Raw genomic sequence first — 72,089 nt, 5'->3', positions numbered from 1 at the left:
AACTATAAACACAAGTTAGAACGAGTTAAAACCTGTATGTAGTCTTACGGAAGTATATTCACAGTCTGCCAGAAGTAACGCTATTCTTAATGAGACCGTGTAATAATAACATTTTACGCCTATAGAAGCTCTTTCAGCCTTTGCAAAACACGTGTAATATGTAAGTCAAAAATATAAAGTAACTGTCAGCATCTGTAAAACGAAATATTTTGTCAAAAACTGATTTACTGTTATACACAATAAAAATAGTTATATAGGTAGCAAAATAGCATAATAATATATTTAATCCATACAATAAAACTAGTGAAACATATATATGAAATGAAACAATAATATTGTATGTTAAATTACTGCATGATAATTAGAGATATTATAACGAAAAAAAAACAAATTCTCCTTTTCAGGACAGATATTTGTGGAAAGTATGATATGGAAACAATGTAAAATACTATTGCTTAGTTGATAATCCTACAAACTGTGGTGATATTGTTTTTAGTTGATAGTCCTACAAACTGTGGTGATATTGTTCTTAGTTGATAATCCTACAAACTGTGGTGATATTGTTCTTCATCCGCCAATATGAACAGTAATCCTTTAGAGAAACACCAAATTTGAAGGTTTACCTTGTTAAAATGTGAGGCTTCATTCATCAGGGTAGACAGAGCACAGATGACCCATTGTGTAACTTTGTGCCACAAAAACAAACAAGCAATGAAATTAATTTGGGTGACGTTTGCTTCATATTTATAATAAGTATACATTTAACAAATAAAGCTTTACATACTTTTCTTCACATAAATTAAATTAATTGCACTGAAGAAAAATAATTATCATAAGGTTTTGTATAAATCCAGAAAGTTCAAAGCACAGATAATCCATTTTGTAACTTTGCGCTTAACAATAATCAAAACAAACAACTTTTGTTTATAAACATTAAGTTCATAATATTTTGCAACTGTGATAGCAAATAGTTATAAAAGTAGGTTACTAGTATATCCCCCTTAGATTAGTTGCTACAGCATTCAAATAATGAATGTCAGAAATCTCCTTCACAATTCCAGAAAATGAAAAAAACAAAGAAAAAAACAAACTGGATTATCATGTTGGCTTTTAGCTATTGGTTGTACTATTATTTTGAAATTAGGACCGAGAAAAGGTGTTTTGTGAGAGGAGTGGTTGTCATAGTTAAAATTGTTGAAAAAAATTGTTTGGCATAGGCAAAGTAGCAAGCTTTAATCCCGAAATGTCTAAAAGTTGATCTACCTGTGGCAAAAGGCCTCGATGGTTCTGGATATAGCAGATATAGTGTGGTGGTTGACATATTATTGTACCATCTTCTATCATTTTACTCAGGAATTATTATTAACAACACACATTTACTCTAATAAATATCTGTTGACGGGAGGATAACAGAAAACTATTTTTGAAAAAAATAACTTTTGTGCGAATGAGTCACAGAATCGTAATATCAGATTAGTACAGCTCAACTCATTTTAATAGTTTGCATTATATTAAACAGTTCACAAAACACATTAAAAAGCATCAAGTAGGTTAACTCACTGTAATCGTTTGTAATTTGTCAAACAGTTCGTAAAACCACATTAACAACAATAAGTAGACTTAATTTATTGTAATAGTTTGCATTCTCTCAAACAGTTCGCAATAGCACATTAGCATTAAAATGAGTAAGTATAAAGCAAGCTTGACTCACAGTAACAGTTGACAACACCTTACTGGCAAGCACAAAGTACTTATCTCACTCTGACAGTTTATATGCAAAATTTGGGTCCATTTTAGTTCTTTTTGTTAGATATATCGAAGAACACATGTTTACACAGTATGATAGCCCCTTACCCCTACTTTACAAAACATGTATTGATGACGTTGTTAGAATCTTCGCCTGAATCTTGCCCGAGCTAGTAATGTTTATTCATTGGGTAGGTAACTTCCATCCTTCATTGTCTTACGCGCATAACATTTCCGAGTCATCACTACCATTCTTGGATATACTTTTTTCTGTATCTTCTGGTAAAATAATAACCTGTTTTTGTTATAAGCCGACAGACATCCACAACTATTTGCACTTTGATTCTAACCACCCCATTACATATAAAAAAGAATTTTTCAAAATCCCAGTTCATTAGGCTATGCAAACTTTGTTGAGAACCTGATGATTTCAATGCCCGATCAACAGAACTGGAATAATTTTTCATTGATCATAATTACCCAAAATTCAGTCTCTATATATTAAAAAAAAAACAACACGGAAAACTCTCAACTCTGTAAATCAAGACAATAACTTCTCTTCATTTTTCATGAAGATAAATTCTAAATTTCTCTGTACCAGGTCTCGCCTTATCCTCACATACAAACTTATAACACTCAAGTTAAAGACATTATTCTAAATAGTCCCCCATATCTTTCTACCGTTTTCATACGAATAATGGAAACTACGTAATACATAGTAGCCATAAAACACCCATCTCAACAGGCACAAATTTTATTGTATATAGCTATTAGTGTAATAGAACACCCTGTAACACATATCTTTATATTGACTCAAGGACATCCGTGTAGGATCCAAAATCGAGTGTTTACATTAAGGATAGATATAACTGCACACCAAAGTACGTCATATATTCCATTGTTTGCTCATGCTGTGAAACATTATACGTAGGAGAAACGGGTAGATTATGAGCAAAACGTACCGGATAATATCTTAGAAATATAATAAATTGTAACGCAGATGAACCAGTGTTCCGACACTTCAATTTGCACAACCATACCCTTGACCATTTCAAAATATATGTTTTGAAGAAGGCACCTACAAACACACTCAACCGTAAATTACAAGAAAACAAAATAATTTTTGAACCAGGAAATTTCCATCCCAATAGGCTAAATGAACTGTTTCTTGTAATATTTCTCGTTTTAGCTTTCCCCACATTTGAATGGTTTTATACAGTAAATTAGATACATTTCTATTCATATATCCTGTGGATATATCTATCTATGTATACATATATATATATATAGGGAAAGGTGTATATATATATGGGTGTGTGTGTGTGTATACGTACGCACTTGTATGTATATATGTATATATATATATACAACTTCCTATTGTTTCAAGGGTTTGTAATCATTGTCATACAGGTTCATTTGTTACGTTGTCACGCGACCTTCGACTTGAATGTTTTCGTTCGTTGATTTATTGTTCAGTTAGTGAAACCTGTAAAAGAGCATTACCCGAAAAGTTGTATTCACAATAGTATGTATATATATATGTCTGTGGTTGACTTCCTGGTGGTTAGACCTACAACATTTTTCTTTTAAGAAACTAAGCAGTTTCCGTTCTTTCTCATACTTCCTCATTCCCATTGCCATTTATGAGGAAGATTATTCTAAATATGTTCTAATAACAATCGTCTGAGCTATAAGCATCTGAAGAAACTGTGGGTTCTACCGTTAACATTTACGTGTACATATCTAAAATTAAACCAATTAGTTTCAGATTTCTTCTTCAGTGTTCACAGGAAGGTTGGCAACTATGCCTGCATTGTGTGAATACAACTTACTTTTCATAACGATTAGTTGCGTGACAAGTTATTATTCGAAAGACCTACATACAGTAGTTTTAGTGACAACGAAATTTGATATTATGTATAATAAAATTATAGATGAATATTCAAATAATTATCCAAGTAATGATTTTCAATTAATATAAGGAAAGCGTATTTTATTGTCTTCTGTTTGTGTTTGTATAAGTTATAACACAACGTTAGGAAAGTGTTATGAAAACGTTTTAAATATGGTTTTAAAATAGAATATTGTTTTTTTTTAAATCACCTATAAATTTTCAGTTGTATTCAAAGTTTAATTAAAACAACCTTTCTAAGTACATTTTAAAACACACCCAGTAACTTTTGTCGTACAACAAATGTATATACAATAATTTTGATTCTTTGATATAAACATACAAAATAGCAATTGCTACTTAAACGCCATCTGTTGATTTGAGAAACACTGTTTGCTATTGACATACACTGAATTTCTAAAGCAGTGTTTTATAAATAGGAGAAACTATACCGGTGGCTGATGGAGTGCAGTTCTATTGGAGGAAGAGCCCAAAATTAACGACTAAAGAAACAAAAAATTGTAGACGCTGATAACCTAACAAAACTATCACTTTGCTCTCAAAACTTTTTTGCTCTTGAATTTACTCACTTCTTGGAAGCATTTTTTCTTAAAATAATAAATTTTTTTTTATCAAAAACGACTAAAAAAAAGGTTATTTCACTGTTATCACATGCGAAAATTATTTTAATGTAAAAAGAAGTAGGAAGTAACGCTTTGTTGTGTTAGGTGGCGCTGTTATATAAAGATTGGAAAGACTGCTCTGAATATTTTCGGTTTGGTTTGTTTTAAACTTCGCGTGAGGCTACACGAGGGCTATCTGTGCGAGCTGTCCCTAATTTAGCAGTGTAAGACTAGAGGGAAGGCATCACCACCCACAGCCGACTCTTGGGCTACTCTTTTACGAACGAATAGTGGGATCAACCGTCACATTATAACGTCCCCACAGCTGAAAGGGCGAGCTTGTTTGACGTGATAGGGATTTGAGCACACGATTTTCAAATTATAAGTCGAGTTAGAGCGTTAACTACATGGTCACGCCGGGCCTCTTTAAAAGTGAAAAGAATAATTTATATACTTTTGCTTTCGTTTTCAACGGTACATTAAGAGATAAGTCTAGAAAGAAAAAGGTTGATGAAAACTGCTGTCCTAATTATAAACAGAGAGATATTGTTTGAACAATTGTTAGGTGATACAAAAAAATTCACTTTGTGAAGAAATAGTGTATTTTTGTCAGTGCCCTCTGCTTCCTAAAGATTCAACTGTTTTCTCTATTTGTACATACATGAACATGACGCTTTCTAAAATCATCTGATACCCCATACGAAACAAAACCTAGTGCCCGAGCAAAATAAAACTAATTTTTTAAAGCTTCAGCTAACACCATGGCTTGACTTGTAATCTGAGGGTCGCGGATTTTAATCCCCGTCACACCAAACATAGTCACCCTTTCAGTCGTGCGGCGTTATAATACGACGGTCAATCCCACTATTCTTTGGTAAATGAGTAGCTCAAGAGTTGGCGGTGGGTGGTGATGACAAGCTGCATTTCCTGTAGTTTTACACTGCTAAATTAGATGCGGCTAGCTCAGATAGCCCTCGTATAACTTTGCGCGCAATTCAAAAGAACAACAACAAAAACAGGACAGTACTTCTAACAGTGCGTTAAAAGTATGCCCTTTGACTTTACTGTGCCTTATGTACTTACTCATCGTACCATAGAAGTAAGACATTTAAGTATTTCAGCAAGTAACATTTTCATTTTAGTCTCAATTACCTCAGCAGTTTTATTTGTCAAACGTTGACGAGGATATTTATTGAATTTGCTGAATTTTGGCAGAGCCTAAGCTTCCCAGTAGAATTTAGAACCACATTAGAGCTATTTTCTAAACATGTAATTAATGTAATTCGATACTTTTATAAACCGATTCACATTTTATTTGAGCTTGAAATTTGCTTTTGTTTTCTTTTCACATTGTCATTCACAATAATTTTAAAATAGTTAAATTTTAGCCTGTTTTAGTCTTAAAAAAGGTCTTTTGTTTGAGGTAAAGATTTAGGGTCAATTCCCAGGAGCTGTAAGGAGTTGAAAGGGCACTTTTGTTGAGCATTTCATACACACCACCCATCTACACTTTTGTCGAGTTGAATCTTTAGGGTCATGCATTTTTCCCATTGTTTGTTTGGCTAAAGAAACAAAGTGGTAGTTTGAAAATATTTTCTGTTAGTTTGGAAAACAAACAGACATTTCATATGGCCTATACTGAATCATTTAATATGTCTTCATAAATATTAATAGTGATATATTTGCGCTTGTCATTATTATGCTAGAGATTCCACCTTTTTACTTTTTGTTGCCCCCGATGGGTTAGCAGTAAGTCTGGGGTTCATTTCCCCTCGGTAGATAATGCAGATAGCCCATTTGGTAGCTTTGTGTTAAAATAATCGCACAAAAGTAGTTGTCTCTCTCTTTAGGCATATGTGTTTGAGGGTGAACACTGAAAAGTAAAAAGTTTATATTAGATATAAAGTTTTAAGGCCTATACTAAATTGAAAAGTCTAATTCAAAAATATTATTTTCGCAGTCAATATACGAAATGAGTTGATAGCATAATAACAGGCTTGTAATACTACTAATAATAAGGCATACTGGTTTAGAGTTATAAATGAACATTAATTCAAACCTCATATCACAGGACCTCTATAGCCTTCCAAACTAAGGTAGCCGAAGTTGCTGCAGAACATCAGCGATCATTTGTTCTAAGGTTCATTATTATAGGCCTAAATATTAACTAATGCAGTTATTATTTTTAATTACTGTGTTTGTCACATGATGGATCGGTAAACAAACTTGGAGCACAAAGAAAAAGAGATAAAAGGAAACAAAACCTAGAGCTGGCTGGTTTGTTTGTTTTTGAATATTGTGTAAGGCCACACGAGGACTATCTGCGCTAGTTGTCCCTAATTTAACAGTATAAGACTAGAGGGAAGGCAGCTAGTTATCAGCACCCATCGCAAACTCTTGGGCTATTCTTTTACCAATAAATAGTGGGATTGATCGTAACTTGAAACGCAAGCATGTTTGGTGTGATGGGGATTAAAATCCTCAACCCTTAGCTCATGAGTCGAGCACCCAAGCCATCTGGCCTTGCAGAGCACAGAGCAAGCTGGTAGGGCTGCAAAGCAAATGATATTAGCATCTACGCTTTTTTCCAAATACATCTGAAGAAACATTCTATCTTGCTTTCACTGCCCAAAGTGTTGAAACACAAGAGAAAGAAATACCTTTCTCTTGAAAGAAATGTCATGAGAAAAAGAGATAGACAAGGTTAAGAGGTGATTGATGAATCACTGTCAAGAATCATTGCTTCACACCAAACAGCGTCATTATACGAAACAGTAATGTTTATTCACTAAAATTCTGTTGAACTTACTGGAATTATGAAGTGTGATGAATGTTAAGCATATAACAAGAAGTTGCCAGATACAAATTTGCTCACACGTCAACTTGATTTGAATCCTACGCAAAGCTACACGAGGACTATCTGCGCTCGTCTTCTCTAATTTAGCGGTAAAAGGCTAGAGAAAGCCAGACATCTCCACCTACGGCCAACTGTTCGGTTACTTTTTTACCAAGTCCACTTATACTGCCTCCACGGCTGAAAGGGCGAGCACGTTTAGTGGAAAGAACGTTCGAACCCATGACCCTCAAATTCGAGTCAAACATTCTAACCACCTGACCACTCACACGTCGTCGGCTGTCTTCTTCTTCTGAGTTGAAAACAAATATCTTGTAATGTATCGTCATCCCTTATGTAATGTCCGATTTTAGGTTCAGAAAAAGAGAAAGGATTTCAAACGCTGTTAATGTTATTTAATCAATAATGTATGTTCTGTTATTATTAATTACTTTCTTTCAACGATTCACAAGCTTCTAAATGTCACTTTTATAAAATTCTTGGGGTTTGGAGGAAAAGAATGTAGAGAGAGTAGTTTTGAAATCTTGATGTGTTCCAAGCTCTTTTGGAGAAAGAAAGAACGAAAAGATATATACGAAAATTCGTACTTACCATCGTGTTTTCTCTTCTCGTAGTTTTAATAATGAGAGAAATAAGTAGACAACCATCACTTCCTATCAGGTTAACATCTACAACTTTCGTTGGTCGCCGCAGCTCTCTCTGTCCTCTCCAATCACTTGAAATAGAACATGCTGTTTGTTGAACATATCAGAACTTGAATTCCAGCAGACTACTTCCTCAGTGAACAAATATGTTGATTTGGATTCAGATAATAGTAATTCCGAAATTTCTTTAGAACTTCCGATATTTATTAATGACTATAATTCCCTGTTTTGGTGTTATCTGGAAGATTTAATACAACCAAATAAGACACTGAAACGAGGGAAGCTCTAAAGTCAGACTATCTTTTATTACCTTAGTGTATGAAATAACCGTCAAAAACTAATCAAAAGTATTTGAAAAGTTAATGAAAAAACTCCGTGATGACGAGAAAACCCACTTGTAGAGAAAAATATATATGTAAAAACGGCTGATATGGGTAGAGAAAGCTTTATGTAGAGGAGTGAACAACGTTTTGACCTTCTTCGGTCATCGTCAGGTTCACATATATAATGAAAAACTGTAATGAAAATGGATGACTGAAGTAAAATTGAAGTGAAATAGATTCAACACACGATGTCGGTGATGTGGATCAGTTAGTTGTGTGTTTACGATATGTAAAGTCTGGAATAGTTACTGAAAAGTTGGTTAGTATGTGGAAGGCTTCGGCATTTACAGGTAAATGTTTATACGAGACTACCACAGAAGGATTGTTTTATCTTGGCTTGGACCCAAAAGATATTACAGGAAAATCTTGTCATGGAGTAGCTAACATGCCTGGAAATTATTCTAGGTTAAAATCTCAAATGACGAAATGTCAGAAAACCAACTATTTTTGGTAGCAGTGAAGCAAGTATATGTATATATATGTACGCGCGTGTGTGTGTGTGTGCATACATACATATATACAAAGGTTGTGTTCACCAGTTGTCAGTTAAAGGCTTTTACTTATAATAATAATTAATAATATATATAATTAATAATTAATAATAATATATGGTATGTTGATGTTGGGATAAGAATTCTTCTACATTAGGTGTCTGTAACTTGGCGATAAATCAAAGATGAACGAAAAGCATGTTCTCCACTTGTTTTCAGAATTACACACAGACATATATAGATATATATATATTCGAACTAGTTAAACGTTCTTTGGGCTATAAAGATCATTGGCGCATCATAAATATTATATATATATATATATATAGTTCTCCGTGTATAATTCACTTACACTGTCATTGAGTTACAACATTCTTATATTACTCTTCCAGTAATCATATGTTCCTTTTGTCAAAGTGCACTCAGACCTCAGAACTCGGTTTGATGGAATAAACTACACTTCTTTTCTCTTTTTAAAACTCTTAGTTTTCCTCTAACATATTAAACGTTAGGCCTTTTCCCGCTCGTCTCACACTATTTTGTTGTTTATTATTTAATCATCTGTTTACCTATTCTCGACATCAATGAATTACGAACACAATTTCCAATAACTGTCTGCTTTTAACTTTCTTATAATATAAAAACAGTAATAAAATATTCACTCACAACACAAGCTAATTAATAATATCTATTCTAAACAGTCTTTTATATTACGACAAGAATGATGTCCCAAATTCTCTATTTACATATTGTTATACACAAAGCTTGGACTTCATAATGACCAAAATCAAAAAAACTTTCACGGACTTGTAGTAAAAGCAACAGCAGTATTCTTGAGAGATTCCTATAAGTGGACGAATATGTGGAAAACTCTTGTAGAGGACCATGGCCAGAAGTTGTTCATAGGTTAAAAATAACTGGAGAGACAAGATGGACAAGTAAGGATCAGGCACTGAAAGCTATAATTGCATCGTTTGAAGCCTTACAAACTGAACGACTAGTGCTGTTAATCAATGTACTTCATCACATTGCTACTTCAAAAGAGTTTAACCCTAACATAGCATATAAAGCCAGTACCTTGAGACACAGCTGGATGAGTTTGAAGATTCCACCAGTTGCTGTTGTATACACATGAATATTTAAATTTGTGCACATCAGTGTCGAAGTATCTACAAATAAATATTTAGTCATGTTAGTAGCTCTTAAAATGATTCAGAAAAGAAGAACTAAGTTATTTATGTTCCATTCAAACTGAATATTAAAAAATAGTTAAAAAGGCAACTACATTTACTAGATTCTTCAATGGATTACTGGGTGTTATAGGTATTGATAAAAAAACACACTAAGTTCACTATAACCAATGTAAGAAATGGTTGACATCAGAAGGAAGAAGATGAAATCAGGCAAGATTTACAATGTCTAATGATTTCAGGTGACTATCCATAAGGTCATTCTGGACTCAGCAAATTCGTCAATTAGGCATCGATTTGAAGCAATCGAAAATGTGCTAGTAGACATGACATTTCTTGACTAACAAACTTTCCCCCATGAATTACCAGAAGAGAGAATGCACTCATTGGCGATTTTCAAAAGCGAGAAAAAGCAACAGATGTTGAGGTGTTAAATACAAATATTGATCCCAGCTTGATGGAAGAAGTGGTTTGTACTAGTGACACGTGGAACAATTGTCTGCCATGTGTTTTTCGGCTCCTGCACGGATAAACCTGTGTCGTAGCTCATTTTGTAACTTTTATATAACATACAAGTAACTATTTGTCTACCTTTCACACAGGTAAAATGTGAGAGTTTTTTTTTTAAAGCTGAAAGTCGTGAAAAATATAGACATATCTGGACAAGATCACCTGCATTCTTTTTTGTTGATGAATACTAATCGAGATGTAGATGTGCGAACTGGTGTTGTGATACAGAGGTTTGGTCATGTTTCTTTACATTTAGCAAATTACTAACTAGATGTTGACACAGTACTGTACTAGTGTTTAGTAGATATTCCAGTACACCATACAGACCCTAGAGGATAGAGCACACTGTATCTTAATTTTAGATAGGATACACGTATATACAGAATAATTATAAAGTTTATTGACACTGTATTCTTATATCAAGAACATTACTTGTAATTATGTGTCTATAACTTTAATCTAATAGTAATGCTGTGTTCTACCAAAATGAACAGATACATGGATGATACATATAATTCAACCGTTATTCAGAAAGCAACACATCATACCAATACACATCACACTATTACTTCCAGTTTATCATTTGTATATTCTAAAGTATCACACAGTCTTGCATTCTGTTACGTACCTTTTAACTAATCATGAAACATATTGTAGTTATCTTTATTTTTGTGTCTCATATAACAGTTATATGTGTGTAATATGTTAGTATACCCGTATAGTTAGTATTATAACTGTACTATAATATTAGAACAATAACGAATTGATTATAATAATTTATTTATTGTTAAACGCACGTCATGGCAGACTCGAGAAATAGAATATTACAAGCAGTTTTATAACTTAACGACTATTTTAATATCAAACATTAACCCTGATGAAACTGCAAACTTTATATATATATATCTGGAGTAATAAGATCATTTTTTCCCTTTTTTGTCATAGAAACCGACAAAGAAAAAAATCAATATTATACTAAAAGTGAAGTTACATAAATATAAATATTTTTTGGACCGTGAGAATCCAAACATATTCTCTTCTTTTGGTTTTTTTGTTTCAGTTCGACACTTAGAGGATAAGTTACTTTGCTTGAATATACTCTGATTAATTTTTGTCTTAAAACACAAACTTAAAAACAGTTTTGCTATAATTTTTCTTTTATTTTGTAACAATATTATTATCTTCGTTAGTATTTACAAGTAACTACATGCTGAGAAGCTACAAATACACGAATCAATTATATTGGCGTGTGAAACAACGTTACTTTGTACTAAGTTTCTCATTCAAACATATTTAAATTTAAAAAAAATATTTTGTCGGACAACAATTTATAGTTCTATGAAGACGTGTAATAACCTGTTTGATTGTAATGAAGAGAATTTTACTTTAGCATATAGCTAATTTCTTCAGACTAACAGTGAATCCGCGACTTAATTTTAAAACGCTGATATTTTAAAATTTTATCTAAAACAGGGGTTTTCCATTCCGGATGACGTCATGCATCGTTAACCGTTTTCTTTAAAAGAAATAGATGCAATTCATTCTGCATTTTGTATGCATTTCCTGTTATGTATTTGTCATAGATCTTTTTTTTGACAAATTTCCGGCTTGATTTTTTTTTAATAGGCAGTTGTTGACCTTTCCTGTCTAGAAAATAAGACTTTTAAACATTTTTTTTACTTATTAAACGGTTGAAAAGACAAATATTCTGAGATTCGAAATAAATTATTCTTACCTTTTTCTGCGATGTTGATAGTAAATGATTTAAGGAGTAATTTTAAAACATAAAATAACATAAAACATAAAGTAACATAAATATAGCTCTGTTTAGCTAATTATTAAGAAGAAAAGTACTTTTGTTTTACAAATATTACTTACATAAGGTTAGTAAACTTAACCTATTCTTATTGACATACTGTGAATAGCCCCAAACATTCCTACTGACATACACTGTGAATAGCCTTAAAGATTCCTACTGACATACACTGTGAATAGTCCCAAACATTCTTACTGACATACTGTGAATAGTCCCAAACATTCTTACTGACATACACTGTGAATAACCCCAAACATTCTTACTGACATATACTGTGAATAACCACAAACACTTAGTAAATTGTGTCACTTTATTTAAATATGAATACAACAAAAACAAATTTAAATTATTGTTTATTCAAAAGTTCATAAAACTCTAGAAAAATCAACACCAGCAATTATCGAACTGACAAACTGATAATCTGAGCTAGGTGTGGCTAATCAGAGGATTTTAGGTTCAAGTCCTGTTGCCGTGAAAACTTGTCTTGCTTATCAGTTCAAAAGTAGAGACGGCTTTGAGTATAGCTTGGCGCTAAAATTAAAAACTAAAACTCGACTACGTACCAGACAACATACTTAAAATCTACAAAACGTACATTAGACCAACAATAGAATATGCATCACCTGCCTGGATTAACATAGCACCCACACATGTACAGAAACTTCAACGTATACAAAATTCAGTACTAACTTCAGCATATAAAGTACCACGTAGCACCTCAACCACATTCATGCACAAGTATGCAAACATAGATACAATATCTGAAAGACTCTTGCATAATTCTCTAAAATATTTCAATAAGAATTGGCATAAAAATGACTTAATGTGTGATCTCGACAGATATCACGTACATGATGTAAATGGTCCTAAATACCTCTCCCCTTTTAACATATATTTAAGAAATGTAACACAAGCTGGCCACTATGCACTAGACACTTAGTCCTTGTTTCTTTTTATTATTATAATTATTATTTTCTTTTTTTTAATCATTTTTTTTCTCTCTTTTTGAATTATTATTCAAGTATTGAATAATAATAATTATTATTACTTTCTTTTTTTATTTTTGGTTTGTTTGTTTGTTTTGGAATTTCGCACAAAGCTACTCGAGGGCTATCTGTGCTAGCCGTCCCTAATTTAGCTGTGTAAGACTAGAGCGAAGGCAGCTAGTCATCACCACCCACCGCCAACTCTTTTACCAACGAATAGTGGGATTGACCTTTACATTATAACGCCCCCACGGCTGGGAGGGCGAGCATGTTTAGCGCGACGCGGGCGCGAACCCGCGACCCTCGGATTACGAGTCGCACGCCTTACGCGCTAGGCCATGCCGGGCCCCATTTTATTTTTTTTTTTATTTTGTGTTACTACAAGTAGTAGTAGCATTCTCTCTATCGAGAAAAAGGAGAAAAATACAAAAAAATATATATATATGAAAATACAAAAAAAATAAAAAATAATAAAAGGAAGAAAAAAAAAACTTCTTGTTCGTCCATGCATGGACTGAGCCCTGAAATGGGCCTGAGTATGATGTTATACTTTTACTCTGGCCCAAAGCTTAAAAAAAAAAAAAAAAAAAAACCCTAAAGACAGACGCTATAATCGTTCGGGAGGGAGGAAGAGGTCAAATGTACCTGACCCTCCTGGGTATTTAACAACATCAATACCCAAATACCGACACAGTGAAACTAAAAACCAGACACTTTAACTACACAGTTAGCTTTTATAGTTTAGTTCCAATACAAGGTTTAATAACTTTTAGTACATAACGTCAGGAACCTTTATTTAACAGGTCTGAAAGTATTTATATGAAACGATAACTTACGAAAATACACGATGTAACATTAATCCATTAAAAGCCTATTACACATCACTGCTCTCAAGGAAAGGTAACTCTGTATATCACTACATAGTGAAAAAAATTCTTGAAATTTCTGGCGTGGATTGATAGTTAATGTGCCAGTCTGTGAAAATGAGAGTTATAACTTCGCGTCTCGTTTTCGCAACATCACACTATGGGGCATTATAAGAGTGACTGTTAGCTCCCAATATTCGATCTGAGCAGATCAAGATTTGATCGTGGACGCTATTGTAATGTATTGATTTAAAATTAAGGACAGTTAGCTCGGATATCCCTTATATAGGTTTCGCGAATATCCAAAACAAAATAAAAAAGCGTTAAAGTAGTTTTCTTCATTTTTTATTGTTTTAATAAAGTACGTCATATACTTTGTTGAAAGTGTAATATATACACTAAACATGAAAGAAACATAAACGTTCCAGTAAAGTGGGGAATCATTTTAATAACTAAAGTTCATATATATAATTATTAATTAAAATTAGTATGACATTCTTGATTATGGAGATTTCTTGCTCCTTTTACTGTCACTTGATGACGCTATCAGACAGCTTTATTTTAACCGTGTATATCAGCAGTCATCATTATGGTCTGCGGTTCCCTTCAGCTGGTTCGTAGAGAAGATATTGCATAATCATGGAAAGGAAACGGCATCCTGTAGTGATGTGTATAACATCCATTGTGGTTAACCGAGATAAAAATAGCAATAATAGGCCTGCAAACAAAAAGTTTGAGAACGTTTGTCTACGCCATACATACGAACGAACTCTCGAAGAATGTTTACCAAATATTAATAACATGTTAAATGTACGTCAGTGTAGCTTACGTACGCTATTGGTCGAAAATTATATTTATACAAGGGGGCTATTTGCATATTTTAAGAATAATAAAAAAAGAACTGTTGGGTTCATAACTACTGAAAGAAAAATAACTTTTAGTATATGTAGCTTTATTCTGTTGTTTTTTTTTTAATGAAAGAAGGAAAATAGATTTGATAAAAAATGCAACTATAGTTACTTCAAACAAAGTTTTCACAGGATTCTATGTAAAATTAGTTTGAAACAAAAGACACATAATCTCTGTGAATTAACTTTGTAATGTTAAAGATATCTTGCAAACTTTTGGCAAAATTTTGAGGAAGGAAGGAGCTTGGCAGTTATTTTTATTTAAAATCTTTCAGGTCTCGAAGACGTCTAAAAGATAATCAAAGGCATTTAAAACCTAAAAGTTTATCTTCGATCCCAAACGAGAGTTTGATAGTCGAGTTTAGGCTAGTTGATAGACTAACTAACCGATTTCTAACTAACCGAAACTTACGACTTGGAAAAAATACAAAAACAATAATAATACGGCAAGCCTGCCTACCGAGTGTTCTTTCAAGCATAACACTCATAGTTTTAAACACATATGCAGAATAACAGGTATCTTTATCAGAAGAACTAGTTGTGTTTTTTAACCATAAAACATGACATCAAGAGGTTTGCGCCGGTAGTCTCGTTACAACGATATCAGGGCAATATTCTTTGAAAATCAACTAGCAACAACGGGTATAACGTCAAACGGCTAAGGCCACAATAAATAATACCAAATATTTACGGTCTAATTATGGTGAACGGATACTAATCGTTGTCATGGTTAGTTGCCCCTGCGGTTCCCTAAACCTAATTAGTTACTGGCTAAAAGAAATAACTAAAGTTGTTGATTATTTTATATACTACGTTTCAGATGGTAATACTCTGATGTCTTTAGGAAAGTCCTAAGAAGAACTCTTTATGACAGAGTCTAATTAGTAGCAAAAACTTAAATATATACTGATTAATAATTTGTATATAGTAATTTAATATATCGTAAGTAATAAATACTTACTCTTATATGCTTATATAGGTTACTAACCACGACGACAAAATCGTATTAAGCTCATCTGTTTTACTTTACGATGAATTAATATTAATTATATCTTTATATGAGCAGCTAAAAGTATAATCAAAGCTGCTTCGTACTTGATTTAAATTTTACTACGAGTATCAAAACCTATAAGTTATCAGGCTTTCAGTTCAAAGTAGATGTCAGGTTTCGATACCTGTGATTGGCAGAGCACAGATAGCCCATTGTATATCTTTCTTTAATAACAAACATTAACAAGCTTTCTGTTCAGCTACCAGGAAAATTTTTGGTTTTAGTAGGTTTTCTTTAAAAAATGATGGATATATTCAACTATTTTATCTTTATATTAGCGCCATCTATTAGTTGAAATTTCCATGACCCGAAACTAATATTGTTGCATTTTTGATATCTCATAATTTACTGAATGAAAAATCAGTATAAAACTTATTTAGAATCGTGCTTTCAGCTAGGTCGGAGAAAAATTTGCATTTGGAATTAGGACACTGGTTAACACTGTAAGTGAACGAAAAATTATTAATATTCAGGAGAAAGCAAACGACTGGAGGTTGAGCTTTTTAACCTCAATACCAACATCACTAGAGGACAGCAGCATCGCACCAGTGCCTTGGTGATTCATAATGCTACTTTTATCCCAAATACAGATGCTAATTGTTGATTTTTAATGTTGTCGGTGTTCTTACACAAAATACTCGTAACAAGTCTCTACTTAACGGTAGCAAGTAGTTCCAATCCAGTAGCATCACTACTGTGGGTTTGATTTCTCAATGGAACTAAGAATTTTGGAACACTTGTAGTATAAAAATGTAATAGGACTTAATAATAATCTAAGTGTAGTAGTATTTGTGTGGTAGTTAAGTTGATGTAACAACATCTGCCCAGATATATTCTTGGTGTTGCTTGGTTGTTTTAGTAAATTAATGTGAGAATGCTTATAAATGCACCAAAAAAGTATTGTGTCTTAATTATAGCTTTTATCCTCTATAATGATGTTTGATTTGTGGTTATAAAGATGTAACATTGTGTTATATTGTTTTAATAGTAAAAGGTGTTATCGATAACGTTTTTACAACAGCTTTTTTACTGGTGATGTAACAATATATGTCTAATAGTACTAATAATATACAACAAATTAATGGCAAACCGAGTGATCTATAGATGTTCATAAACCGAAACCACAAAGATGGCAGCAGGTATTCCAATACTTACTTATAATTACCTGACGAAAATTACTATCAAGATCAATCAACACCAAAGGTGAAATATTAACCTTCCTAATTTGCAATAATTATGATAGATACGTGTTTATGGATCTTATTTCGAATACACTCAAACGTTTTACGTTTTTTATCAATGCGAAAGGTCTGTAACTATAAACTTCATGCGGATGATTTCAAAATATTGAACAGTTCACTATAGAGGGCTACAATATCTATGGTATACATATATATTTCTCCATGAGGAGTGTAACTTTAACAGTTTATGGATGATTTCGAAATATTTAACTGTTTTACAACAAAAATTTTAACTGAATTCAATAACAGTCCTTTAGAAGAAGTAAATATGAACATCAAAATGTTAAACAATTCTGTTACAAAAAGTGTTCGGCCAATATGAGGGTTTCGGGTTCGAATCCCGATGATAACAAATATGCTTGCCCTTTCAGCCGTGGAGTCTTTACAATATTATGCTCAACCCCACAATTCGATGGTATAAGAGTTGGCGGCTGGTGGTGATGATCGCCTTCCTTCTCTGTAGTCTTTCATTGCTAAGTTAGGATCAGTAGCCAAAACTTAAATATATACTGTTTAATAATTTGTATATAGTAATTTAATAAATCGTAAGTAATAAATACTTACTCTTATATATTATATTATAACTGTTTGGTCACACTAAAATAGTTTTCACAGAAATGATGGTTAGACACTTGCTGTTGAAATATGTTTATCAGTTATTTAATGAAACTATTTTAAATGAGCTAATGAGAACTTGAAAATATTAGGTGTGGGATGTTTGTATTCATGCCATGGGTGGTCAGATTTGTTTTGTCATAACACCTTATTTTCATAGCTGAAACAACATTGTGGTTACATAAAATTGTTTTCACAGAAATGATGGTTAGACATCTTACTGTTGAAATATGTTTATCAGTTATTTAATTGAACTATTTTGAATTAACTAATGCGAACTTGAAAATATTTAGAACACAATGCCACTCTTTAATTGCAGTAGTTTGATCTTACATTCTAGGATGAAAATCTATTCAGATGGGTGGCAGCAGGTAACTGCCGTTCCTAAACGACTGTGTGAATTGCAATAAGAAAATATTTATACGTTAATGTGTATTTTCTTATAGCAAAGCCACATAAAGCTATCTTTTGAGTCCACGAAAGGGAATCGAACCATTGATTTTAGCGTTGTAAATCCGCTGTACCAGAGGAGGGCTGGTCATTAAATACTTCAGTAAACCTAAAATACGCATCGTAAGTAGGCAATTAATTTTTTTGTTTCTATATACATAGATTTATATTTTAGGTGTAAGATGTTTGTATTCATTTCATGGCTGGTCAGATTTGTTGTTAACATATCTTTCTTAGAAGTTATATGCAGGATTTGAACAACAAATTTTACATTTGGACCATTGATATAACAAGGAAAAAAACTTAAACAAAAAACTAAAACGAGTAAATAAATGTGCTATTTATACACTATAGGAATTGATAGCTGTAATAAACAAAAGCACACACACACACATACACTGAAACAGGGTTTCTATTACGTGGGACTGGTGAAAGATTAAACAAAAATGGGTGTTTTTTTTCCAATATAATTAAAAATACTTCAGACATTAAACGTATTTAGTGCTAATGTCGCTTTTTTACTTAAAACGTAAAAGGAAAACGAGATGAAAATTGTTGGCGTATGGTTAGAGACATTAAAATAAGAAAAGAGATCGTTGAATAAGAGTATCAAAGCTAAGGGCAACAGAGGGGGTTTAGAATAGTAACATTGATGTTAGAAAAGCGAAGTGGATTGTGGTACAGTTACACTATGTTTAGAGTTGGATGACTCACACTTATTTCATTTGTTCTTTGAAGAGATTCATGAAAGCAAGGTTGGGTTCAACTGTATGAGAAATCGGATTCAGTGTGTTCTTCTTTTTAAGAAAAAATGCCAGTTTAATAATGAGCATAAGACAGGTTTTTAAACGAACTTCTCCAAAATTATACAACTCATGTTTAAAAAACTATAGGTTGAAATACGTGGATATTAGACGTGTGGTCAGACCAAGGTATGAAATCAACTGGAAATGAATAAGGTGAAACTAGGGGAACGAAGGCGGTATGTTATATTGTATATCAACAGATCAAGTGATGTCTAAGCTAATTCGTGTACCAGAGCTAGATCTTCAATGAGACTAATACACATGACTTTAGGAAGTGATTACGTTGACATTGTAATTTTGCATTAGAACAGCAATATTTAAGCTGGTTCAGCTAAACATTGTGTTAGTAAAAACATCTTAGTATTGTAATTCTATCAGCTGTTCTTCTGCGCTTATGGAAGAGAGGATAAAGCTAAAATGGATTTATTATAATACCGTAAGTAAACAGCTGACGTTTCACTTTATATGTAACATGTTTACTTTTTAAATGACTATTGTTTTAGTGTGTACGTAAAGCCATCTGGTGTAGAACAGAGAATACGTAGAGCTTTTTATTTAAATTGAAACACTTACTGAAATGTGTTTGCTTGTTTTCATTTTCGCGCAAGACTACATGAGGGCCATCTGCGCTAGCTGTCCATAATTAACAGTGTAATACTAGAGGAAAGGCAACTAGTCATCACCAACCACCGCCAACTTTTGGGCTTCTCTTTCACTAACGACTAGTGGGATTAACTATGTCATTATAACACCCTCACGGCTGAAAGTGCAAGAACGTTTGGTGTGACAGGAATTTGAACTAGCGATTTTCAGCAGAGTACGAGGCGAGCGCTCTAGCCACCTGGTCGTGCCAGGCCGTCGAAATGTGACATTTTCCAATCTGTTTATAATATGGAAAAGACAATTTTTCCAAAAGGAATGAAGGTACTCTAACTGTTTCTCGGTGTATAAGTTTTCAGTTAGTTGAGAAAAACAATAATTTATACTTAGCTTAAGGGTATCGAAATTTTTCATTGATACATTTTCCTGGTCTTATACTTTAAACTAGAGTATTACTTTGATTGCGATTTGAAATAATTTGGTGCATTACCACTAGAATTAGTAAATGTGTTTATAATATATATAAAATGGGCACAAAGGGAACAATATAAATTTGTTTTAAACTGAAACTAAGTTATGTTCTTGTTCAGATTCCCAAATATACTTAATTTGGGAATGCTGTTTATTTCGATACTTGTGAAAACACTGAACAAACATTTATTTCTAGAAGTCAGTACAGTAAGCATAAGAAAGCGAAGGGAGGGGGGAGATATTCTTTCTTTAACCACAGCCAGACCCTAAAGACTCGGAAAGGGAGAGCAGTTAACACTTCCATAGAAAAATTGGGTTATTTTAAGCTTCAATAATTTTATAAATATACTTTTCAACAATAAGTGAACGTAAGAACTCACATTACTGTTTAAAGACAATACTATATGTTTTTTTTAATTTTTTAAATCAGTTAAATACAAAATGTCGTAAATACAACCGAGTTAATCTAACTAATCTTCTGAACCGCTCATGGAAGAAGATCCAGACACACAGAAGCGAATCTTAAGACCCATGCGAATAAAAATTTTAGTTCTTGTTGAAAAGTAATTTTAATCCAACTTCTAATTCAAGTAAATCAGGCTATGATTGTGTGAAACCTCTGTTCCTTAAAAATACTTTATTGGTTGATATTCACCATGTAAAGATAAGTTACGAGAGTGTAGCTTGAAGAATTAGAGTGAAATCTGGTGTTTAGAGCTGGCATGGAGTACATTAAATAACTGGTTTTTAAATATTATCAGAATTGATTCTGATACTTGAAAATTGATAAAACGCTCTCAGAACTTTGTTTGATATCTGAAAACTGATAAAATATTATCTGAACTTTGTTTGACACCTGAAAATTCATAGCGCATTCTTAGAACTTTGTATGACCATTGAAACTTGATAAAACATTCTCAATATTCTGCCTGACATCTGAAAATGATTAGTTTCAGTGGTGCTGTCTTTTAAAAACAGTTAAAAATGGTGAGTGGCATAGTTTTCCATTATTCTGTCGACTATAAGACAAATAGTATACCTAATATCAGTTTCTTTGTAGAACATTTCAGTATGATATATATATCAACTGTGAAATTTTAATGGTTCAGAGTAGTAGTCCTTCTCTATCCATTTTCTATTTTTATGGGCTAATGTGTTCTATCACTTCAATGAATAATAGACACTCCTGTATTATACTTGCTTTATGAGTTGTTTTGTTGTATTACAAGCCTGAATAATCGTCATTTTTGTGTCATACTGATTTTATGAGTTGTAATGTTCTGTAACTAGAGTGAATAATAGACAATCCTGTATTATACTCACTTCATGAGTCGTGGTGCGCTATCACTAGAATGAATAATGGACAATTCTGTATTATACTGACTTTACGAATGTCAGTGTTTTATCACTAGAATAAATAACGAACAATCCTGCATCACACCGATTTTATGAGTTGTGGTTATACTGACTGTATTACTTCTAGTGTTCTATTACGAGGATGCATAAAGGACAATCCTATATTATACTGACTTTATGAGTTTTGGTGTCCTGTCGCGAAAGTGAATAATGGATAATCCTGTATTATACTGACTTTCTGAGTTTTGGTGTTGTATTATTAAAATGAATAATGTGCAAAAAAGCAGGATTAGCTATAAAAACGAAATCATAACGTTTTTGTGATCTATATTAGAAAGTTATAAATGAAAATAAATTCAGTGTCGCTCTAAAATTGTATGTTGCGCTCACGAATAGCAAGTAATCTGCACTGGAAGTTTTCCAGATTAGAATTTGCACCCACAACTTAACTTACTGCACGTGCCGTCTTGGCTCCGTTTCTTTTTCTTTTTTTAGCCACGAAACTAGCACCAAAACGTTATGTTAATGAGTTCTGGTTACAAAGAGATCTTCAGAAGCTCTTAGCAAGGTGCACAAACAAATATAACCAACAAAAAAATCAAAGATTAAAGGATGAGATTTCTTATCTGATAAATAAACTTAATCTGAGATAAATATTTAAAAATACATAGTTGAAATTAAAAGTTTTCATTTAGAGCCATCAAATTACACAAAAAGTGTTTAGGTTAATCTAATCCCATAGATTTGATTAGTAGCAGGCTAATAATAGTGTGCAGTTACTGATTGACTTCTTTAGTGCTGCCTACTTGGTGAATGACTTCAATACTGCTGTCTAGTTTTTGACTGACTTCCTTACTGATGTCTACTTGTTGACTTTTCTACTGATATCTGGTTACTGACCGACTTGTGTACTACTGTCTAGTAACTGGTTGACTACTCCACTACTGTCTAGTAACTGGTTGACTTCTCTACTGCTACGTAGTTATTAACTGACTTGCAGAATAAAATAATTCTTATCATACTAATAGAAAACGTGTGGCACAGTTAGTACTAATTAATTTAGCAACTTACAATTATGATATTCCGACTTCAACTCGTGAACTAACCATAGTAATGATTTTTTGGATACGAAACTGCTACCTTGCGTGTTTAATATATAAAAACTTGAGTTTTGGCAGGAGAGGTACGAAAACTCGTATTAGACTGTTTGTTTGTCTGTTTTTTATTTCGCGCAAAGCTACTCGAAGGCCATCTGCGCTAGCCGTCCCTAATTCAACAGTGTAAAGCTAGAGGGAGGGCAGCTAGTCATCACCACCCACCGCCAACTCTTGAGCTACTCTTTTATCAACGAATAGTGGAATTGACCGTACCATTATAACGCTCCCACGGCTGAAAGGGCGAGCATGTTTGGTGCGACGTGGATTCGAACCCGCGACTCTCGGATTACGAGTCGAACTCCTTAACCCATCTGGCTATGCCGGGCCCGAATTAGTCTTACTCTGAGTTAGAACTAGTAAGACACTGACAAGAAAAAAATAACAACATTGTTTTTCTTAATAAGTATTTAAGAATCTATTGGATCATCTAAATTTTGCTGTACAACCCATAACGGGAACTATACTTTTGGTGTTGTCCAGAAGCATTAATTGCCCATCTAGTCGAATTTGGTTAAGATCCACTTTACAGTCACCATAGTATGTAACAAAATAAATCTCACTTGTTCTTCAGCTTTGGTTCCACATAACACTATGTAACACAAATTTTGTTCCTGGACCGTATGTGTTATTTCTTAATTGCTTATGTTGTAAAAGTACAGAAAATGGCCATTATTCCCTTCAAACTTTGCTTTTGTGACCTGGATAATGAAATTTAGAAATTAACCTATTTTCTGTGTAAAAACGGGCAAACTTGCACATTTTTATTTACATAAGGTCTGAATAAAACAACATATGAATTAAGATTTAGATGTATTTACACTAAAGTTATACAAAAATGTTTAGAAGTGAGTAGTTTTTCGAGATTTGCGACTGTAATGTAAATCACTTTCACGTATCAGCCCCAAAATATAGTCTCCCATCATATTTTCGTTATACGCTTCTTGGTAGCGGCGTGCAAAGTTCAGTATATCTTGGTGGAAACGCTCTCCTTGCTCCTCTGAGTATGTTCTCATGTTCTCCTTGAATTTATCAAGATGAGCGTCAAGGATATGGACTTTTAGGGACATCCTGCAGCCCATTTTGCTGTAGGTCTTCACCAGAGCCTCAACCAGTTCCACATAATTTTCGGCCTTGTGATTGCCAAAAAAGCCCCGAACCACTGCGACAAAGTTGCCCCAAGCTTTTTTCTTTCCACTGAAATTCTTGGGGAATTCTGTACACTCCAGGAGAATCTTTATTTGTGATCCAACTAAGACACCAACTTTGATCTTTGTCTCAGACAGCTAAGGGAAAAGTCTCGATGCTGCTTGAAGGCTGCAGACTTCTTATCAAGAGCTGTGACAACTTGTTTCATAAAAACCAATTTTATGTGCAATGGTGGGAACAACACCTTCTGGAGGTCCACTAGTGATTCACACTTAACATTGTGCCTTCCCACAGGGAACTCGGTTCGTTGTGGTCAGTGCTTCCTGTTGTTGTGCGCTGCGGTGTCCATGCTGTCCCAAAGGCAAAGATAACAGGGAAACTCGGTAAAGCCTCCTTGGAGACCCATCAGGAATGCCACCATTTTGAAGTATCCAATAATCTCCCAGCCATACTCATCATACTTCAAGACTTCTAGCAAAGTCCTAACGCTGTTGTATTCCTATTTGAGGTGCACCAAAAGATGTTTAAATTTTAAAAGGACTAAAATTTGTATAATATAAAATCTTACTATTCAAGCAAGCAAAAATTTTCCATCTTACCTTCAGGAGTTTTATGCAGTACTTGCAGGTAAAATGAGGTGTCCATGGTTTGTCTTGATCCCCGACAGGCATGCCGAAATGTGCCTTGTAGGCTTCACACATTTTAACAGATGCTGTCACAGAGTACCTTTTTTCGCTCTTGTCTTGATAAATTGGTCACATACATAGCAGAATGCATCTGTTTGCAGCTTCTTGATGCCATCTCTGATAAAATCAGATAAGTCTATGTGTTCACTTAGACAGATAGAACAAAATTGAAGTAGTGAGTGGTGAACCCCTGTATATATATTATTGTGGAAAGTTCTAGAAAATTCTTAAAAGTTCTTGAAAATTCTTGTAAGTTCTATTTATTCTAGAAACTTCTTGAAAATTCTTGTAAGTTCAAGAGAATTCTTTATCAGCTACTCAACACTGAATCTACCTGGAATGTTCTGGAAAATGGGTAAATTTTAAAATTTCATTACCCAGGTCTCAAAACCAAAGTTTGAAAAGAAAAATAGGTCTGTTCCATTTCCTTTAGACATAAGCAATTGGGAAATAATACTTTCTGCCAAGGAACAAGAAAAAGTAAAAATTTTGTTACATAGTGTATTAAGTAAGTAAATAAAGTTTCCTTTTCACCCTAGCCTAGCATGGCTAGGTGGGTTAAGGCACTCGACTCGTAATCCGAAGGTCGCGGGTTCGAATCCTGGTCGCGCCAAACATGCTCGCCCTTTCAGACGTGGGGGCGTTATAATGTGACGGTCAATCCCACTATTCGTTGGTAAAAGAGTAGCCCAAGAGTTGGCGGTGGGTGGTGATAACTAGCTGCCTTCCCTCTAGCCTTACACTGCTAAATTAGAGACGGCTATTCCAGATGGCCCTCGTGTACCTTTGCGCGACATTCAAAACAAGCAAACAAACAAATCCTTTTCACCCAACATCCTATAGACTGTTATATACCTGTTCGTACATTGACATAATGTATACGCTATACACACCAGTACATATTTTCGATTAAAGTTCTCAAACCAAAGAAGCAAAGAGACTACAGTACCACAAATCACATGAGTATCAAACCTTAGTGATTTTTTTTCGGAACCAAACTACTTGTTTGGACAATAGCTAAAACACGATGGTCATATATAAATATATATATATATTTATTTATCGTTCTGGCTTTGTAGTGTGAAGGTTGCGAGTTGGTTGGTTGGGTGATTTAGTGTTTTATGGCACAAAGCAATAAGGCTATCTGCTCCAAACATCTGGTAAAAAGTTAAAATTAAAATAAATTTAGTAAAACTCATAAAAGGAAATTAAGGTAAAACAAAACAAAGTTTAAAAAACATAAATAGCATAAAACCAATGTTTACATCTAGTGTACAACCTTAAGAGAAACACTACAGTAATTCAAGTTGTAAAGAACTTTCTGTAGCGTAATTGTAATTATCATAACTCACCAGGAAAACTAACAGGTAAGTACAAAAACCACCGTCAGTCACCTGAAGTTGGCCTTTCCAGTCCTGGTTCTAAGTTATTTGACGTTATGGCCGTTTTCAAAAAGTAAAGTAATAAAAGTTTCAAACGACTTGTATCAAAATTTTAATAATAACTCGCCAGAATGACCAATGGGCAGTTCAAACAGCAGCAATAGTCACCTGAAGTTGACCTTTCTACTCCTGGTTTCCAGTTATTTAACGTTACGGCCAGTTTCTAATTTCAAATAGAACTAGTTGGTCTTTGATTCTTAAAAGGGAATCACATTAAAAAAAGGTCTAATGTATAAATTAAAAAACTTAAATAGCATTAAAAAGATTAATGGCCTTTAAAAAACTAAAAATATTACCAAGGTGGACAGTGTCACCATCACCAATAACACTGTCTAACGTTATGGACAAACCTTTGGACAGAACATGTTTACAATGGTGCCGTCCTTGAGAGTCGTAACGACGGCAAGAAAGTAAAATGTGGCTTATTGTGATCTGAGTGTTACACAGGCTACCCACTGGTGCAACAGTTTGAAATAAAACAAAACGATGAATTAAAAACTGCGATCAATGCGTAGTCAAGTTAGAATAACTTCCTCTTTCCGATCCTTACGGAAGCAAGACGGCCAAAGTCAGTATAGGGTTTTATTTGGAAAAGCTTGTTTTCGCGTTGCTCACTCCAAGACTGCCACCTGGCACGGAGCCGAGCCTTAAATACAGGATCATTGTTCATGTATGTAACAGGCACAGCGGTGATAGTGCCAGAGCAGAAAGATTTACCTGCGGTGTCGGCGAGCTCATTCACGCGAATATCAATGTTGCCCAGTATCCAGAAGAACTGGATAGAAGTAGATGTTAAAGAGAAATGGACCAGTCGGTTTTGAATATCAGCGAGAACAGGGTGTGAACTAATGTGAAGCGATTCCAGCGCCAGTAGAGAACTAAGCAAATCAGTATAAATAGTGCAGTTTCTGTACTGCTTAGCTTCTATGTGATCCAGGGCAAGAGAAATGGCATACATTTTAACAGTGAACACAGAAGCTTTAGCGGGGATTCTGCGCGTAACCACCGAACATGTTTGTTTTGGAATTTCGCACAAAGCTACTCGAGGGCTATCTGTGCTAGCCGTCCCTAATTTAGCAGTGTAAGACTAGAGGGAAGGCAGCTAGTCATCACCACTCACCGCCAACTCTTGGGCTACACTTTTACTAACGAAAAGTGGGATTGACCGTCACATTATAACGCCCCCACGGCTGGGAGGGCGAGCATGTTTGGCACGACTCGGGCGCGAACCCTCGACCCTCAGATTACGAAGCGCACGCCTTAACGCGCTAGGCCATGTCAGGCCCACCACCGAACTACAACAAACCATGGCAGACCTCACACAGTCACCTGATTTCGAACCATTTGTATAAACAGGAATGGAAGGTGGTTTAAAAGATGTTCAGCAAATAGCAGACAGTATTTCCAATCGGGAGTGTCTACTTTTCTCAGATTACTTAAGGATAGCTCACAGTTGGGGACTATAAGAAGCCATGGTGAGATGGGCTAATCAGTGGATACAGCAATGTTATCCAAGAATAGACCCAATTTATCCAACTACGCCTGGATACGAAGGTCAAAAGGAGCAATGACAGATCGTATGTTCTGAAAAAGTATGGCCCACCGAGGAAGGAAAACACAACCCCAAGTGGAATGCTTTGGTAAAGAACAAAGTTTCGAAGCATATAGTAGAGACAACTGTAAACGGCAGAGATGAAAAGAAGGTTCATGAGACACTATGTATAAGCTCTGAACTGGGGAAGTACAGAAAACCCCAGTGCAGAGCCGAAGTCCTTGATGATGAATTGCAACCAGCATTTTTAAGGCCGAAGGTCTGGCAGAGCCATAGACCAGTAATCCATAATCGAAATATCTTTAGCATAGAACATCGCTCTGCTCCCCAAGTGGTGGAAGAGAGAACACAGAGGATGTTCAGTGTTTTTGTACATTTCACTCGTAGCTGTTTGATGTGTTGTATAAAGGTCAGTTTACGGTCAAAGATAAGCCCCAAGAACTTTGTCTCAGGGACCACAGGCAGCACAACTTCAAACCTTAGTGCACGCAAGCGGTTTTAGAGAGAGAGAAATGAAAGATGTTTGCTATGGTCCACTTCAGTAAACGATTGAGGGCAATCTGTAGCTGCCACTCAATATACCTCAAGTTCGACGACCGAGATGAGTTGTGAAAGTCGTCGACATAAAGCCCGTTTGCAACAGTGAGAGAAAGTTGTTCAATGATGGCATTAATTTTTATATTAAAATGTGGGACACTCAAAACACAGCCCTTAGGAATTCCAAGTTCCTGTAGAAAAGAGCAGGAAAGTGTCGAACCCACACGAACTTGGAATCTCCTGTCCATTAAAAATTGTATTAAAAATGGGTAAATGGCCACGTAACCCATATACATAGAAGTCTCGCAAAATGCCATACCTCCATGTTGTATCATAAGCCTTCCCAATGTCAAAGAATACTGATGCAAGATGTTGTCGTTTGAGAAAGGCTTCTCTGATTGACGTTTGAAGTGGAATCACGTGGTCCACGGTGGAATGCTGTCGTCGGAACCCATACTGGGTGGACGAGAAGAGATTGTTTGATTCGAGGAACCAAACAAAACGAGCATTAACCATCCTCTCTAAGATCTTACAGAGACAGCTCGTCAAAGCAATTGGACGGTAGTTTGAAGGAATCTTGGGTTCCTTTCCAGGCTTAGAGAAAGGTAGGACAACAGCCTGGCGCCAGGCACCAGGGAAAACATTCTCCAGCCAGATCCAGTTAAAAACAATCAGAATAAAAGAAAGAGAAGCAGGAGAAAGATGGTGCAGCATGTCACAGTGTACATTATCATGTTCAACCAATGTACTGCCAGACCAATGAAGGGCCAGTTTGAGTTCCATCAGTGTAAAGGGACAATTACAGTAATAAAAACAATCACCTCAAAAGAAAAGAGGTGATCGCTCTGTACGAGGCAAAGAAGGTGGAAGAAGAAGGAAAAGTGCTAGATACCCAGCAAAAGCATTCACCTAGGGTATCGGCGATGCTGCGGTTATCAGCTACTTCCTGGCCATCAGAGAGCAAGACTGAGAGGGGGACAGAAGTATATTGCCCACTGTCCTTTCGAATCTTGCCCTATATGACTTGATGGTAGAAGATATGATGATTGTGAACTTAATTTAAGATTCCTTCTGGCTTTGGCGTCTTACCCACCGAGCATGTGCACTCGCCTGCTGGAAAACGATGCAGTTCGAGAGTGCGGGGTATCTACAGAAAGTATTCCTGGCTCCTTTTCGAGCCTTCGGTGCCACGTAGCAGGTAGGATTCCACCACGGACAAGGATACAGTGGAAAACGTGTCAAGGTTTTAGGAATACATTGAGCAGCTGCTTGTACAATACAGTCAGTTAGTGCTGTCACACAGTCGTTTATTGATGGTTTACAGACGATGGCAGGATTACGTTCTGCAAAAGCAGTAAAAGAGGGCCAGTTTGCATGATCCAGCTTCCACCGGGGCACGCGGGTCAGGTAGCATCGACCACAGTTAATCTCTCTCAAAATTATTGGAAATTGATCACTGCCTCGTGGATTATTGTCAACCCTCCATGAAAAATGGGAGAATAATGAAGGGGAGCAAACTGAGAGATCAATAACAGTAAAGGACCGACTAGGTGCATGGAAATAAGTAGAAGAACCAGTACTGAAAAGAGAAAGGTTGAGATCAGAGAGCATACGCTCTACAGAGAGACCCTTTATATCAATATCAACACTTCCTCAGATGGGATGATGTCCATTAAAGTCCCCCAGAATTAAAAATGGAGATGGCAACTGTTCAATTAGAGGATCAAGGTCTGATTGATCATTTGTTTATCCAGGCAACAGGTAGAGAGAACATCATTGATGGTATGATCCAAGGAAACACGGATGGCTACGGCTTCCAAGGGTGTGAAGAGTGTCAAAGACAGGGTGGGCACATGCTGATCAACCAACAATGCCACCCCTCCATGCACTCTTCGTTCAGACAGTCTGTCATTTCTGTACAAAGAAAACCGCCGAAATGTGACTGTATTAGCAGGTTTCAGATATGTTTCCTTTAAAGAAAGACATATAGGATGGTAGGAAACAATCAGTGTTTTGATGTCATCCAGATTAGAACGTAAACCTCGACAGTTCCATTGTATCAAGGTGGCCATTTTTATTTACGTGTAGGCGAATTGGGTGGAGAACCCTTCTGTTTACGACCACGTCGTTTTCCCTTACTGTCCTTATTCAAGGGAAGTCTATCAATCTCCATGAATCCTGCCTGGGTCGATTGGGCAGGTCTTTGATGTTGGAAGGGGATTCCAGTGACTGAGGACATGAACAAATGTGTGCTTTGCATCTTGGGGTGAGAGATGTACATGAAGAAATGCCTGTACCTGGAACCAAAGGAAGTGGATCTTGGGATTTGTTGTAATGTATGTAAGAAACAGAGATGGGTGTTGAAGTGATTCATCAAGATTTTTTCGTTTGTTTTGAGAACGATTATTTTGGAAGCACAGAGAGATCTTTCTGCACTCCCATTGTAGTTGTAGAACGAAGTGCAGCAGCACAGTCCGAGATGAGATGGTGGACAGCAACTTTCGATTCTCAGGATAAGTAATGTTATGAATCGTTTTCAAACGCTGCACCTCTTTTTCTTCCAACCATTTAGGGGAAGAACAAAAGTAGGACGGGTGAGAGCCATTGAAATTGATGCAATGAGGGTCCATTTCCCACTCATAGGCATCATGGTCCTTGTTGCTGCAACTATCACACCTCAAGGAACCACGACATGACGTCTCTGAGTGATCGAACCACTGACGCTGGAAACATCAAAGAGGGTTTGGAATGTATGGCCGTACCCTGCGATTAAGATAATCTGCCTTGATTGTGGCAGGTGGACGTGGTAATGTAAATGTCAGAACGAGGATATTGGTCGGCATCGTAATTCCATATTTGCGAGTGGAGATTCGCCTCAGTGCAAAAACTCCTTGAGTGGGGAAACCAGCGAGAATCTCTGACTCGTGGATGTTTTTCAAATACCTCTCAACAATAGCTCTTCGTGATGAATTCAAAGTAGCATGAGGTGTAACCTCAATAGGTATATCCCCAATTGCGATTGAATGCAAGAGGACTTCACTGTGTTGATATGTGGATGTTTCTACCAATATGTCACCAGATCGAAGCTTGTTTACTGACTTTAGAGAGCCAGCAAATCCCCCTAGTCCCTTCTGAATGAAAAAGGGAGACATTTGCTCTAAAGGTTTGTCTGAAAGAGAATGTAGGATAAGAAAATAATGTACAAAAGGTGTTACAGATGTTGAAGATTAGTGCTCAGAATATTCAAGACGTGGTTGTTTACCTATGTATTGTTTTTATTTGGAGGATACATAATAAAAAAAGGGAAATTTCGGTGCCCACTGACCCTCACCCACCATGTAGTCCCACGAGGAGACGCACTACAATGTCAAACAAGGACACTGCAGCAACGCCAGGGTTTCGTGAGCACCATACCCAAACTACCCAAACACCAACATCAGATACAATGTCCACAAAACCTGTTGAGAACATCCAACACTGGTACTTGGTTGACTGTAGCCCAAGTGGACCAGCCGATTGACCCTAGAAGGCACCCCAAGACCGCCCGTCTACAAGAATTCAAGGCAAAAGTGGTGTGTTAGGGTTGGAACCCTCAACCACCATGTTCCTCTCCTCCCCTTTACGGGTCGCCACGCAGGGCAAACACGTGGTTGGATGTTTAGATCCCAGAGGAGTTAAACTGAAAGAACAGAACCTTCTCTGGGAGGTCCCCTCACCACGTACAGGAATCCACAACAAGGGGGGTTGCGAGTTCGAGGCTTCCTTGCGACATGTTAATGTGTCCTCGAGTAAAACACTACTTCAGTCTACCTAGTTGAATAAGTAGAATATGTCACCATTCTCATCCACTTGTATCATGGAAATCGAAATTCAATACAGGCTCTATTTGATGTCTTTGAATGGAATGGACTTATTTAATTATTTAATCTGGCTAATCCGTAATTTTAAATCACATCTTCATAGATATCGACAATTTTTAAAATTTAGTGTGCATTTTAAGAAACAGCGTGTACTATATTTAGGCTGTAGAAAAAAAATGTTTGTTCGTAGTTAAGCATAAAGCTATAAAATGAACTACGTGTACTCACCGTGATTGTCGTAACCTGATATTTAGCATCACAAGCCTTCTTACTTACTGCCGAGCCACATAGGGGGAGGAATGAGGATTTAGACAAGAAAATGAAATCCATTTTTTGTTTATATTTTTATCTATAATAAAACTATTTAGACATTCGGCCGACGAGCTCAATTTTAAACTAATGAACAGGGGGAAAAAACCCAGTTAGCTGTACCCTCCTCACACACTAAGAGATTACTGTTACTCTAATTACGCACTTACAGCTCAAAGTATCGCACAGATTCTGAAACTAGAAACATCAGTTTTCAAAACAGACGCTTGATGGTTAGGACTTTTGAATTGGAATCTGCGAGTCGAAGGATCGAAGTCTGTTGCCGAACATACTCACCCTTTCAGCCGTTGGGGCGTTATAATATACGATTAATTCCACCATTCGTTGGCAAAAGAGTATCCCAAGAATTAGCTGTAAGCGGTGCTGATCTGTGCTTACTCTCTAGTTTATTATTTTAAAATTAGGGATGGCCAGTATAGGTACCCTTCGAGTAATTTTACCCAAATATTCAACAAACAAATACCCACCACAGAGTAAAACCGTGTCCGTGAATTTTCCAAAAATATGATGAGGAAAATATAAATTAAACATGAGCAGTTAAATATGTTATCAAATATAAAAAAATTTTGAACTATTTCTACAAACCAATAACAGTAAAAACTAGTTTAACTACATTAGACTATTAATGCAAACATTAAGTACAAATTATATATCTCTTCAAAAGAAAAAATTGTTCAACTCTTTCTACAATCTCTTCACGGTAAAAACTGATTTAACTGCGTTAGGCTACCGAATACGCATTTCGTCTGCCGAAAATAATTAGGCTTATCAAAATAAAACACAAACATACAGCGTAATTAAGCACAACGCCAAAAAGTAAAAGTTTTTATTGTAATATTGATTTTGTAGGTTGCTCAGAATTTACGGGTGGAACAACAGCAAGCCATATTTAGTAAGTAGTAACCAATCTTTTGAACGCTCGTAATTCGAAAATTCTTAGTTCACATTTTCCTTCTCTCTCTCTCTGTATAGGTATTTGTCTACCCAGGAAGTAGACCTTTCTTTAGCATTTTCCTTGCAGCTCTCAGTTATTTGTTTTGAATTTCGTGCAAAGTTACACGAGCGCTATCTGTGCTACCCGTCCCTAATTTAGCAGTGAAAGATTAAGGGAAAGGTAGCTAGTCATCACCACCCATCGCCAACTCTTGAATTACTTTCTTGCCAACTGATAGTGGAATTGACCATCACAGTAAAACGCCCCGATGCCTGAAAAAACAAGCATGTTGGGTACGACGAGGATTTGAACCCGTGATCATCAGAGTAGGATTCGAGTGCCTTAACTATCTGGCTATCCGGGTCAATTTGTGTTTGTCTTGTATTTTCTGTTTTTGTTAGTCCTCTATTAGACATGTAATTTAATGCTAACGGATTTTTAACTAATTTCTCATAAACGTTTTGGTAAAACCCAACTTTTCATTACTTCTATAAATTGTGAAGTCATAAGAAAATTAATATATATTGTTTTTGTTTTTTTTAATTCTGCTCAAAGCTACACGAGGGCTATCTGTGCTAGTCATCCCTAATTTAGCAGTGTAAGACTAGTCATCACCACCCACCGCCATCTCTTAGGTTACTCTTTGACCAACGAATAGTGGGATTGACGAAGTATCGAACCCGTAACCCTCGGAGTACGAGTCGAGAGCCTTATCCACCTGGCCATGTCGGGCCCTATTATATATTAGCATAATAAATTTTATCTCTTCCAAAAGTGTTTGCTGCCTTTATTTATTCTGTTGAAGTTGGGTTTTACTCAACACAACTATTCTACGTTTACAATATTTGTTTTTAACTTTACTATTCTAATATATTTCACTAGATTTTTTAACATGTAAAATTCTACAAAATTTTAAATTATTAATTAAATTTTATTTTTGGCGTTATTTCACTAGATTTTGGAATTATCGCTTAAGATCTCGTATTATTATTGAATAAACTACTGTTTATGTAGATAGCATGCCAAAGTTAAATTTCTTCAAAATTTACAGATCGTACGGTGATACAGCTTCATGAAAACCTATAAACTTAATCTTAGTAATAACGGTTAATTTGTGGATCTAATATGTGAAAGGAAAGGTTGTATCGATTTGTTAGAGATTGAACGAGAACAAGTATAAAGACAAACGAAAACAAACATTACATTAATGTAAACAACAAAATAATCAAGGTCGAGTTGTCTAAGTGAGGTAATGTTGCGCTGTAGTATTTTAAGCTAAAACAAATGTATAAAACTAAATAAAAAATAATTAGGGCTGTAGGATGAGCAACAAATCACAAACAAGGCTTCTTAGCCAGCCTGAACTTTTCCAAGACAAATGGTTGAAGGAACCAAAACAATTTTCACAATCTACACATTCTACTGATAGATAGACAATTAGAAAATTAGATTACAAAGGACTGGAAATATCTGTGCTCCGTGTCCCACATACAGAAGGTAAAGTAGGACATAATACCTATATCCTCTGAAAAGTATATAGTTTCCTTGGCTAGGTCCTGCAACAGAGAGTAACACAATAATATGAATTGGCACACGATCCCAACTACATTTATAACGTTCTAACTTAGATTTTTTTACATACATATATTTTAAATTTGAAATAAACGCTATAGAAGACTGAGGAATGTGGTATTTTCACACCATAGCGTTCATCATCACTAGTTTAATATTAATAATTATTAAAAATGTATATGTTGAAATCAATAGTTTTTGATGAAAAAAGTTTGTTATTAAGGCTTTAGACTCCACTGTTATTACTATATGGCTACTCTTGTTTTTATTGGCACTAAAAATGAAACAGTAAAACGTTACTTACCTTTCACATAAAATAAATTAAGTAACTTTTGGTAGTTGGATAAAGTTAATAATAAATCTTAAAAGACTGTCAAAAAGTAGTTGATAATTTTTTAACATCTATAGTTTCATATATTTAGGTATTTAGTATTTTAAGCCTGAACACCTCCTTAATAAATACATGTTCCTAATAGCGAGATCAGAAGTCTCTAGGATTCTTAACTTAAAAATGCGGACCTAAAGGAGGACAATCAATGAAAAAAACCATCGTCTGTACATCAAATTTTAACTGAATGAATGGATTGTTTGTCATAGACAAAAATTCCAAGAACTTTTCAGCAAGATATTGCATTTCGAGCCTTGGTCCCTCTAATCAGCAGCCCAATATACTAAGTTAGTTGGTCACTCCAGATACTATTACGTGACTTCTATTAATGTATTTAATATAATAAAATTAGTAATCATCAGTGACTTATTCACTACGACTTTGCAAGGTTTAAATGAAAACTCGTTTTGACTCTCAATCGGCATAAAGTTATTTAGAAGAGTTCAAATTATCATGTGACTGTGAACTTCAACTCCGACCCAGGTACATTTTTTATAAGTGAAAAAACTCGTATACTCAGGATACGAGGCTTAATGTGAAATCAACTAGGTGTAGTATTTTTATTAAAATGTTCCTTACGAAGTGTTGCATAAGAAAGTTAAGTAAAATTTACAGATCATAAGACATGAAATATTATCCTTGCTACACCAACGTCATTAACAGTCAGATGACGCCAATGGCCTTGTTGACTTGACAACCTTTTGGGCTTCACAGGATAAGTTGTTATGGCAACGAAGCTCAGCATGCGTCACTCTTCCGTCATGTAACGTAAGATACAGTGGCGCGAAGTGAAATCAAGGTGGCTCATGAGCCAACTGGCACCAGTCCGTAAACATACTTGGTATAAATGAGTAAGAAATGGCCCAAATCAGTCCTCTTTTCGTGTTCCTTCGTAGAAACAGGTCGTGGTGTACCCGTTTTATATACGGATTCAGGACTTCAACTTCCACACCTCACGTGCAGCATTTAAAATTTATATTAATTAGAAAGTTGAAGAGAAAACTTAGGTTACATCTATTGTTTGTGGCTTCCCGTCGTTGACATAATACTAATAATTATTTTCATAATGCCCCAAAGTAGTCAGTTATCTGTCAACAGCTTTCTCCATTATCACCTAAAAAGTCAGTATCGATATTTTATTATTTCATCGATGATGGTTGATGTTATACAATATCTTATACGAGTGTTATACAACGGTGTAAAAAGTTGTGGTCTAAATAAGCTTTGGTGGCAAATTATATGATAAAACATTATCTTGTTTAAGGATAAGAGAAAGAAAGGTGTGCAGTTATGTGTTCGGATTTTAAACTATGGATTACTGTTAAAAAGGATTAAAATGAAGAGGTAAGTACCATGATAGTATTATTCAAATATGTACGATAAAGAGTCTTATTTGAAATACGTTCAAATAACAAACAAAACTGAATTTTCGGGGCCTAATCAAATAAGATAATTTAGTGTGTTTTTATAATAAACAAAACGTTATGAAAAATAAATTACTCTAATTAATAAAATGGATTAATCTTTATTTGTAAAAAAATCCTGTTAAATAAATTTAAGTGCGTGCCGTGAACTCTACGAAAAAGTATTAATTATACAAAAATTACAAATTTGATTCTGGCGGCTTACATAAATTAAACATCGAAACAAGATGTAAATTTATGAACTACGAAATCAAATCTAAAAATATAAAGAAAATATATTATGTATCTATATGTTTTTGTATAGCGGTATTCATATGGAAAAGTATTTTTATGCTTTTAATCTTTTATGGGTCACAGTTTTACTTAGAGTAGGACTAAAGTTATAGAAATTTTAAGTCGTGAACAAGTCTTCGATAGTATAGAAGTCTAGAAGTTTCTTTACAATAAGTTGTGCTAGAAGAAATGTGGGACTAAGCTGCTCAAAACTAATCTTTTCGTCCCCCACTGGTACAGCGGTAAGTCTACAGATTTACAACGCTAAAGTCAGGGGTTCAATTCTCCTCTGCGGTCTCAGTAGATAGCCCGATGCGGCTTTGCTATAAGAAAACATACGCGCACTAATCTATCCCTTATTTCCCTTCATTTAAAGGGAAGTGGCTTATAATGATATAAATTCATCTGTACTCATAAAGATGTTCGTGACGATTTTGCTTCTTGTAATACCACTTGTGTGACTGATTTAACTTCATTGGAAGTAAAGTTGTTTGATTATCAACAAAATAAGACAAATAAGTTAGATGTGCTTAGAAACATAATGAACTTGTTTGATTGTACAATCCCCTTTCCGTATAAATGAGATTTAACATCTATGATATCTTCCGAAACTAGCTTAATTTCTCATGCGTCAATGATTAGACGATCTAAGTTGTATTTCTTTCAGTATGCTGAATTAAAACTGCTAAAAATGAAGGTTGAAGTAACATTCAACTGTGATATTTGCTGCTTCCAGTTTTTAAACGACTGATTCTGTGATTATAAATATTTTGAAAATGTTCATATCGTTAATGCAAAATAATTTTATTAAATAACTTATACGAAAAAAACATTTTGTGATGTATCATACAATAAGGTAATGCGTTGAAAATATATCACGCACACAAAAACTTGCTTTCGGAATAATGAATAAAACGATATATATATATGTTACGTTCGCTATCATGAGAAATGAACTTAAATTTAGGCTTAATCTGCAAGTTTAAACATGTTTTTATTTTGATATATCTAATAAATTGCGATAAAATAAATAAATAAAAGGTATGCTGCGTTATATATTCTTTTTGCAACAATTTCTAATTTTGTTTAAAAATGTTAGTTGGTGTCGTGATATAATCTATTTAGGTCATTACTTTCATATAAATAGACGTTGGCAAATGTATGTTATAAAAATTGTTATGCTTTTAAGCCTATTTTTATTAGTTTCCTGATTATTCAAAAAGTACTCAATAAATTATGCATTGTAATTATGATGAAGAGCATATTGTGACATAAATTTCGAACAAAAACTTAAAAAAAGTTCAAACTTATGAACAACTTATGATATTAACATTTTTACATATTCTTTTAACCTTTGTTCAAGATGTTTCTAGGAGTTGAGCTAAATATAGTATCCTTCAGTTTACGACAGTTGCTGTGATCATGGCTGCTAAGCTGCGCACGGAAACCTAGCAGAAACGTCATATCACTTGACGTCGTAAATGGATAAGTTGTGCTTGCGAAGGTTGGGTTCTGTTCACTTTATAAGACTTCGGAGTAAGTTAGTCATGTCAAAAAGGACGGTACTTCTAAAAGGACAGCATATGTTTATAGAAATAAATTACTAAATCGTTTTAAAACAGTGGATAACTACTTCAAAGAATATGTACTCATATATACTCGATTTTTTTGTTTTCCAAAAAGTCACTTATATTATACATTCTTCATTTCCTGATTGTCCACTGGTGAGGCGGTGGTAGGTTTCCAGATTTAGAGCTCTTGTATGCGGGGTTCGATTCACACAGTGGACAGAGCGCAACTAACCCATTTTGTAACTTTGTTAAATAAACAGTATGAACATTTTTTATTAATGCATTAACTCACACATCTATAATTTATTTATGAAGCTAAACAGATTTGAACGAAATACCAAAAATAGTATTATTGTAATTACCCTTTTCATGGGACATTAATTTTACATCTACATATTTAAAAATGTCTGAGGTAAATTCAAGTAAAGCCTGATTTAAAACTTATAAGAAAATTAGGCAGAGGCCAATCAAAATACTATCTGTTCGATGTCTCTATACTAAAATCATTATTACACATTTGATAAATTATATATACATACATGGCGTCAGAACAAGCATTGGTACTCAAATATATATAATGACTTTTGGAAGAAAGAAATTCCATTTGTAGTCACAAATGGAATTTCTTTCTTCCAAAAGTATTGATTCTAAGACTAATGTTGATTTACTTAGTATGTAATGAAAATGTAAATTATATATTGCTATATAAATCAGAATTATTGTTTTTATTCGTCTTTGGAGTACGTGATATTTGTTGTACGAGTCGTGATGTTATTTTCAAGTATAGTTTGATAAATGTTGGATTATGGACAACTCAGATTTCACTGTATTATCTAACGTTTTTCTCATGATTTTGTATTAAATCTAAAATGTTTTATAATAATATTCTATGAAAGAAAAATAACCATAGTTATGGAGAATAAGTAAAATACTATATTTTCTGTTTCTAGACAAATTATCGAAATGTTTTAATTTATTTGTTTTGAGTATTTTTAATAGCTGTCACTAGTTATGAACTGAAATGATAGAACAGAGGTAGCTAGTCAATTACATTGCCAACTCTTGAGCTGGCTTAGTGAGATTTGATCCGTCAGTCTTTTACTGTTATGCCCCAAAAATGTAGAACGCGATTTTGCGGTAACAGGTCACAATACATATGCTAACAACTAGACTACGCCCGACCCATTTAGAATGCAATGATCTAAAAGCACTTATGGAGGAAACCATAGCGACACTTTAATGGACTCTTTCTCTACGAAAGATTATCTTCTACTAGCATGTAGCGTAGTCTGGCGAATAGGATAAACCTAGCTAACAGCTTACTTTACCTACTGAAAGCCTAACCTTACATTTTAGAATCAGATTATGTATAATTTTTATGGTAAATTAACAATTAATAAAAGCTACTGTTTATGAGGTACCTGTAATGATTGAAAGACATCTGTTATCATATCCATCAAAGTCATATAAGAAAAACGTTTTTTATGCATCAAGATACCAATAGTTTTAAAGTATAATTTTATCTTAAGTTTAGTTTGTTTTTATAGTGTACAACAATGATAAAACGATTTTGAAATTCTTAATTCAAGTGATTTTTGTTTTCGTAATATTATGCAAACAGAAAAATACAGGCCTACGTGACACCTTACACTTTGCCGAATTGCGTAAGTGAAGGTTAGACGTTGGACACATCCCAAGATTATTTGAAACTATTTTTAGAAATATCCATTCCCCATACTCTCACTCGTTCATTTCGTGAATTCTATTTTTTCTTCTTGCTGGCAAGGTTTAGATCATTAACATTCTAGAACATTTAATCACACTTGGAGAAAAAAGAAGTGGTGTGGTGATAACACAATCCTAGAAACGTTTCGTTCGATGCCAAGACTTTTTGTTTCTAGTAATTTTAAGTAAGCATTTGTGTATCAATGAATATGCTAAAAAATCCATAACTAATCATCTATACGAGCAAATTTAGGACCTTTTCACAGAAGGTCGCAAAACTCTTTAAAGCAAACAAAAGAAAACACAGAGAAATTTTTCGTTATAGAATATTATAGGCCAAGAATATTTTATATGCGTATTGAAACATTGTAGATGCCATAGTAAAAAAAGACGTTTGGATCAATTATAATTAAATTGGAAAATAATATAAAAGAAGCTGATAGAATGAAACAACGAAAAAAATTATAATTGCATTCACAAATCATAAAAGTTATTTATGACCCTATTTACACCAATTTTTGTTCTTACTACCTGCAATTTCTAAATACGACTAATTTGATGTTAAGTTTAAATCACCTCTATTAAATATGAATTTAATTAAAACAAAAAAAAAACACTTTCACGATAATGCGGACTATTGGACTCAAGCTCACATTGGTTTTTCCATCTAACATCAAGCAATAAACATTTTGAATAATCGTTGCCACGTGTTCAGAAATATTTTATTGATTTTTTTTTCATTTTACAAGCACCCTCTTCCCTGGACTTGGCTGTATTATGAATGCTTATAAAGCTAACAAATCGGGTTTCAATACATGCCATGGACAGAGCACAAATAGCCCATTGCGTAATGTTGAACTGAACAACAAACAAATCATTTTTTATATGCAACAAAAAATTAAAAACAACTCAGTAATAACAAATTGTTAAAATGGTTGGTTTTCTCTGACTACGAAACCAGAATACTGTTAACGTTACTAAACTTTCCATGTTACCCTTAATCATCCACAAAACTTATGGACAACCATTTTATAACTTACTATAGATACTTAATGAAAATATTTTAGATTTTTTTCTGTAAAACCTATTTGAATAAATAAGGTAAGTGTATTAAAGGAGCAAAATTAGATAGGCTTAAGTGTAAAATTTAAAATACCCACATTGTGACTTCTGATAAAAAATGTCCAAGAATAATGACTAAAACACAAACACAAGTACAATTTACACGTTCTAAAATAATTTATGTAATTCATTGATAAAACAAAATTATACTTCAAAATAAAATAATAATAATTAATGATATAAAAAAATGAATTCATATCCAGTAGAAGGTAAACTCACCAATATTTCTGCCTAGATTTTTGTATAGTATTAGGAAACAGAAATATTTAAAATAGGTAACAAATTAAGTTGGTCACTTAACAGCACGTTGTTAAGGACGAATACAGTTATACCTCAGGCTTCTTTGCATTACCATCCTTAGCTTCGCGGAGAAAACAGCAACGCAGGTGGAATTAAATATATTTCGATATCGTGACAGATTTGTTTTGTTTTTACTGATACAGTTTATTTTGTAGTGAAGATTTAAGCTTGCTGTTATGGTGAGTCATATGTTATGTCTTGTTTGGGATAACGTTTCCGATTGCTTTTCCACCGTGGAATGAAGGAGAAGTTATTGATGTTTTACTCATTTTCATGTGAGTGTCTAAAACCATTAAGCTGACGTCAGAAAGCCAGCTGACCAGTATCAACGTCCTTTTGACGTCAATGGTTACGTACTTTGTGGCTACTTCGTTATTAACGGGGAATGACAATTACGTGACGTCAATGGCGGCTAACGTCACAATGGGTCGATTGCGTGACCTGAAACAGATCTCTGTGCGTCACAACTATCGACGTAAGAATTCATCGAACAACTAACATACTAAGATGTGATTGTATACGACGTGTCTCAGTTGTTCTTGAAAATGTGAGCTTGCCATTATTTGTTGTGTGTCGACGGCAGAGAGCAAAGTTGGTGTTTTCTTTTCAGAGGTACACTGTGATATTATATTTTCCCCCATTATATACAAACCTGAAGTATTACGAAACTAACTAGAAATTTTTAGCAAAAGAAATCAATATTTTGATTTATGGACACTAGTTTAGAAAACAACCTCAGTTTGAAAGATCACGTATATTTTATATTATAGTTTAAAAACGCGTAGAATCAGGCTTCAATCAGATACATCGCTTGAATTTCTAAAAATTCGTCATATTTTAGTTTCAACGCAGAAGAAACAACTAGAAAAGAGATGTTTGTTTCAGATAATTCACTAAGAATACCATAAATATTTACTGAATACGAACAAAGAATGTGTCACTTTAGTGATAACACCCCTACCGAAATAGTAGACTCGCAAAGCAAGAAAGTATTGCGGGAAACTAAACAACGTGAGGTGCGCACGAATTGAAGGACGATTCACAACAATCACTTAATAAACATCCAAGTTGATAAACAACTCAGTGATAAAATATAAAAAGAGTTGGACTATCGTAACTACAATAATCATACTATTTTAAAACTATTCTATGTAATAGATCGTACACGCTTTCAGTTACTTTGACTAACTTGCGAAAAAGTATGAACACAAACCATATACACCTGAAACTGTGAAGAAAAATATTAGATAAACATCCTGAAACAATCGAGTAGTTTACATGTATATATATATATATACAGCTCTGAGATATGTTTAGAAATAATTTAATCAATTTGTGCTAGTAATATTTTTCATCAGTTAAATAATATAATTCCTATAAAATTATAACGCAGGCACGTGTAGAAGTTGTGCAAATGAAAAACATTGTTTTATTAGTTAACTCATTTTTGTTTCGTGTTTAATCTAAACTATAATGTCCATAACGTAATGCAGCGCAGGAGATATTTTAACAATTTATATGAAAGTTCCTAGTAAGTACCAAAACTCATAATTTACGGGGCTGTGTTACTTAGTTTCTTCTTTGGAGTTTTATGAATAAGATTCTTCCCCTTACCTTTCAGCCATGCATGCAAAAGAATTATTAACATAACCTTAATAGATTACCCATGTTAATGAATGTTAGAATGTCTTTATTTTCATTTATCTGTATAAATTTATGCAAGGTTCATAAAAAAATTTAGAGACGTTCAACGGACCAATAACATATGTTATTATTATCACCCTCTTAGGTAAACTGTACCACTCAAATTTTCATTATGGCATTCTAAATATTATTATAAGAGACTAAACATGTCAATAAAATGATATTATGTTCTTTATACACACTTTCTGTGTGTGAATTTATATAAACAACTTAAAGATTTAAGGAGAAGTAGAATATGTTATTATCACACTCCCTTATGTAAGCTATTCCACTCAAATGTACATAACGATGTTTTAAATACGATTATAATAAACTACACTGGTAGTTTATATACATAGTGACATTAGCTATTATAGTTTTCAAATTATACTATTTAACAACGTTTCTGTGGCTTAGTGGTTAGCTTGCCAAAACTGTAAGTTCGAGAATTCATTTTTCGCGATCTTGAGTCATTGGATATGGTATAAATGTTACGGTATAGTCCCACTATCAGATCAAACAGGATTAGTTCAAGAGCTGGCAACGGGTCCTTTTGGCTAGCTGTATTTTCTCTGTTTTATCAACAGTAGAAACTTAAGAAGAGCTAGGCTTAAATAGCTTCTTGTGTAGTTTCCGAAACAAACAGTAAAACTTAAATTTTTGTTTCTTTTTATTGTATTTTTGATAAGATTTGATATTATGATCTGTAAAAAAGTAGAATTTCAAAGAGAAGCTTTGAACCATTATTCGTTACTATGAATTTTCGACTTCACGATCTCACAATACTGCCCCCCGCCAGTACAGCGGTAAGTCGATTGATTTACAACGCTAAATTAAGGGTTCGATTCCCCTCGGTGGGCTCATCAGATAGTCCAATGTGGCTCTGATATAAGAAAACCGAACACACACACTCACAATACTAGCGTTACCTGGTGACACACACACACATATATATGCATTTTACAACTGGGCGATTATTGATGAAACTTTGTAGAATGGACGGCAACTGCCTGTTGTGGAGACACAAGTGTAGAGGACGACGTTTCGAAAGTCATTCGTCTTCCAGTCGATTATTCTCTAAACACCTCAATAACCAAACCTTGTTTAAAAAAAAACAAAAACGGTACATATGGTTCTTAATTGATCACAAAACGTCGGAAAGAGTGTAATCTCTCAAATCTCGGTTTGGTTTGCTTTAATCAAGCACAAAGATACACAATGGGCTATCTATGCTATGCACACCATAGGTATCTGCGAGTCCGCAGACATACCGATGTGCCATTAGGGAGGCCTCAAGTTTTTTTTGTTTGAATATAATGCTAAACCTATCAAAAACTGACATTCATCTTGGAATACGCATAAAATTAAGTGTTTCTCGTAAACCGGGATATTTTGTTAACACTTCACTTGAACGAACGTTGAAAAATTTCGCAACCATCTTACAGTACCAGCGCAACATGCAACTATAAACAAATATAATAAATACCACTAGGTAAATATTGTAATCACTATCATTTTTGACAGTTGGTAAACGTTGTAACAGGAAGCTTAAAGATCATCTAAAACCTACAAAACATCTATCAGTACACTGACAGAACAACTAGTAAACAGCTAATATTAGATAATTTAGTGGAATAAAGTATCAAATGTACAAACATCAATACTGATTGCGGAAATACAAAAACTTCAAATTCTGAAAATACTACCCCAAACTCTGACGTCAACGATAGTGTGAAGGGTTTTCATATGCCAATGACTTTTACTGTGGTTACCTGCTGAGTTCCAGAAAATCTCTGCCTTTTTAATTCATGTGTTTGTTCTTGAGCACAAAGATATTCAGTGGTCTATCTGTGTTTTTACCTCCAACGTTCCTTCCAATCGAAGCTCGGCTTTTAATATCGTAAGCCTGCAGACTTAATGCTGAACCAATTAGGGACATTTCTTTTGCCTTACTTGTCTTAATAAGTAAATATTCTGTACAAAAATAAGCAATAGATTTAGGGCTTGTGTTAATCTCAATGATATACATTTGGCTTAATGTATTAAAAATACTTTACTATTTTTCAGATTAACAATAAATATAATGTGCTGAGACAATCGAATTTGAATAACTAAAAACCAAATAATCGAGAAAATACAGATCATTGATAATACTCCTTAACGTTTGTATTTATGTTTAAGTAATACGATATGAAAACAAGTTAACTTAAAGTTATTTTAGGTATATTTGTTAGAGTAACGAATTGTAATGAACATGTTCTTTCTGATCAAATAAAATATTAGAGTTTTGATGTAGTGTTATTTATTTTGTACCAAGCTGTAGTATTATAAAACGTTCTATGTCGCACTTGAAAGATTAAAAATGGATAAATAAATATTGTCTGGAAAACATCTGTGTTTCAAATTTTTTAATTGAACTTGTTCACATTACAAAGTATTGCTGTTTAGTTATCTTTATTGCCTACTAAGACATCCGTATGAAGTTGTACTTCATTTGATTTGTTTGTTGTTAAGAGCAAATCTGTCAGTACTGTCCCAACCACAGTTATCGAAACCCGGCTTTTAGCGTTAAGTCTTGAGACTGAGCCACCTGGAGGTTTGGGGTTGTATATCATTTGAATAAGTTTCATGAAAGCATATTTATTTAAATTTGTGCTTGCAAAAATTCTAAACAATTTAAATAAATTATTAGAGATAAAAACTATCCAATAAGGTATCTGTGCTCTGCCAAGTTTTTTCCTTTATAATTCCGCAGACTTACCTCTATGCCACTGGGAAGCTAAATTTATGAAATTATCTTGCTAAGTAGAATAGAATATGGCATCAGTTAAAAGACAACTATAAATCAACTGCAAAAGGGAATATACTAAATTTGTCAATGAGCAAGGACACCAAAATACTTGCAGTACACAGGAAGCTCGCCAAACCTAAATAACTAGAAGGAGTGTGATAACTTTCCTTCAACTAATGACTCATAAATATTTTTCTTCATGTTAAGTTAAGGAGTGCGTGAGCTTTTGACGTCATTACTTTTCTCTCTCACGTCATCGCATACAGAGGACCTGCCCCCCAACACCTCAAAATACCTTATGACACGGTACACAGAAGAGTTTTTGAGCCGATGCACCAAATGTGGCAAGGACGAATCTCATTGAGAATACTTTATAAATAGAGACTTTTTTATATAGAGTTCTTGAGACCATATTTATAAAGCAGAGCATTTTATCTTTTAATTGCAAGCTATATCGAACTTTTTATCTTCAACTTTCATTATTATTCTTTTTTAGAATTGTTCCTGTTGTTCCTTTACATTGAAAATTTTGATTACTATTTAATATACCATATTTTAACCAAACCGTATTTAAACGTGTTAAAATATAAATCATGTTATTCATCCGCATTAAGATTATCATTAAAAGTTTCCATTCAAAAACACAATAGGCTATTTTCAAATTCCGTCTATGTTGCTATGTTTCCTCTGTAACCCCCCCCCTCCAAATTGAGACTAAATATATGCCGGCATAGCCAAATGAATAGGGTGTTCGAATCGCAATCTGAGGATTGTGGGTTCGAATTCTCGTTTCACCAAACATACTTGCCCTTTCAGCCGTGGGGACGTTATAATGCGACGGTCAGTCCCATTATTCATTGGTAAAAGAGTAGCCTAAGAGCTGGTAATGAATGGCTGTCTACCATCTTGTCTTTTTTTTTTTTCGTTGTTAAATTAGGGACGGCTAGCGCAGACACCCTTCGTGAAGCTTTGCACGAAATTCAAAATAAACAACAGTTAAATATAGTAAAAATCAGTGACTATTTTAAACGTTCAAATTTTTTTATGTGTAATGTTGCTTTACGATTGCAAATTCTTAAAAGGGTGAGCTAATATTCAGATATCTATTTCTGGTGTTTAATCTTGCACTAAGTTGTAATACGACGTTCTAAGAATGTGATAATTAAAACATATAAAGCAGTCACCATCATGTTGTTTCTATTTGCAGTATTGCAAACTTTTTCAAAATTTAAAAAAATATATTTGTATTACAGTACTCATCACAACAATTTAATGCAAGAATTGGAAAGGAATGGAATATCATTTTATATGGTAACTGTAGCGTAGGTAAAGGAATGACATTTTATTTCACATGGTAACTGTAGCGTAGGTAAACACATTCTATAATAACTTTGAAAAGCTAATGTGTTTTTTCATTGATTGGCATAAGTGTATCGCGATAGTGTAAAGCAACAAAAACAGTGAACTAGTTCAACGACTTTCCCATTAGTTGGGATATCTCATACAACCACAAATAAAGTATAGGAGATTATTGTAGAGATTACATGGTTAAATATTCATGATTATTTGAGATTCTTGTTTATCTCCATTTTGAATATATTGTTTTTTTACAAATTAAAATTGTGTTCCTAATTTGTAGATTTTGTTGGTGCATTGGCCTCTGCAGGTTTCATTAGAAAATATACATTCAAGAGTTTTGGGGATTAATTTTCCTACCTGCCAACCTTCATCAGATCAAATATCAAACAAATAATGACCGAGTATGTCACCATAGTTACTTGAAAACCTTTCAATTACGTAGTTCGTTACCACGTCATTACTATACAGCTATGACAAGGAAAAGATGCTAACTTTCTGATACAAGTTCTTACTATACTTTCTTATAAGCCCTTATTAATATATTAAAGATAAAAAGTTACATCATAGCTACATCATAATATTTTTTGTTATAAATATTTCTTGGAATCTCGCAATATTTGTTCCTTAAGTTGAAGGTAAAATACACATAATGGTTAATTCAACATTTTTTGAATCTATTCGATACAACATTTCACCTCTTTTTATACGCATGATTTTTACATTTTTTAAAAATACACAACCTCAGTAATCACGTTGTAGTGAATCATTTTTATAATAAAATCCTTCAGTGATTTTTGTAATGATTAATACTAATTTAAATTTGAAGTAAATTTAAGAAAGATATTTACGCTTTAAAAACCTAAGTGATCGCCAGAACTGTTAAGTTTTCGTGTTTTATAATATATGAATTAATCTTTGCGCAGCTGAAATATATTATGAGTTTTTTTATTTGACAGGATGAATTGGTAATATTTTAAAGCAAACAAACTATTCTTATACTTTTGTTCTATCTGATGAATAAAATTAATTTTGTTTACTAAGTTCTTCAAGTTTGTTTGTTTTTTCCAGAAATTTTGGTTTTTCAAAGAAACTTTTCCTTCTGTTGATATTTAAGTATTTATCTAAAGTCAAATATAGTGAACTAGAAGTTACATTACCATCATGGTGTTTAGAGACATTATGTAATTAAAACATATATATACATATGCATACCCTATATGTGAAAGATTGTTTTCTGGTAACGTTCGTTTATTGGTATATATATTTGTTTTGAATTCATATTTCTTGGATAAAAACACGAAACAAACTACATACTGTGTGTGTGTGATATGCAAAACTGCCTCCACGTTATAGGAATGAGAAATACACCTCGACATAAAACAAAACTTAATCATAGTACTTGGCTTAGGTTCTTAAGTTCCTGTAATTGCTTGTGTCGTCACGAGAGCTTTCAGCAAAGAACTGGATTTACAAGTTTATATTTGCTGTCTAGGTATACGGGTATTTCCCAAATGGCCTGAAATAAAGCAGTTTGTTTAGCCGGGGTGTTGTTTTAACATATTATCGCTGCCTGTACATTAGAAGTGTTAGCTGGTGTAATCAACATGGACAACACGCTTCAGCAAGTAGCCTTGACGCGTGCCATGGAGAGCATAAAATTGTGAGCATGCGCAGCATTGGTAATAAACGCCTACGAGTCCCTCACATGAAAATAAAAGGAATTCTAACGAAGTTGGAGGCTGAAGTTACGGAAACTCCGTCCGACTACCTGTGAAATCCCCTTCGACAAGGACACTGCCCAGCCTATAGAGATCCTTGGGACAACTACGTGTTATCACGTGGACAGTAAGAAACGCAGTCTTGTCGGAACTCGGTGCATGGAGTCTAATACCTTCGGCTACGGAACTTGTGTACGTAGTAGAATTTTTGACGTAACAAGGAAGGGTAAATAGCTAAATGATTTTTTCTCAAACGTCACTGTGTAAATGGACAAGGAAATCCCACTCTATTCATGGCTGTACGTTACCGTATATTTCACAGAAAGAAAAAGAGATAAAGGGCTTTTCCACATAAAAACTGTTAAATTTGCTATTGCTCAGAATGCAAACACTGATTTTCAAAGACTAAACAGTTACAGACACAAACACATGAAGCTTATATCACAATCAACCAGGACAGAGTCATACGAAGTAGTCAGTTGCTATGGCAATCGAAGGTCACCAATGAATAAAGGCCCAACATGGGAAGGTAGCGTTTCTTTTTTCATTTTTACAGTCTTAAATTCCAAATAACGACTGCTTATTTACTATTCGTGAAGAAGGCTTATCCCAATTTGTTCTTTATACATTAAAACCTGGAGCCTGACATTTGATGACTGACCAAATTAAATATACAGGTAAAATAGCAGGTTAGAAACATTCTGAAAAAGGTATCGAAGCAACAGGTTGCGAGTTATTATTGTATATCAATTATTTTCTTTTTTCTTCTTAAAGTGTGCACGTTATTAATTAAGTTATTAGATATAGTACTTAAATGTATTAATGGAAGAATGAAAGCAAAAAAAAAATGATCCTTTAAGAATTAAAACAGAAATATATCTAAAACATTTAATAGTTGAAGGACACTATATTGGAATCTAGATATGCAGTCATCTCAACAATTGAAAAGCTGATAAACAGAATTAATCGTTTCTTTAGTAATCATATTTATACCGCTTTTCCTCTAGCCTCTATTATTGTTAGTATGTTATAAATATAATTCTCTACAAACGCTGCTGTACTTTAAAAAATAGTGTTATTATAGAAACGTTCTGACACATTTTTAAATTATGTAACGAGCTACTCTAGTTAACAGAGAAAAGGGTACATAAAACGTACTTGAATTATAATTGTATACATATTAACAGGATAAAAACACACGATGAACATCAACCTGGAGTGGGTGTATAAGTTTTCATTTTTTACTTTGTATAAATGTGTTTCTAACGTTGTTGTGGTAGAGATGTGTGATACTTTGCCTTTATTTCGCAAAACGTGAAAATAAGTGATAATTATTATTATATCTTAAGATTTTTTTAAAGTCACATTTAAAAGTTCACGTAAGAAAACACGTATTATACTTTTATTAGATCTTAAAATGTACATCATGTACGATGCCAGCCGTTCAGGTCCTAATTTATTTACATATTGTGTGGATTAAGAAATTTCTACTACAATCTTACTTAAAAGTAAGTAATTTCATTGACATTGACATGTTGCAGCTTTGGGGCAAAGTCTGAAGCAATAATAGTTCTGAAATTCACGTTTTCTTAAAGTTTGAACATAATATGGAATATATTACGCTAACATTGGGTTAAGATTACATGTATAAAATCATGTTGCGTATCATGTCATATTATCGATCTAACTTATCTAATGACACTGGAAGCTCTTACACGATACTCAGATTGAGACTGGAAGCTCTTATACGATACTCAGATTGAGACTGGAAGCTCAGTATTCGTGGGATGGATTTTAACTTAGACTAGCTTTAAATAGATTGTTTTTGGATTTCCGCAAATCAGAGATTATATATATTAAAACTCGATCAGTGATAACTGATTGCACACTTTTCATATTATTAAATAAGGCCCTAGTATTAGTTGCACGTCCCTTTTAATCGTATTAATTAAAGATCTAGTATCAGTCGCGGGCGATGTGCAATAACATTAGCTAAGGATTTAGTATAAGTTGTGGATGAGTTTAGATATCATTAGTTGAGGATCCAATATTAATTCAGGTGACTACGTTATCATTATTACTGAACAGGAACAACCTTTAACTTAATTATCTGCTATTAATAATAATTAATCTTTAAGTTTATCTATGAGATTGAAAGAGGTATTTGTTTTTTATTTTCCGCAAGTATTACATAAATATTTATAGCTGTAACATGGAACGATTAGAACAATATACTTTTATATTGCCAAAAATAGTGAAACCATTCGACTTTAAACAGAGACATGGGCAACATTTGTTTATCAAATGTTGTCAACGAACGTGATAAAACTTTGACACGACAAATGAGGGCCAGTCTGTAGTTAGCTTTGTGTCAGCATAACGTAACATGATGACACAATAACGTAATAGGTATAAGGAGGCATAACACGACAGGTATAAGGACACATAGTGTGGAAACTGTAACGGTATATATAATGTGACAGGTATAATGACATATTTCAAATAATTTTTGTGAACAGAATTCCTTCTGATAGCGTGGTTAGCCTCTCACATGTTTAAATATCGTTCAGATTACGTGTGTACTAAGTTTTATTGAAAAAGTGTTGATGTCATTAAAGTGCGAAGCTTATCTATCACACAGAATTACTCAGTAATGTCCGTTACAGTATCACACGATCCTTGTTATAGTTTTAGCAAAAAGAATGTTCATTTATTCAAACATGAAAATCAATATTAAAAACAAAATCTATTTCACAGTTTCTTTACTTGTCTAGTGTAACTGTTTCTTGGTAAGTAAATAATCATATGGTGTGAAATATTTTAATGTATAGAAGTACTGACTACACATCCGTAGGCCAGCGGTAAACTTAGTGATTTACAACTCTAAAATCTGGGGCTCAACCCTCCGCGATGGAGAGAGTGCAGATGTTGACTCATACTGTTATGTTCTACAGAAGAATAAATGTATAACGTAGTATTGGCAGACACGTACGTTCGTGATATTTAAATTATAATGGAAACACAAGGGAATTAATGCTTTTATCGAGCATGCACAATATGTCCCCTTTGTGGAGAGCTTAGAGTAATTCAAAGATTCATGTTCAATAGGTTCTCTTGTCCAGACCGTGTATATAGTGATAATTACTCATAGGATCTAGTAATACAAAACTCTCTATCGTAAACCTTGTCGAGTGCAGTTGTTTTTAATATATGCCCTTTACACAAGAGCACAGGATGAGTGAAACAAACATATGCCATTTCAGTACTGTCGGAGCCCGGCATGGTCAGGTGGTTAAGGTATTCGACTCCTAATCTGTAGGTCACGGGTTAGAATCCCCGTAACACCAAACATGCTCGCTCTTTCAGCCATGGGGGCGTTATAATGTGACTGTCAATCCCACTATTTGTTGGTAAAAGAGTAGCCCAAGCGTTGGCGGTGGGTGGTGATGACTAGCTGCCCTCCCTCTAGCCATACACTGCTAAATTAGGGACGGATAGCGCAGATAGCCGGAGTGTAGCTTTGCGCGAAATTCAAAACAAACCAAACCACTACTGTCGGTAGGCCTTCTTACGTCACTGTGGTCAGTGTTCTGAAAACACCTTCTTTGCGTTCTCATCCGCTGGAGAGTGACAAAACTATTGCAATATTTGTTTTAGCAACGTTTAATGTACAATATGTCTCCTTTGTGGAAGAATTGATCAAGGTTACATGTACAATTCTGTACAGCTTGATAACTGGTGGAATATCATCTCTAGATGAAAAAGATTTTTTCGTATGAAGCCAGAAACGATGGATCGGAAAGATTAACAGATGAGTGTATTTAGGTGCATTACGTATGGATTGCATATTCTCTGAACCCGTCTGACAAGCACACATCCTACGCGTGATTCCAAGAAGAAAATAATTTGTTAGCTATTAAAATGGCCACACTTTCAGACTACTACACATTATACAACCCGTTCTTGTTTATTGGTAAATCAAATTGACTGATGTTCGTACTTGCATTCATGGCGTTACAGCATTTACAATGTTACAGCTGGGTTTCTATGTGCGCAACATTACTTAACCAGGTTTGCTACATTTTCCAAATATATGACGGTCATGATACCAGGCAAAGTTGTATTTAAGATTTTGAAATTTACTTATTCTCTTTATGAAATCAGGGATATTGAATAGCAAATGCTTCGAAGTTGTTCTAACACTCCAGACTTTACAGTTGGTACAAAGATTCCCAAGTATAATATCCAGATATTACAATAAACGTGGAAACCTATATCCAACAACTCCTGATTATTTTCTCTTAGTTTCAATCACTAATCAGTTATTTGTATACAAAATCTCAGGCTACCTTACTTAACTTTTCCGCCATTTATATGCATGAAAAATTAAATTCATTAAATTATTCTATCAATTTCTCATTCATCTTGAAACGATTATTCTCAAATAAATAAACGATTTTAATTATTTTTAAATGCAAATGTAGCTTACGGCGGTTATATTTTTATTTTTGACAGTATACTTTAACTTATGAATTTTAATCCACTGATTATTTGTGAGTAAACCAAGTTCATGGGTATTTAAGCATTTGTGAACTTTTTGGGTTTTAAATTGTTCAGTTATTATTTGATATAATATCTCAACATTAAGATATTGAACTGTAACATTAAAGATATTACATTAATAATTTTTTAGTTCAGTCGAAAGACGAGATTGTCAGATAATATTAGGAATCGCTATATCAAATGTTATTAGATATCTATCATGAATTACGTTCTCATATAAAAGTATTGCATAAAATAATAATTTACTCACTCAAAATAATTAGCTAACAAAATATAACCTGACATCTCTTTGTAGCCCGGTGGGCTTTACAACGTTAAAATCCTAGGTTTGATTCCCCGCGGTAAACACAGTAAATAACCCCACATAGCTTTGCTTTAAAACAACTGAACAAATATCTCTCTTTTTTTAAAAAGAAATATCACAGTTCAATAAGTTATATATGCAATAATCAAATATTTCCTGAAAATTGTTTTGTTTGTTTGCTTTAGAATTTCGCGCAGAGTTACTTAATGAAGAGCCATCTGCCCAAATTGTGAAACGGTAGAACAGAGAGAAAGCAACAAGCCACCAGATCTCCTTCCCCTGCCAAAACTTTAGAGCACTCTTATCTGATAGTCTCTCCGGTAGCTCGGTGGCAAGTCTGATGGCCCGTAACAATAAAAAATCAGGTTTCAATACCTACGGTGAGCTGAGCAAAGCTATGCTATTGTATAATAAGAAACAACCAAAATACTTGCATGATCACTTTTATAGTGCACACACAATCCTAACAAGACTCGAGCCAAAAACGTTCAGATTCAACGACCGGGAATGCTAATTACCAGACGGTTCCTACAGCATTGGAAAGTACATATTTTCATGTTCCTTTTCCTTTTCATTGTTCTACGTTTCCATAAACTCCTAGTTCTACGTAGAACAAATAGATTAATACACAAACCATTAGATCAATGTTAGTGCATATGAATTATTTTTAGCTTTTCAAAAGACTACACTCTTTTGTAAGGTGGAATCCGCATTAGGAAGCAAAACTAAATATTAATAAGACTTTCCACCACAATAATAACATACTGAACGTGGGTAAACAAATATAAGCTATGCGGACACATTTTTTGCATCAGAAATAAATGCAATTTATGTAAATAAACAGAACCTAAACATAATATAAATGTAATTCGTATTAAACTAATACATTTTTATTTAGACCCTTACGGATTGCTGTTCACAAACGTTATAATTGCCAGTTTATATTTTAAAAAGATAGTCGTAATTTTGCTCAGAGTTGTATATGTGTGTTGAGTGTGTGATAACCGTTCAACAGCGATTAACAAGAAAACAAACAAACCTACAACGTTTAATATTGTTAATAAGTCCTTCCTCAAAAGTACCAAAAGTTGAACGCAAGAAATATGGAATAAAAAATATTTTTGCTGTTCTTATTTAAATTGGTGTAAGGCTCGAGGTAAGATCCAATTCAATAATTCTTTCATAAAAACCGCGTTTGTACTTTTGTTTTTCGTTATGTGTGTAATGTTTGTTTTTCTACTTTTGCATATATACGTACTTATTGTGATTGATACATTGTTTTCAGAGGAAAGCCACATTGAGCTATCGCGAGGAATCGAACGCCGGACTTTAACGTTGTAAGTCCGTAAACTTACCGCTGTCCCACTGGGGGACATGCCCTTATTTGAGAGATAGATAGAATAAAAAAAGAATAAGAAATAACGCTAATGTGATTTAAGTAATTACGTAGCTTAAATACACAACTAAGATAAATACGTGTTATTTGACTTTTAAAAAATCGTCTTTCTCTTTTGTAGCAAGATAAGACTTGGAACTTTATACTGCTTTATAGCTACACCAATGCACCTTTTATTGGTAATAAAAATTTGAATGGTTGGATTTTTTAAAACTCAAAACGATGTATGGTTTCTTATGGTTATACATCTTATTTTCTGGGATTTCCGAAATAAATCTTTTTATATATTTGATTAATTTGTTCTTGGCCTTAGTTATAGGGCTACGATCATAAGAGTTAACCCTGACACACCAAACACTACCGCCACGCCCCCACCTGGAATTTTGCTCTAGTGTGTGTGTGTGTGAAAAACCCCGCAGCATGTAGTGGCACGCGCTTTTGTGTGCACAACTTTAATCGCCTGCACTGATTCTAGGTATCTGTACAGTTGCAACTTCCTTACGTCACAGTATTCTTGTTGCTGTTAGATGGAAGTTTATTATTCCTATGGTTTGATCGATTAGTGCTCACTCTTTTCAGCCACTGCTCAATTCGATTCCCGTAATTCTGTGTGGGAGAGTTCTCGTCACGACGTTATAATGTACTGAAAGCGCGTGTCGTCAGTTTCCTTGAGCTAACCGATTCACTCCTCGTTACACGAGCTTGCGACGATTGGCTGACGCGCCAGGTACGTGCTCTCTGGTTGACGTCATGATCACAACTGACGTCACGGACCGTCTAGTGTTCCCCGAGAATTGGCTGGTGGAATATATTCTCTCGATGGAAAGGATTTTCCGTAATCGAGCCAGAGACGAGGGACTGAGCAGACTACCAGATGAAAAGCAGGGGTTCAGATGCATTACCTGTGGACTGCGTATTCTCTTAACCTGGCTGACAAGCACCCACCTTCTCCACCTGTTTACAGAGAGACACCATCGCCCACCTTCGGCAGAGGCTCAGTCTTCGACACTTGCTTCTCCACCGTTCCTACTACAGGTTGGTCCTTTTTCCGGGAATAGGTACCAACCAAGCTTCAGTTATATAGAAAACTAAAAGTATGATAATACTGTTATTAGTGTTTGTTTCATAATTCACTATTGTATGCAAAAATTCTGGCTTGATTTGAACGATGAAAACAGCTTTCGACGCACATGTTTGGTAGAATCAATTAATCACGTGTGTTTCTGAGGCAACCGCTTTATGCACGTGCGTTGGAGTTAATTGTGATTATGAGTTTTATGTAGTACAGTAACTTATCGAATTCCCGTGTCGTTGTTTTTTTTTTAATTTTCGGTGTTAGTCTTTGAGAAATTATAGGCATACCTTTGTTATTTATATAAGCTGACAAGCGAGTGGCTCTAAGCATACAGTACACATATAATAATTCATTGGTTTGGTTCAACTCCCACAACAACGATTGGGGCCAACTGACATTCCATACCACACTTCAATGAAATTGGATCAATCAGCATCGATTCCAGTTTTCCAGTTAACATTCCGGATAAACAAGGGATTCACAGGTTATCTGGACGTGAGTATGGTACCGTAATCGTTTTCCTTGCACGTGACTTGTCCCGCCCCATATTTTCCCAGCTAAAGTTAGAAGTTTTTTAAGCAATTAAACCTTACACTAAAACCTACTAGAAGTTGGTTACCCCATTCATAGGTTTCTAGCTATTTCAAATATTTTTAGAAGCGAAACGTATCTAGCAAACGTACAACCATTTCTTTATCAAATCATTTCACTGGTCTAGTATCACATGTAAATCTTATAAATATTTACGACTAATTAGCTTTGACTAAGAACACATTAATGCTATATGTGTACTGACAATGTTTAGAGTCTATTGCTGAAGCTCATATAGAAAGTTAGGGTTTTATATCAAAATATCTGAGGGATTGTCAGGTGGCCAATTTCGTAAGTATTAAAATAACTAGCAGGTAGAAATAGTCTTTCTTCACACGGAAGCCAATTATTCCATACACTTTACGTTTATTTATTAAGATAAAAAGTTACGTTAGTTATACAAGTTCTTTCATGCTGTTAAAAATGCGTATCTTAAGAGTAAATTGGTTAAAGTAGCTCTAAACATTTCTAAATGATATTTTTTACATCTGTGTTACAGAAATCTGACAATTTAGAGATATTGAACTGTCGTTTGTAGTGTGTTCGAATTAATCTAAGAAAATTAGCCCAGTTTCTTTGACAGGAATACAACGTCACGTTGCTGTATTATTTCGTTAGCTTAACTGACAAGAGTAGTTTAGCGTACGTAGTGATGTCACAATAGAAGATGATATTCTAAACAACTGATTAATCTAACTAAAACTGTCTCAAGTATTACTGGAAAACTATAAATCGATTATTTCCAAATCGGGAAAATGGATTAAATCTCACCTGATTTTTATTTTATTTTCCTAAAAATTGTAATCCAAGTTATTATATTACTAATTTGTACCAAATTTGTGACAGTTATGTGATTTGTTAGAAAAGAAAACGAAAGAGAATATACAAACGACATTTCACGTAGCAAAGCAGTGCGTTTGATAGTGGCGACTACGTTTTCCCTCTCCCTGACGTAAGTTCTTCTGCTGACGTCAGTTGCGTGTCGTTTTAAAAAGGCACAGGATGCTAAACCGTCACTGACTTATTTTGTAACATGTCCTAGCAACAATAAAGTGTAGTTCTTGCCATCGATCTTCGCTCTATGCAACGTCAGTAGTGACAAGGTCAACATCTGCTAGCACGTGAACTTTTGTTTGACGTCAGCAGCGAACGGTATTTTTGGTCGATGACGGAAGACTAACATATTATTAACTCTTAATGTTTAGAGAGCAATTAAAGGCTCCTCACGCTTGCTTACTCCTACTTCTTATTTGGAGTAAAAACAGTAACAACTACTAACATGCTTCCTGGCTGAATAAAGTAACCCAATCGATGTATTAATGGATGACGTCAGTACAGCGTATAATTACTATATAACAGAATGAGTTGTATATATATAACACTCAATACAACTGAAAATCCATACAGTAAAACTGTTTGATAGTATAGATTCTTTGAAAATGAAATATTTTTTTCCAAACTAATAAAGGCTTTTAAAATGCTATTTTGTGTACAAAATGAAATCAATGTGCCCCTGTAAATCAATTCTTCTAGCATATTTTTATTGCAATACACACAAGCTGGCTAGAAAGGTCATCACGTGCGGTTTTGTAGATAAGAGAAAACATCGAATTATCTTTTATATTTGTTATTTGATCTTGTTACGTGGTACATTCGGACTTTAACGTTTTTGCTTAGGGAATTATAAAGTGAAATTTAACCCACAAGTTTTCCCTGAAGTACATACGTACATGACACGGTCGTAGACGATGCTATCAGTACAGCTTTGTTTCGACTAAAATTCATAGTTCACAGTGATGATTGAATCTCATCATGCCTAAATGTTTCGTAGACCATTAAACAATTAATTAGTAAGCTGAAATCCGATCTTCCTAGGGACATGTAGCCCTTGCTCGTGGTTGCCTTTGTGCGTTCTGTGTCGATTGAGACTTTTACTTGACAAATTGATGCACAGAGCATGTTAGGATTAAGTCTCATAAAAATCTTCACTAATGTTCCACATACGGCTCTCCTGGGAAATCGACGGTTAATGAAATTTGTCAGGACAGATAATGAATGTTGTCATCTAAAATGTCAATGAAACTTATAAAAGTCACCATCATTCACGTTCTTCATCAAATATTGTTTCAGCAAGTAAGTGTGAACGGACATTTGCTTGTGTTCTATAGTTTCACGAGCCTACATCTCGAAACGTACGTTATCTTCACGTTATTGGGGTGCTAGCCATTCATCTTTATTCACTTTGGAACCGCAAATTTTCGGCCTTACTCAATTAGATATGTAGCTTTTTGTAGAATATATATATATACCTTCGCTTGTTTAAATTTTCAAGTTTTTAAAAATATTCATAGAAGTAATAAATGATCCCTCTATGTCTTTGATGTCATGTAAGTTAACGCTTATTGTGAAAAATTCAATTTCTTTGTAATAATTTTCGTTATAAGATAAATATATATATATATTTCTTTTTATTATATATATATGTAGTTAGTTCTATAGAACAATCGATCTTTCCTTCACCTTAATACATAACAGCACATTTACACCTGCCTATGTTGTAGCTAACCCTTCCAATTAGCACAGTTTTTAACAAACAGTATATTTTTTTACGTTTGATATCTAGCTGATAGTAATCTGAAGAGTGAGGAATACAACTTTGCTGTTGGAGAAACGCCGGTGTCCCAAAACATTGTACCAGGTACAAGTGTAGGCACTCCGTACACAGCTAATGTGATAGTCGACACTCCATCTGGGTCCTCTGTAGCAACTAGAAGTACTCCTAAAACGCTGTCAGATTCCGAAATGCTATTACTTCAACAGCCTCAGGTAATTCTACATGTAGTTCAGTCAAGGTAAATATTAAAAAGTATCTCTGAATTTTCGCATTAACAACTGTTTTTGCGGCTGTCATATATACGTAAAATTTAACGACAATAGAGATATGATAATGTTTTAAACCAACGGTTATGGATATCTGATGAATGTTTCACCTGGTATTTAACATTTTTGTCTCAGATAATATATATTTTTCTTTGTGAAGGCTTACAAAACTGATGAAGAACGATCCAGTATGAATATCCCTTACTGTAGACATAAAATAGCATAGATTCAAAATATACGTTATTCAATGTTTATTTTAAAGGATGGAAAATTTTGGTGATACTAATCTTACGTCCTATTTCAAAGATATATTTATGGACAAGTTTGTTTGTTTTTAAATTTCGCACAAAGCTACTCGAGGGCTATCTGCACTAGCCGTCCCTAATTTAGCGGTGTAAGACTAGAGGGAAGGCAGCTAGTCATCACCACCCACCGCCAACTCTTGGGCTACTCTTTTACCAACGAATAGTGGGATTGACCGTCACATTATAACGCTCCCACGGCTGAAAAGGCGAGCATGTTTGGCGCGACCGGGATGCGAACCCGCGACCTTCAGATCACGAGTCGCACGCCTTAACACGCTTGGCCATGCCGGGCCATTTATGGACAAAAAGAGAGAATAGACAATTAATAAATCGTACGTGGATTTGCTAGTTACTTCTCGAAAAACTGATGGATAGGCGTGCGAATGCATCGAAGTTACTGAATGCATGAACTGTATCGTTCGTAAGTCAAATATATGTCTGCCTTCTGTATTTATTTAACAGTTACCAGAATAATAAAATAAAAGGGTTATCTTTATCAATTTGTCAAACCAACCGAAATCATCATGAAACCAAATTTCAAAACAGTGTAAGAGCACACATCCAAAACAAGTATAAGGTCAGACATTATACACAGTATAGCAGTTAAATTCATCATGGCTATTATCAAAATTTGCTCACAAACGGTTTGACTTAACAAACCAAAATGAATTAATACGTACAATGTAAAAATATTTTAATTCAATGTCGAAAACAGGTTTCAATATCTAAGTATATTTGAACTCTTTTAATTATAGTGTATCATTTTGAGGGTTCAATTTAGCAAAAGTATTAAATAACGTAACGAAGGTTAGTAGCCTTTCATAAATTTTGATTTTATTTTTCTGTGTTAAACTTAACAAGTATTTCAATAGTTTTTTCCCCCTATTTCCCTTCATACAAACAGGACACTTCGTTCAGTACACCTAGCAGCCTTTTGGTTCCAGAGTATGGTGTCTCATTCTCAGAAGAAACTTTCTTTGGGGAAGAGTTCAAGTTTTCTCCTATAGATTTTAGTGATACTGTCGAGAACCTGGGTCCACAGCCAGACAATAGCACAAGCTGTTTTAGCGATTTTTTTCAAACAAATTTTTCGGAAGCAAGTTGTGGAATCAGTACAGCACATTTATCGGATCCTTCTTCTTCGATCACTGTTACTGCATCCATGTCACTTCCTAGTTTTGAGGAAACCTATTCTCCGAGATACCGTCGAGATGTCACTCAACAAGAAGTATTCTCTTTCAAAGATGAGGACCTTCCCCCACAAAATCTGGAACCCCAAATGCCACAAGAAACGTTTAACGTTCAAGATGTTTTAGGCGATCCCTCAAACAATCTCTTGTCCCAGTATTCTACGTTTCCTCTAACACAGTCTGCCGAAACCGGGGTTTCTTTCTACAAAAGTGAATGTGCAGATCCTAGAACATTCAGTTCATCAACAGCACAGCAAGACCCATCACCTTTCATCCCACCTCCATATTCCTGTAATCAGGGCACGAGTAACGATCCAGCTTTCCAACAGATGACGTTCGTGCCGCATCAGAAAACTCCACCCCCACCTTATCAACAAACTCCTTTTCCTTCTTCACTTCCTTTGACTCCTCTTGTTGAGACGAGCAGCTTTTCTTCAAAAACAATTCAATATCCTCATCAGATGGAACAATTTCATCATAGCATAACACCAAAGCTGCCAAATTTCGCCAGAAGGAGTCGTAAACGGCCATCTTTAACTATCCCTAGCCCCCTACCATTAGAAACAAGGTGAGCCTATTTAATAAAAGTAAATAAATATTAAGATTTAAAAGAAAAACAGTACGTCACTACATGGCGTGATGTTGTAGAAAAAGTAATGAAATGCTAACTTAAACACATCAAAAGAGGCGTTCAAGTTGATAAAATTATTTGTAATTTTATGTTTCTAGTTGTTTTCATAATTAGCTTACTATATTATTCATCTGGTGTATTATATTAGTAAGTAATAAATCAAGAAAAGTTAGGTTTTTAGATCATCTTTCTATATGTGGCTTTATATTATAGATTTAAGCAGAACGTACCATCAGGCAGAGCTAAGGATGAAAATACATTTTCAGCTATAATGAATAAAATGTTTGTCATAACTTAAAGCCAATTATTGTGCTATATATATATTTTTTTTTTCTGCATTGCATGAATTTTAAAATGTTTTAGACTTAATAAATATTAAATCTACCTACACACCTTCCAAAAAAGAGCATTATATCCTCACAAGCATTATTTGTTCCCGTGTTTAGAACATAACATTTAGATATAACATGCAACATATGACACGCTGAAGTAGTTACATGGTAAAAACAATAACAGGGATAGATAAATTATAGCAACTGGGAAAATTAATACTATTATCTTAGATACAGAGCATACTGTGCAGTTAAAAGACAAACAAAGTAACTACTGTTTAACGTGTCTTTCTAAATAGCCTTGGAGGACGATTGCGGACTCCATCTACTCCAACTACACCCAAATCTACGTCCAGCCGCTCTTCCTCGGGGGAGTCGGCCCCCTCTCCTTCGCAGATGTGTGCTGTTTGTGGGGATAACGCTGCATGCCAGCATTATGGCGTGAGGACATGCGAAGGATGTAAAGGTTTTTTTAAGGTAATTACAAGCTATTCATAAAAGCGTTTTAATATTCTCTATGAAAACAAATTTAGTACGTGTGTGTTCCGAGTTTTTGTTTGCTTGAGTTCACTCTAATATCGCCTCGTAAAACAGTGACGCAATCTTCTTTTGAATGATGAGAAAGAAGAACCCAACGTAATCTGTAGTCTTCTGGTTTTTATAAACTTTATGAGATATGTTTGTTTTAACTATAAGGTCAATGTGATAGAGTTGAAATGAATAGTTAACCAAATGAATTCAAAAGCAAGACTAAAAACATAGTTCTGTCCATTTTAACTTATATATGTTCCCCTCCGGTGGCTAAATTGTAAGTCTATGGGCTTATAACACTAAAACTTTGATTTCGATACTTATGATACGTAAAATAATGATAACCAAATTTAACTGATATGAAAGATGCACCTTTGCTTTCTTGGTCAGGTGGTTAGGGTGCTCGACTCGTAATCTTAGGGTCGCGAGTTCAAACCAGTTTCACTAAACATGCTCGTTCTTTCAACAGTGAGGGCATTAAAATGCCACGGCAAGTCTACTATTTGTTGATAAAAGAGTAACCCAAAGGTTGGCAGTGGGTGGTGATGACTAGCTGCCTTCTCTCTAGTCTTACGTTGCTAAATTAGGGACGACTAATGCAGATATCCCTCGTATAGCTCCGCGCGAAATTCCAAAACAAACAAATAAACAAACACTGATAAATTAGGGACGGCTAGTGCAAATGTTCCTTGTGTAGCTTTGTGCGAAATTCAAAACTAAACCTTTGCTTTAATTGATAAATTCATCTCTTCCTATGAATAATATCGTGTAGAAAAGAAATCAAAAATAAAGTTTAGATCAGTTTTATGAAAAAATAAGTATATATGAATTAAAGTTTCTACACTCTCATGTGATAAACAAAAGGTGAACTTAATTAGGAGGACACATAAAAGCATAGAAACTATTATCCATTACGTTGTTCTATAATAGTGGATATAGACTATTTTCCACTTCTTCATTTTTATAACAATAACGTTGCTATGTCTGACCTAAACAACGTGTGTTTTATTTACATGTTTGTTTCTTTGGAATTCAGAAAAAAGCTACACAATAGCTATCTCTCCTCTGCCCATCACAGGTATCGAAACCCAGTTTTTAGCGGTTTGAGACCGCAGATATGTCACTGTGCCACTAGGGGGCATTTCAAAATATGAAATATAGTACGTGGTGACTCGGTTTTTCGCAACGACTCTACATGTTCAGTATGAATAGTAAAACTATTGATTAATTGACAAAACCTGTTATATACAATCGTGCGCTAATAACGACAGAAATCAAGATATTCTAAATATTAGTACTTTTATTATTTATAGTGAGCCTTTATTTGTTACTTCGAATAATAAACATCAGTTCGCTATAAACCAGAAGTTAAATAAAATATCAAAACATTTCCTCTCTTTCTTTCTTTGTTCTTTGTTTTAATAAAGGTATTTAATCGTATATGATTAATTTGGATTCATTTTATATGATTTTTTCCCTTCGAACACTAGGGTTTCGAGAAACCCTGCACTGTGTTTCATGTAACAATCATTCAAATATTTTTGTTTCTGTCTCAACTTTTGCAGCGGACTGTTCAGAAAGGAGCAAAATACGTTTGTCTGGGAAACAAGGAGTGTCCTGTGGACAAACGTCGTCGGAACCGATGTCAGTTTTGTCGCTTCCAAAAGTGTTTGGCTGTAGGAATGGTTAAGGAAGGTAAGCTAATATCATTCTGTATTTCAATACAAGAAATTGTTTAATGGGGAAGTTTTTCATTCACTAGAACTATGACAAATTCACGAAAGAGCTTGAAATTATACGTAATGGATTCATCGTAACTTCACCAGGGCATATAAACAACCCTTACTGCTTTTAGCTTCAGACAGACAATACTCCTACGTGAGATGCAACAGAATGACTCCAAGTGTTGACATTTTTGGAGAATTAATAACACCAAAAGTAGAAAGTTCGTTGTTTATTGTTTCATTCAAGAAAGAACAAACAACTGAAAAATTCTTTCTATTAACGGTTTGTAAGCACAGTTTATTCAGACGTTGTGTAGTCCACAAAAAGATAACAATGAAGTAACTTGGTGTATAAACGCCAAAGAGTGGAACCCCTTTTTAACTGTAAGAATTCCCTGAGGGCTTTTGATGTTATTCAGAATCTTCTCCAACTCATATATAGCATGCAAAAGAAAATTAACATAACACTTTTTATCCGTACTTCAATAATTTAATACTTGTGTTGTATCGACTATACCTGGGTAGTTTTATGTGAGTTTATATCAAATAAAGGTAGATTTGTAGTCTTAGTAAGACTGATATGCAGGTTTACACGATGAAAAGCTTTCACTGAAATCTGATATGCTAAAAATCTAAATCTAAATTTCAATCTATATTTCTGTACAACTTAGTGATAACCTGACTAATAGATTGAGTTTAGATATATTTCTTAACACTTAAAACAGTTTTTTTTTTCAGCTAAATACTTCACAGGCAATCATAAATGCTGCATGTTCTTGAAATTTCTGTTTAAATATATAATTACAGTGTGAGTAAAATACATTGAAAGGCGTCAAAAATAACAAAGTTCTTGAATGATCATATATTATATCGAATAATTATAACGGTATAATTAATTGCAAACTGATTCCGTCATATACTTTAACGTGCTAACAACGTATCATGTTAATCTTCTCACAATCAGTAGCTTACGTTTATGTTTTTTGTTTTTTAGTTGTAAGAACGGATAGTCTAAAAGGTCGGCGTGGTCGCCTGCCTTCTAAACCTAAATCTCCTCAGGAGTCGCCACCATCGCCACCTATCAGTCTGATCACTGCATTGGTACGAGCACATGTGGACACAACTCCTGATATTGCCAATCTTGATTATTCAATGGTAAAATCCGACAAGTGTTTTACCTTATTTTAAAATTTCAGTTTTATAAACACCTTCTGCATATCTGATACACAAACAGTGAACAACTAAATAAATAGTATGTTTAGTTCCTTAAAATCGGTCACTAGATACGATATTTACGAAAGCTTCTCTTTATCAGCAATAAGAAACGATCCGCAATTTTTAATACTGACTTATTTATTTTATAGTTTCGGGAACCTTTTGAAGTCGATAGCCAGTCAACAGATGCTTATCAAGTGCAACAGTTTTACAACCTGTTAATATCATCGCTTGATGTTATTCGTATGTTTGCAGAAAAGATACCCGGGTTCACAGATTTAGATATAAGTGACCAGGAGTTGTTGTTCAAATCAGCGAGTCTGGAACTTTTTTCCTTGCGGCTAGCTTACAGGTATTAAGTCTGGGACGTGTAAATAAATAATCATAATAAGTTACGTAGTAATTACCTGTTGAACCGACAGATGGCTGCACCCTTCTTTTTGAAACGTACAAACGAGTACTCATAATCAAGTTAGTAATTACCTGTTGAACCGACAGAGGACTGTACCATCTGCAGATTGAATGAACTTTTGTGAATTTCAGAAAAATTTAGTCTTATATAAAACTTTAATTGCGTGAGAATTTAGTATTTTTTAGAAATATATATATCCTGGAAATAAATGTTTCAATTCTACTGAAAGGATCTGAGATTTCATAGAAATTTCTTTTTCAGTTTATTTTGATTATGGTGTTATTCATAACAAAAACCTGGAGTATTGTTTTTTGAAAGGATACTGCTATATAAGAAGTGATGCTAATCATGCCATATTTATTCCAATAAAATAATTAATATTAGAATATAATTACTGCAAGCAACTTTTATTTTCACATTGAAACATATTGTAAAATTGTAAAGCTGATACAACATTTTGTTGAATTAACCTAAAACATGCATTGTTTCTGAAGTATCAGATATGATGATCTCTCTTTAGACAATAACTTTGTTTCTAGATATGTATTTGTGAACAAGCAAATTGAATTACAACAATGTGTGAACCATTTATTTTCAGGTTAAAACTGGAAGATGAGAAACTGACATTTTGTAATGGTACGACCCTTCACGTTGAACAGTGTCGTCGGGGTTTTGGGGATTGGCTCTCCACTATCGTGGATTTTTCCCAAACTCTGCAGAACATGCAGTTAGATATTTCTGCTTTTGCCTGTTTATGTGCCTTGACTCTTATTACAGGTGGGCAGTTTTATTTTATATTTTCATTAATTTAAAAATAGATTAAAATTTCATGAATCAGGAAATGAGGTACATTGCTGCACTCGATTTAAACTGAAACATCTTTTAAAAACATACAGCTATAACAATCATTACGAATCCAAACTAAAAATAGTTGTAGTTCCTTTGGGGCTAATACAAAATATTATACTTATACTTGTGCATCATATTAGTATATAGATTATGCGAATGGTAATGTGGTTGTAATTGACATTTCGTACTACAATTACTGGAACACAAAATTCATAAAAAGAATCATTTCGTTAGTTTACGTGATATTTCTAAACGCTATATTCATTTACATTAAAGATGTTTTTCCAGTGAACTGTGTAGAAATAACACTTTCTTAGGAAGGTCTTTTAATCATATAAGTGCATTCCAGATTATAACTATAACAAGAAGTATCATTACTAAGGAAAGTTCATTGTACAAAGAAAAGTTTTTCATAAAGGTGACCATAATGTTTCAATGTTTAATTTTGTTGGAGGGGGGGAGGCTCTTTTAAATTATTTGGTTAAAATAGCTTGATGTGCAGTCATCGTAAAATTAACAAATTAATTTATTTCTTCCTTAATATTTCTACACTTTATTTACTCAAATGGCGTTTAAAAAACAAAACAACAACTCGCTAATGTCGAAATGGTACTACGACTAATGTAGAAAAAACTTAATTGTACATTTTGACAGCTGATAGATGAAGTAGCTGAACATAAGCGACAACTAACACTGATCCTCACACTCATCTGAAATTAAACTTTGATTGAATGACCGGCACCTTTCCGACAGAAAACAATTGGGTCAGTACTTCACTGAACTAAAAGTAAAACAGATTGATCCTTTGCTTGACGATTCCTCTTATTTACAATACAAGCTTGTTTGTATATCTTTTTTCAAAACTACTCGATTTTCGTGACGTTATCAGAAACACTGTAGGTCTACTCTCACGAACTTTCTTCATCATAACGTCACGCACTCTCTAGCAAACACCCAAATCAAAACATTAAATATATAGCTCACAACAATAAGATAATTCGCTTTACAACCATTTATATTATGAAAGAGTTTATGTTCATTGCAATGACAGTGTAAACAGCTAGAACTCTGCCTTTAAGATACCTGAAAATAACCAATTAGTTTCCCTAACCGATTCTTTCCCATGAGTTTGTTTTGTTAGAATTCGCTAAATATTTATATTTTGCGTCTTATTTAATAGATTCAAGCTACTTCACAAAAACGAGGGATTCACAATTAAGTGAATACCAAAGAGTAGCAAATCTTCTACCAGGTGATATTAAAATCATGAACCTGAACTTTTTAACAAATGCCTTGAAAAGCTTTACAAATCCTATTTACCTCCGTTCCCCACAGTTTTTGTTTTCATCATGCTTTTCTTTCTTTAATTTCACGTTTACCTGTTGAAAACGTGAGATATAAAAAATAATAATTAGTTATCTTATTTTCTCCAATTAGAGAGACATGGACTTAAAAACCCTCAAAAAGTCGAACAACTCCAAATGAAAATCGTCAGCTCCTTGCGGGATCATGTGACTTACAACAGTGAGGCCCAGAAAAAGCCCCATTACTTTTCACGGATCTTGGCTAAGCTACCAGATCTTCGCACTCTTAGCATTCAAGGGATTCAACGTTTGTTCTATCTAAAATTGGAAGAGTTAGTTCCGGTGCCTCCGCTTATAGCCGATATGTTTATGTCCAGTATACCTTTTTGAACAGTACAGCAAGAACCTTTAAATATTTTCGGTGGAAATATTCCTTCGTGATCTCAATGAAAAAAAAACGTTTCAGACATGTTTTATTAATGCTATCACATGAAGAAAGACATACATGATGGAAAACGAATATGGAACTCGAAGAAATATGAAATTTTTTATCTTCTTAAAACGACAACATCAACAACTAATAATAATTACAAGAAAACTTAGGGGCATGTACAGTCATACTGAAGGAGGAACGTTCATTTCAAATCGTAGAAAATAAAGCTTAAAATCTTTATTAAACAAAAATATTATACATATTTAAAAGAATAGGATAACTTACACATAATAAAATTGTCTTCCGAAGTGCACTAATGCTGAATTTTTATGAACGTTCTTCTTTCGCAAAAGTATGGGTCAAAGGAATAAAAAAGTCTAGGAAAGAGGGCGCTATAAAACTTGAATTTCGCGTTAATTTTTTAGTCAATTTCTTTAATCAATCACCTTCTAATGTGCTTTTTTAAAGTTGTGATCTACGTGCTAGTCATTTAAGTGAAGTGTGGTTTAGGTTGCAGACAACCCCGATGGTATTATGACAATTAAAAAGTTGACACGTGTACGTTCGTACAGATAGTTTATTTTTCTTCTGTTTAACACGGTTTGATGTATTCCTGGATAGTGTTGAAAGCTTTCGTTTGAATGAAGGTATATATATAAGTACATAATATACGTACTTTAAAATATACAAAATAGTGAATGTTTACAAGATTTCAACATAGCTTCCTTAGTCTTTTACTGGATAAGAAACGCTGAAACTAAATTATATAAAGCAGTGTGATTATTTTATTTTACAATAAAATAGCAGAAAATACTGATATACTAAAGTAATTTTAAATAATAGATAAATGTTTAATAAATCCCAAATACTCTCGACCCGAGGTGCTAATAATACTTAAAGAAATGTGCATAACCTGACAGGATTGTGTGTGTTTAACTGATGTGTATTACTTTCCCATAGTAACATTTTTATTACTAGAATATTGTCTATTTGCCTTTTGTTGACATTGTATAGTGTTGATTTTTTTGTAGATTTATTGTTGAATAGTTTGATTTTTGAAGCGTTTTGATGTAAAAATTGTTTATTTTACTGTATGTTTTATGTGACTGAATACAAATATTATGTGCGAAGCACACAAACTGAAAGATGGTCATTGAAACTACCAATCAACAAACACAGTTTTTCACAAGGTTCTAGTCTATGTCGACTTGTCTGTTTTAAAATTAATTTAAATAATATTCAAAAATTTTCACGTTTCGTTTTCTATTTGAAACATTTTAAACAATATGTTTCTTGGACATTTGGATAGTAACGTGTATTATCATATGAATTATATATATATATATATATCCTTATTCTGATACTCCAGTTTTATCTTCACCATACTTACATTTCACACAACTTCTACATTCCGTGTGGAATATCTTTCATTTGTCTCATATATTTTATTGACAATCAGATCAGTATTGATTATCACAGTTATCGATATATCCTAATTCAATTCTCTAAACTTTTCCATCGGTAATAATGTTCATTGCATGAAGAACACGAAATAATTTCGCAGATTTTCATTCGACTCAGCCGAACACACATATATATGTATATCTAGATTTTTTTGAAAATAATAATAATCTTTATCTGCATATCATATATATATGTATATGAAGCCTATATCATTACTGGCTAAGAAATATATTTCGGTTTGACGTTTTCTACCTATTGTAAGCCTATGTATATTACCTTTAAAATATTAATGTATAATACTTAATGTGAATCCAAGCTATAAGAGACACGTGGTTCGTGGCATTTCAATATTTGGTAATCCTTTCGGAAATGCACTCGGCCCACATTTTATGAATTGTAGTTTCACTCTTTGTTAAAATACGTTTATTATATCTAAAAAACTAGCTTATGTTTTCCTCTTCTCAAAGAAATTTTTCAGTGATGTTTAATTAGACATATATAAGAAAAAATCATATCATAAGATTGTATATGTATATATATGTTTACTCTAATGTCTATCTTATTGTCTATTGTTCTTTGTCAAATTGTATACTGCGCAAAATCTTCAAAAAGTGATGATTGTAAGTATTGCTTGTTTGAATAATATATTGTGTTCTACCAATACTGTTGGTTTGAGGGTACTTTCTTAATTTTTGTTTCCAATTTACATATATTAATTGGGAAGCTTCACAAGTATTTTAATTATTTACAACAGGTAGAATATATTTTATGTCATCATCATATTTTATGATGAAATTCGTGGAAAGCTCCTCATTCCTAATTCTTTAATTATTGTTTCATACAAAACTCGTATACAATGCTGAGTCCTAACAAAAACAAACCAAATACAGGTTCGGGATTATGCATCTGTATTACTTTTGTTGATGAAATCTTAGAGAAGTTAAGAACTAAGTCTATGTTAAAAACATCGCTAAGGAACAAGTCGAGTACGGTGTGAAAATGTAGAAGGAATAGTTCAAAAGGAAAATATGATGGAAGAAAATCTATAAAGAAATTTGTATTTATGACAGACCTTATAATTCTATCTAATTTTCAACGACCGACAAGAGATGAAGCAACTAGTCAGCAGCACCATATCGCCCACCATCCATACTTAGGGTTTCACTGTAACTGTTAGAAAACGTGAAGTATTTAGTGACGTTAGACACATTCGAAACTGATTCGCCAGCTTTGAAAACTACGGAATCAACCAGCACCTCGTTAAAAGATAATTATTTCATTACAAACTGACTAAATATGAACGCTGTTGAAACTTAAAGTTCATATGATATTTTAAAAATAATTTTTAACATTGTGTATTTTAAGAAGGGGTAGAATGGGTATTAAAACTTTTATTAAAATATAGTGAAGAACAACGTTTCGATCTTCTTAGGTCATCCTTATAAGGGTAGTGAGTGTTGGATAATAAGACTAAAGTACAGACATGGTGGAAGATCACCAAACTTAAAGAAAAGTGCATAAAATTTATTACGAAAGAAAAAATATTGATTTAATTATAAACAGTTTCTGAATTAAGCTATTTTCCGTTACATCACCAACGTTCTAAATAAAAACCAAAATCTTTAACCAACGGAACTCTAAATTAAGAAATTAACGTATATTTTCTCCAGTTTTGTTGTTTATATATTTAATTTTATAATTATAGACTAACAACAATATTAGATTATACTTTTGTTGCTAAGCAACACATACAAGCCATAGTTGGAATGTAGTGTTATTAAAACGCAGTGGCTTTTCTATGTATTAAAATGATTTTTATAAA

General features: G+C 34.0%; 1 protein-coding gene across 8 annotated transcripts; it reads left to right on the top strand.

The window, feature by feature from the left end:
• The first annotated feature begins 35,953 nt into the window (after positions 1 to 35,953).
• LOC143235043 (putative nuclear hormone receptor HR38) lies at positions 35,954 to 70,931 on the top strand. 8 transcript variants are annotated; one of them, XM_076472789.1, is made up of 10 exons: positions 35,954 to 36,446; positions 55,911 to 56,366; positions 59,621 to 59,823; positions 61,087 to 61,940; positions 62,635 to 62,812; positions 64,432 to 64,561; positions 65,585 to 65,745; positions 65,955 to 66,157; positions 66,816 to 66,994; positions 68,504 to 70,931. In XM_076472789.1, exons 2-10 carry the CDS (start codon positions 56,225 to 56,227, stop codon positions 68,758 to 68,760), a joined length of 2,307 nt encoding a protein of 768 aa, XP_076328904.1. In that variant the 5' UTR covers positions 35,954 to 36,446; positions 55,911 to 56,224; the 3' UTR covers positions 68,761 to 70,931. The 8 variants fall into 8 exon arrangements, with proteins under 8 accessions (XP_076328904.1, XP_076328905.1, XP_076328906.1 ...); XM_076472790.1 differs by lacking the exon at positions 55,911 to 56,366 and adding an exon at positions 54,121 to 54,315; XM_076472791.1 differs by lacking the exon at positions 55,911 to 56,366 and having other exon boundaries at positions 35,956 to 36,446.
• Positions 70,932 to 72,089: the final 1,158 nt, after the last annotated feature.

The sequence above is a fragment of the Tachypleus tridentatus genome, chromosome 12, assembly GCF_004210375.1.
Source record: "Tachypleus tridentatus isolate NWPU-2018 chromosome 12, ASM421037v1, whole genome shotgun sequence".
In the NCBI taxonomy this organism is placed as follows: domain Eukaryota; kingdom Metazoa; phylum Arthropoda; class Merostomata; order Xiphosura; family Limulidae; genus Tachypleus; species Tachypleus tridentatus.
This window is presented reverse-complemented; position numbering and strand designations above follow the sequence as displayed.

Excerpts from the sequence above, each read along its gene's own strand:
- LOC143235043 (XM_076472788.1), top strand. The coding sequence starts at position 49,336 with ATGGACAAGGAAATCCCACTCTATTCATGGCTGTACGTTACCGTATAT. Across the intron at positions 62,813-64,431 it reads GATGTAAAGGTTTTTTTAAG|CGGACTGTTCAGAAAGGAGC; the intron begins GTAATTACAAGC and ends CAACTTTTGCAG. Across the intron at positions 66,995-68,503 it reads TGCCTTGACTCTTATTACAG|AGAGACATGGACTTAAAAAC; the intron begins GTGGGCAGTTTT and ends TTCTCCAATTAG.